The sequence below is a fragment of the Monodon monoceros genome, unplaced genomic scaffold (assembly GCF_005190385.1).
Source record: "Monodon monoceros isolate NGI ecotype Baffin Bay Population unplaced genomic scaffold, NGI_Narwhal_1 Super_Scaffold_20, whole genome shotgun sequence".
In the NCBI taxonomy this organism is placed as follows: Eukaryota; Metazoa; Chordata; class Mammalia; order Artiodactyla; family Monodontidae; genus Monodon; species Monodon monoceros.
Window position 1 is genome coordinate 94,216,662 of NW_021703777.1, and position 72,089 is coordinate 94,288,750.

A 72,089-nucleotide genomic window follows, 5' to 3' on the forward strand; every position below is an offset into this window, starting at 1 on the left:
GCCTGGTATGCAGAAAATGCCCAGGAAATATTTGTAGGATAGAACGTAGGAAAAACTTGAAAAAGACCCAAGTCACAAAAATGATTCCCTGGTTCATTAGGCCCTGACTTGCCTGACCCAAGGAAGGAGGATTGATGATGTAGTCCATGTAAAGGTAACTTGAATGATAATATTCCCTTGTGGAGTCCTCCCTGGGTGTCCAAATAGGAGCTCTGGGTTCCATAGTCAGCTCCCTTGATCCTGAAATCTATCAACCTTGGATCTTACCTTTATCAAATAGTAGCATTAATATCTAGAATCATGATAGAACTGTGGGAAGAGATGAATTTTGAAGTCAGACAGACGGGTTTGAATGCCAGCTCTGCCTCTAATTGTTTTTTGTATAAGTCATTTAACTTCTCAGAGCTTCCTCATCTGTAAAATGGAGTTAGTAATCGACTTCATTGGATCATGGTGAAAACTAAATGGTATGATAGCTAACTTTATGTGTCAACCTAGCTGGGTCACCTTATCCACATTTTTGGTCAAATATTATTCTTGATGTTTCTGAGAGGCTGTTTTTTTTTTTTTTAAATGAGATTAACATTTAAATCAGTGGAGTTTAACTAAAGCAGATTACCCTTTATAATGTGGGTGAGCCTCATCCAAGAAGTTGAAGGCCTGAGTAGAACAAAGCCTGACCTTCCCTGAACAAGAGGGAATTCTGCCAGAAGGTGACCTTCAAACTTGAACTGTACCATTAGCTCTCCTGGGTCTCCAGTCTGCTGGCCCACCCTGCAGATTTTGGACTTGCTAACCTTCACAATTACATAAGCCAATTCCTTAAAATAAATCCCAATCTCTCTCTCTCTCTCTCTCTCTCTCTCTCTCCCTCTCTCTCTCCATGTATATTTTGATAGTCTGTTTCTCTGGAGAATCCCAACTAATACTATTGGTATGATTCTTGGACATCCCTGACATAGAACAGGTGTTCAGTGGATATTAGCTTTATTCCCCCTTCCTTGGAGACTTTCAGCCTCTTCATTCTACAGTATGAAGATGGCGGTGCAAAAAGGTACCAGGACTTGTCCACTATCCCAATGTAACCTTGAAAAGTTCTGAGATCAACCAGGCAATCCATCAGCTTTGAGCATCACAACTTAAAGCATGGAACATCTGCTCCGTGCCTGAAGGGATCATTTCGTTTTCTATAAAGAATACCCTTGAAGGGACTTCAGAGTTTATCTGATCCAAAAATTTCTAAGGTGTTGGCCTGAGGGCCACATATGGGTTGCTTGGTTGGTCTGTTTTTCTGATACAAGTTTTTTTTTAATTATTAATTTAAGATTTGGAAAATGTCACATAAGTCTGGATTCCTGGCTTCTCTTGAGGAATTGGAAGATCAGGTGACCTCAGGCCTGAACTCCTGCCCGGCAACTTTGGGCTGGAGGTGAGAGGTCACCATCACCACCATAGAGGTCACCACAAGTCATGGGGGCATTTTACTCATTTGTGTTACCTGTTGACCCCTGCACACATTTGAGTCTGTGACTCCTTGCGTCCCCCAGCTCCTTCAATTTAGAAAAGAGGAAAGTGTGACCCAGAGAGGTCTGGTGTACTTGCACAGGGTCACGGAGCTGGGATTGGCAGAGCTGGGTCTAAAACCCCGGGTTTTTCTTCCTGGGCCCCTTAGAATATGCTCTATGCCAAATGAGCACAAATACTTTTATTGATGAATTAGGTGATTCCAAAGGCGTTCTCCTGTGAAACTTCTTTATTTCAGTAGTCAGATCAAGTTTATTGTTACAAATGAATGCAGTGCTTTAAGACAGAGCTAAATTATGACCTGTCTTACTCATCTCTGTGATTATAAGCACAATTTGGGGTCAGACCACACCTAACTCTGCCATTATCATGGGCAAATTTCTCACCTTTTTTTTTTTTTTTTTTTTTTTGTGGTACGCGGGCCTCTCACTGTTGTGGCCTCTCCCGTTGCAGAGCACAGGCTCCGGACGCGCAGGCTCAGCGGCCATGGCTCACGGGCCCAGCCGCTCCGTGGCATGTGGGATCTTCCCGGAGAGGGGCACGAACCCGTGTCCCCTGCATCGGCAGGCGGACTCTCAACCACTGCGCCACCAGGGAAGCCCTCTCACCTTTTTAATAAGAGTTGTACAAACCACAAAGTGCAGTGCTGAAAATTAAATGAAATATTTCACGTAAACTTCTCAGTATAGGGTCTGGAATATAGTAAGCGTTCAACATATGTTGTTGAATTAGGACCTCAGAGAAATTAAAATAAATATGGCAAAATAGCAAAGTAGCTAAACAATTTTGCATCTGCAAATACGTATGAGTTCACAGTGATCCCATCCATTCAAATCCAACACCAGAGTGTTTTCTTTATCTTTATCACTTTATATATTCATTCTTTGTGATATTTCATCTAACCTACAAAACATGATATATGTCAGTACAAACTTATTGATTAAAGTTCATGATTTAGGGACTTCCCTGGTGGTCCAGTGGTTAAGACTCCTTGCTTCTAATGCAGGGGGCGCGAGTTCCAGCCCTGGTCGGGGAACTAAGATCCCACAAGCGGCACAGCGTGGCCAGAAAATTAGTCAATATTTTAAAATATATTTTTTTTAAGTTCAAGATTTATTTGTGGTTATTTACATCCTTAGAATATACCCCAATAATAGTGCACAGTCAGGATGTTATGTTCAAACAAAACTGGAATTAATCCCTTACGCCTGGGTGGTTGAGTTATCGATAAGATGTACAGTTGGGTCAATTTGCTGCTGTTTGTATTGATTTTAGAATCTCTTTTATTTCATCTTTTATGATTTAATTTTGGGTTTTAATATGTTATCCTTGTTTCAGCAAATAAGTACTATGTTACTGGGATTAAAGTAATGAAAAAGACAGAGTGTCTGTCTTCTAAAAGCTTAGAGGTAGTAGAGGAAACACACATATAAACAGACCAATACTATAAACCGTGTCTTGGAGGTATGGATGGAGAGCTGAGGGGTCGTGGTGGTTTGACTGGTAGATAATGGGGGCTTAATAAAGCTTGCTGAACAAATCAATGAATGACTGAATCAATGAACTGATTTTTCCTTTTATTTGTCCCCTCTAGACTATGAGTTCTTCAAGATGAGGACTCAACCTAATTGATCTCTGTATCCCAGGGAGGGCCAGAATTGGTCCCAATCTATGCCTTTAGAATAAAAAGCAGCCATTCTAGGGCCCTGCCTTCAGCACTAGGACTAAATTAATTCCATGAATGCCATATATTTCACTTGTCAGAGTAGCTGTCCCAGTTCCTCCTGTGCTGTCTCACCACCTTCTTGCTCTTTTCGTTTTTTTCTTTATGGTTATTACATTTTAATATATATTAAATATTATTATTTTTAACGTCTTTATTAGAGTATAATTGCTTTACAATGCTGTGTTAGTTTCTGCTGTATAACAAAGGGAATCAGCTATACGTATACATATATCCTCATATCCCCTCCCTCTTGCATCTCCCTCCCATCCTCCCTATTCCACCCCTCTAGGTGGTCAAAAAACACTGAGCTGATTTCAGTCAAGCTCATCGCTTTCTTCACTTGTCTTCATTCTGTGGCTGGAAAACCATGTTCCTATTTTAAAATGGGGGTGGGGTGGGGTTGGGGAATACTATTCATTGAAAAAGAAAAAGAAGAAAATAATGGAGGGACTTCCCTGGTGGCGCAGTGGTTAAGAATCTGCCTGCCAATGCAGGCGACACAGGTTCAATCCCTGGTCCGGGAAGAGCCCACATGCCGCGGAGCAGCTAAGCCCATGCGCCACAATTACTAAGCCTGCGCTCTAAAGCCCGTGAGCCACATATACTGAGCCCACGTGCTGCAACTACTGAAGCGTGAACATCTAGAGCCCGTGCTCCGCAACAAGAGCCAAGCTGTGCGTGCAGAAGCTCGTGACTTCTGTGGCCCGGGGCCAAAGTCAAAGACTCCCAGCAGCTAAGGGTGACCTGAGACCTAGTGGTTCCCAAGGCGCTTTTCTCCCTCCAGCAGTCAACTTGGATCTGATTATTCTACCCACTCCAGGAAATTCCCTGGAAGGCAGCTCTGTGGAACTGAACTGGGAGATTTCACAAAGGGAGATTTGTTCTTGCACCAAAGGCTCCAGTTAGCTACCTTATTTCTTCCCAGTCTTACCCTTTTCCAGTGCCCTTTCAGTACAATATTCATTGGGAGGGAGCTTGTCCTTCCAGCACATTTTTTTTCTTCCAGTGCTTTTGTCTTCTGATTTTATTCTAGCAAGGAGAGCTGCCCACCTTTACAGCCACCAGCGTAGTGGGTGGTCGGGAGAGCAGGGGCTTGGATTGGCAATGACAGCGGGGTTTGTTGAACTCTGGGTGGGCTTGAAGAATGAAAAGTATAGTTCTTAGATTGATGTTTGGGGGGCAGTGGTCATGTTGATACCTTTTGTCAATATCCAACTTGCGATGGGAGCCAGCTCTTAGTGAAAGGTCTTAGGAGGATCCCTGGCCCAGTCCTCTCAAGTGGGCAAGTATTAACCATCTAGGATGATTCAAAACTCACCTAGGATGAGAGAAAGTGTGGCTGACCCTGCTCATTGGCAAGAGGGCCATTCCCTACCCTCTTCTCCATTGCCCACGGGGTCACAGGGTCTCAGCTTCCAAACCAAGTAGGCTCGTCAAGCAATTTCCTCCAGAATAAAAACAGGTTCTAGCATTTTTTTGAATTTAAAAAACTAACCTTGATGGTACTCTATGTGTTATGCACTATTCTGAGAACTGTACATCTATTTTCTCACTTAAAGCTTAAACAACCCAAAGAGATGGATACAATTATCACCCCCATTTTACAGGTAGAGAAACTGAGCTCTGTTCTAAGCACTTTACATGTGTCAGGCCCTAGAGATCAGACGGAGCTGTATGACTGTCAACGTGAGGCTAGCAGACCTGGGAGGCAGGTGCCATGCTCCGTGTGCTTTCACCATGCGCCATTCACTTCAGTTATTTCTACTCCCAGAAACAACAACGGCCACGTCTGACAGTGACAAAGAGACAACTGAGTGCCCTTAGGGCAAGAACGACTCCTCTACCTGCCCGGTCTGTGGAATCATTTGGGGTGCTGCTCTTGACTAAGTGGCTTCCAAACCGTTCTCCTGCCCTCCCAGAGAACCTGTCAGCCTCTGAGATTCCCTAGAAAATGTATTTCCAGCCAGAGTTGTATTCAGCCGTTGCAGCTGAAGTCACTGGTTGATACATGTGTACAACACGTGTTAGTTTTCTCTTCTCTGCAAGTCTGCATGGTGTATCAAGATTTTAAATGTTGTTTCACACTTACATCCCTTATTAAGAATCACAAATTTCATGATGTCATCACATAGACTCTTGGAAAGTCTCAAGTGAGTTTTCTTAACAGAAAAAAGGTGTGTCATCACGTGATTCTCCAAGCTGAGATTCTTGTTGGAACGCAAACAGCACTATTCCTTCTTTGATGTCTCCGAGGACAAAGAGGAATGGGTGAGGGTTTTCAGGTCTTCAACAGACTGAGTTTGGACTCCTCTGGGCACCTATTCCCGCCTCCCCCACTCACGAGACATACCCAGGATGATGATCCCTCCTCTCTTCCAGCTGCCCAACTCACTTGACCTTGGGGTGGGGTAGGTGAGAAGATGTGTTGCCTTTGGAAGCCCATCTCCAGCTGGTTTAATTCTTCCTCCAAACCCATAGATAATTGTTGCAGGTTTTTTCCCAGCTCCACTGAGGTATGATTGACAAATAAATATATATTTGAGGTATACAATGTGATGTTTTGGTATAGGTATACATTATGAAATGATTATCACAATCTAATTAACATATTCATCTCACATAGTTATGTGTGTGTGTGTGTGTGTGTGTGTGTGTGTGTGTGTGGTGAAAAAACTTGAGATCTACTCTCTTAGAAAATTTCAAATACACAACACAGTATTGTTAACCTTCGTCACCATGTTGTACACTAGGTCTCCAGAGCTTGTTCATCTTATAACCAAAACTTCACAACACCCTTTGACCAGCATCTCCCAGTTTCCCCCACCCGCCAGGCCCTGGTAACCACCATTCTATTTGCTGTTACTATTGATATAAAGTTGACTTTCTTAGATTCCGCATATAAGTGAGGTCAAGCGGTATTTGCAGACACAATTGTTGTTAAAAGAATGATTCCACAAAGTCCTTTATTACTCATTTATTATTTTTACAGTACAACTCATTTATATCTGTTATAAATATATTCCAAACTGGAGATTCACAGATGTTAATGAACTTGCTCACTGGGTCACTTGTCTCTTAATCCCACTACCTTGTGCTGTTTGCACTTTGATTCAAGGATGAAAAAGACAATGTGAACCCATGTGAATCAAGTTCAAGGACAAATGCTGTCAGGGACCAATTCCAACCCTTCTGTGCTTTGTGTGTGTGATCTGAGGGCCAGCCAACCACTGCCTCTCGGGGTAGCAACTGACTCCCTGATGGATTGATAAAAAACACATATTAAAATGATGACTCATGTAGTAAAAATAAATTGCTTCATTATTTTTAAAAAACTGTGAGAAAAATGTTAGGTTAACATTGCATTTATAAAATGCCTCTTAAAGTTATACTCTAGGTTTAACATTTTACTTCATACAATTTTAATTTGCCATACAGAACATTTATCTATATACATAAGTACTTGCTTTCTAAAAACCCACAAAAACAGAGTCATTCTGTGCAGTACAGATTCTACCTGAGATGCTTGAGTCACAGTCTTAGGAGTTGTTCTCAGGAGGAATGGGATGCCAGGAAGTAAGTCAACATGGCTCCTGCTGCATCCTTTCCATTGGGGAGTGTGCACTTCTGGGTTGAGCTTGTTTCCAACAAGAGCTAAAATGCACAGAAAGCTGTCGAGCCAAAGAAAGAATGTGTTTTGCCAAAATATTTGATATATACTTGGCCTTGTCTGCCAGGTCTATAAGAGACACAGGTGTGGCATGAAACAGAACAACATAATCGGTGACATGGGGCTAAAGAAAGACCCACTGAATGCTGCATCACTGTGGATTGAGAGACACTGTTTCTTGTAACACAAAAGTGTGTGTACATGCTCTTCCCTTTACAGTTGCAGCAGTATTTTCAATTACTTTTAAAGCAGTATTTTCTGAGAAAGAACTGCATTTTACTTTACTGCCATGTAGTTTTCTAGATATTTTTGCTTTCCACCACGAGAGGAAAATCAAGTTCTTCCTGGATGAAATAGGATATTTTGCATTTTGCTATTACATAAAGCATTAAACAGGAAGTCTGAGTCCTTTTTTATACCACTAATAAGATAACGTGGCTACAAAGGCTTTCAGAGTCACTCTTCAATTCTTTCCAAAGCATTGTCAAAGTTTTTGTAATTTTTGTAAATTTTTTAACATATCAGTATTATTAACCACATCAGTGCCAGCCTTTCAAGTCCCTACACAAACCTTCAGTGACTTTTCACTCAGATTTAATTTAAAGTCCTTTGAATTAGAGGATACAGAGCTCAAAATAATCTGACTCTCCACTCCCAATTCCCTGATCTAAGCTCTCACCACCTCGACTCTGCGTCCATCAGCCCTTTTGGACAACTTTCTTTCCAAATAAGTGTATCTTGCTCTTACCTCTGAGCGCTTGCACTTTGCCTGGAACACCGTTCCTCAGCCCCAGGTAGGAGCGAGCTCCCCCTCTTACCTGCTTCTTATGTCACTCTCCCTGACCACGCTTTTGAATATTGCAAGTCCCTCCTCACTTTTTTCCCCTGTAGCACTCATCACCACCTAATATGTTATATAACTCACTTATTTCATGTTTTGTATATAAATGTCTAGTGGAAACCAAGCACTCTGAAAATACCAATTGCTTTTATTTGTTTTCTGTTTGCATTTAACTTGAGCATCCCCAAAACCTAGAACCGTGCTTAGCACAGAGGTCGTCAATAAGTCTTGTTGAATAAATTTCTAGTGTTTTAAAATAAACAAATATATATATTAAAAAAAGAAAAGTATGTGTACACATACACACATTTATACATACATATGTATGTATGTGTATCCTTTCAAGTATCAGAAATCTATTTGAAAGTGTGCCTCAAATATTATAAGGTCATAAACCATTACAGAAGGAAAATAGAGGGCCTTTAGGAGTTGGAAAAGGGAAATTAGGTTCTGGGTCATTCCCATACTCAGCCTTTGAGTGAGTATGATGGTGGGTACAAGTTGGCATGGTAAGAGGATTTCCTAGAGCAAACAAGAATAAAGTGGGGAGACAGGGCATAGCAGGTTTATGAGTAAAATATGAGGGTCATAAGCAGTCAATAATTCAGTAGAGATGTCACTTATAAGAAGAGCGATATGGAGGATCTATTTAGATACATAGGCCAGAAAGTCCTTAGGGCTAGAGGTGCATGGTCAATGGCAAAGGTGCAAAATCGGAACTACAGAGAGGGCGGAGGCAGGAATGAAACATCATGGTAATGAAGATACAAAGGTGCTGCAAGAAGAAAATAGCACCTCAGCCCCCAGCCACCTCCAGGGCTCCTCAGGGCTCTCTGCAGCATCGTGTGAAGCCTTGGGACCAGCCTCCTCTTTGGTCTCCACCAGCTTTGACCATAAACACTTAAATGAGTCTTCTTGGGGGAAGATTCTCACAAATCGATTTTTACTAAATCCATTTCATCTCTGAAAGGGGACATAAAGAACAAAATTTTCCTAACACAGGGAGCCACTTCATGGGGTATCCTGGTGAACAGGAAGGTACCTTAAAGGATCAAGAACTCAGCAAGCAACCCCAACAATAAGGCAGAGTCTTGAGAAGAAAACAGCCAGGTTACCCAGTGGATTAGCAGGGAGCTATTTCTGAAGACTTTCTGCAGGTAGGCAGGAGGCAAGCCTGAATCTTAATCAGAACTGGTCCCTAGCATCCATTCTCATGTCCAGCCAAGACTACATCCCACAAGGATGTGCCTAAGTGGAGAACAGGCTGTAGCTGTAAGGGCTGCTGAAGGAAACAGGATTGTCAACCAGGGGCAGGCAGAAAGGAGCCAATCTTGGGTGAGTGATTTCTTACATATGAGACACTATGCTAGACTGTCAATTTTTGTCATCTTTTTTAGTTCTTACCACATTTTGATGAGGGTAAGTTTATAATCCTTATTTAAGTGACAAAGAAGCTGAATTTCAGAGAGGTTAGGTACTTCATTCTAGATCACAGAATGATGCCAAAATATGAACCCAGAAATGTCTGACTCCAAAATTTATGCTGTTTTCAACAAACCTAGTGGGTTCCCTGAAGGATTCTCAAATTAGCTTATTAATTCTTCACTCAATGCATCTATGTTTTAACCAAAAAACTAGAAAATCTCCAGATGTTTAAAAATTAAGCAACACATTTTGAAATAACAATTAAATCAGAAAATATTTTTAACTAAATGATAATGAAAAGAGACATATACAAACATTTTAAGAGCTGCAGCTAAAGCAGCACTCAGAGAAAAATGTATAGTGCTAAAATGTACATATAAGAAAAGAAAATGTACTGAAAAATCAATGATCTAAAGTTCCATCTTAAGAAGCTGAATAAAGAAACCCAAAGAGATTAGAATATCTATATCTCTAATAATAAAGACAAAAGCAAAACCCAAATAAGTAGAAAGAGAAAATCAACAAAGTTAAAGGTTGGTTCTTTGAAAAAGTAGTAAAAGTGATAATCCCCAAGGAAGACTAATCAAGTAAAATTCAAGTGAGAAATAAATTGTCACATCAAGAACAAATATATATATTTTAACTGCCTCCTACATAAATAAGAGAATGAGGAGGAGAAGGAAGAGGACAAAAAAAGTATCTGTTTTGAAGCCATCTAGAAAATCACATTTCAGATTCTATTGTATTTAATTTAATCCAACATGCATTTATTGGAAGAGAACATAAGGGCTGTCCATCTGGTTTTATCAGTCTAGAAAGAGAGAGCACATGAATTTTGGAGTTCAATAAAGCTGAGTTCAAATTCATTCTCTACCTTGAACTAAATGTATGATTTTGGGAAAAGTATATAAACTCTCTGAACTTCCTTTTTCTCATTTGAAAAATGGGGGATAATAATATCAACCTCATAGGGCTATCGGAAGGATTAGAGGTAAAGCACCAAGCATGTGGGTAGCTTATATCTTACAGAATATTTTTCCCAACATGACCCACAACCATGGCATTTATAGTTTATCTGTAGGAAGGGTACAAAAATATATCCTGAAACAAGGTCATTCATTTGGAAATGTAACCTTTTCTGAAAAGTCTGGGCATTTACTTTTCTTGACCTGCCAATAAGAGAGGCTTGGAGTGGTCATTCTTCAATGGAAAGGATGTTACCAACATATTAATAACATAAAGCATCATATGAAAATTAAAATGAAATAATATAAAATTTCCACTCTAATTTTATACAATAATTAATCTTTCTTGACTATTAGGAGATCGAAATAAAAACTATGCCAATAACATAAGTTATTTTAAGACTCTAGAGGAAAAGGCTCCCATCTCCAGTGTTGCTATTATGACAGAGAATTCTCCTGAGTCCTCAGCTTTCCACCAGCGTGTCTCCTGAGTCATGCATTTTGATGTATACTGCAGGGCCTCAACCACACAGGCTGGCTCATCTGCAAGATGAATCCTCAGGCTTTTTCACACACTGAAGGAACTTGCCAGAGCTATGACGAGAAAGGAAAAAAGGAGATCAAGAGGCAGTACAATACACCTATGGTCAACTCACCAATGAAAGAAGCCCCTCTGTTAACGACAAAACTATGCATGGACCACTTAGCATCCACACAAGTTTCTTTCCTGCAGTGACAACAAGGAGAAAGGTCAAGTCCAAGAGTGAATGACTGAAAGTACAGCCCAATTTAGCTTCATTTCACTTGTAAAGCCATAGAAATAAATAACTGATGTTTGATGATAATATGTGGAGGTGAAAATGTCTGGCTCACACAAGTCACAGATATGTGCCGTGAATGTCAGCTGAGAGTCAGGAAGCAGCAGAAGCAGCAACCTAAGAGGAGGGACCTCCATATTTTCTGTTGAGGATTTGCTTTCTCTTCAAAAACTTCCTGAGGAAGTGTTGGGTCTAAGCGTCAGGCAGCAAGAGGTCATAGACTCTCTGGGAGATGGCTGGCGACCATCAGCCAAAGGACCGCAATCCCTGGCACAGAAAGAATCCTAGATAAGTATTAGCAGGTGAATGACCCTTGCTTTCATAAAAATCAAATAACACAGCCACAGGGTCCAATGGGAGTGGTTAGCACATGGAGGAGAGGGGTGGAGAGCAGGGTAAGTGGTTCCTTAAATTGCAGCTGAATCTGATTTTGCTAAATGTGAGTCAAGAGAGAGAGCGAGAGGCTTAGAAGCAGCTACCAGTACCCCTGGATTTCTAGGATAGGCCATCTCAGGCTCATCTCTAGCCAACTGTCATGACCAGTTGGGTATAGTGGCTCTAAGTAGAGAGTCAAGCCATCCTCACCAATACAGTGATCTGAGATTCCCCACATGAATACATTCTAGGAGGGAAAAGTATCTTCTTCCTTAAGGAAATAATGCTTCAGAAAAGGAATCTTTAGAGGACTATTTAGGATTTTTGAAGCCACCTTTGCTTTACAGTAAATGAAGAGAATAGGAAGACATTGCTTAATTAGTTTCTCATTTATTGGGAAGTCAATTTTGGTAAAGGAGCAGCAATGGTGCTGTTAAGATAATCTCTCTCCAATAATATATAAATATCCACATCCAATGTTCCAGTAAAATGGACACACTTGTGATATGTTGGATAACACATTGAGGATAGAGACAGAGTATCTTGAAATAACATAAAAGGAGAAATGCACCTTTAGGGTTTTTTAATATGCCACTAGAGCACACTAGCCAGAAAAAGCAATCTGACTGTTTGCTTTTTTTAAAGTAATCTAAAAAGTAGTCTTTTAACTCCACTTAACTTAACATGTTTTAAGATATGTTAAAACATATCTTAAGAAATTCTGGGGACATCCCTGGTGGCGCAATGGTTGGGAATCCGCCGCCAATGCAGGGGACATGGGTTCGATCCCTGGTCCGGGAACATCCTACATGCCACAGAGCAACTAAGCCCGTGCGCCACAACTACTGAGCCTGCGCTCTAGAGCCCATGAACCACAGCTACTGAAGCCCGCGCGCCTAGAGCCCATGCTCTGCAACAAAAGAAGCCACCACGATGAGAAGCCCACGCAAGGAGGGAGCCCACACATAGCAACGAAGACCCAATGCAGACAAAAATTTAAAAAAGAAAAAAGAAAAAAAAGAAAATCTGTGTATATTTTATAAAACTGAGTGTGTGTATGGAAAAAATGACTTTAAGGATATACAGCCATATGTCAATCGTGTTTGTCTCTGAGTAATGAGATTTATTAAAAGGTAATAGAATCAGTAGAAGGTCTAATCCATGTAAATGTAATTACAATTCTGTTTGCTTATTAAAAAAATCACACTGAAACAGCGGGACAAATTTGGCTAAATTGGAAAGTATGTTTGGGATGGAGTGATTTAAACTACAGTCTACATCTATATCCATGACATTCACTTTGGGCTCCCCTAGAGACAAGCAGCTTGCAAAGCCACAGAACTCTTAGACACAACAAGGGCTCCTGGTAATTCAAGGATGCATGCCGAGTATATCATGACCTCATGGGTGGAGAAAAACAACAGGGATTTCAAATATGATCCCCAAGTTTAAGGTCACATGAGCTGGTGCTCTGAGTGACAGGTGCTGGCTTATGAATCACGTCTTCCTAGGTGAGCCACTATACAAATCCAGGTGGGAAGGTATGCTGCTTAATTATTCTTCCCAGGTGGAGAATGAATGAGCTTACCCAGAGCCTGCAGTTTGGGCCATTCATAAAAAAATGGGGAATGCTTAATGTAAGAAAAGAGATAAAAGAGTGTTGGGGACGACTCATCTACATTCCCCAATCTTGTCCTAGGTTTTAGCATTCCATTTTCTCAATGCAAAGTATCTTTGAGTAACTTAACCTGGTCAGATGTTTGCCATGTTTCTTTTATAGTTGTTCCTTTGTTCTGTTTGTTTTCCCATCTAACTGTTTTAGAAGGCTTCTGTTATTTTCTGGCAGTTTCCAGAGAGAAGCCAGCTGACTGATGGGGAATTCAGGTCATTTGAGAGACAAAGGCCTCAGTGAATGTTCTTTGAATCTGTCCTTCTGTTTTTCTGACATGGTTGGTGGGAAAGGGAGGTGATAGGGAAGTGATGGGAAAAGTATCCTAACGTTTCAGCTTCTACATTCCTTAAGAAAAGTTTTCTCTCTGCATCTGTCTTGTTCCAAGCTATCACATATGGGAAAATTTCCAAAGATGCTTTTAGCAAAGATCCCTGTCTATATTACGTATTGGCCACAACTTCTTAAAAATAGTGAGGGGAGAGGGGTCCCAGTTTTGATAACAGGGTTGCAGGTGACTTTAAATATATATACCTATCCGTAATGTAAACTTTTCTCCAATAAACATGTATTACTGGTAAGTATTTTTTTTAAGATTTTACATTTTTTCATTAAAAAATGATAAAGCTTGGTAAACTGCCATTTGGCAATTTACCAAGTGTTAGGCGTCTACACTGAGACCCAACTAAAGAAACCTCACCTGCAAAATTATGCCAAATCACAAGGATTTTATAAATCCTTTGCATATGGCAAAACGTGCTTCTACTCCTCTGAAAGCTACGAGTTCTGGGTCAGGCCTCTCATGTGGGAAACCAGGAAAGATGCCCTCAAAGTCTGGGTCAGCTTTACAGGAAAATAACTGCTTGAGTCAGGTGTGGAAGGAAGAGAAAGAGGAAGGAAGGTGGACAGCAGGAGGCCACTGGCTGGAAACACCTTCTGGGCTGAGCTGGGGGAAGAGCAGAGTTCACCATAGGTCACCACCCAGATCACCATCAAGGCCCAAGGGAAGATGCCTGTGGATGGCTAGACAGCCATTTCTTCTTCAAGAAGACGTCAATTACCTGTAGTTATCCTGGCAAGTAAATTTGATATTCCTTTGCATTATAATCCATTTCAGATCATTTATGGAGGAACCCGAGCAGGAGTCACTGGGAAAAAAAAGAAGAAAATGTTAAAATAGCAAGAGCTCACAAACATTTCCTGAGTCTCTTGGTTTCTTCCAGGTAGCAGGCCCTGGTCAAGGCCCTGGGGTAAAGAGGTGAAGCAGAGGTAGCTTCTAAGAGCTCACAGGTCAGCAGGGGAGCCAAAGGTGTGAACTACATAGATACCTACCATGGAAATAAAATTAAGAGACTGTTGGAATGGGGTAAATGTAGAGTAAGGCCCCATTCATTTCCTGAGCCAGTCCTTTCTCAATGCATTTCTGTGACTGTGGACTCTTTCATGGACTGATTCCTGAAATAACCCTGAGAATATATGGGTACAAGGTAGTAGCATATACCTGGGAAATTTTCCAAGGTCATGGATCACCCAAGCCTGTAGCGTATGAACCTTCATTGGATTCAAGTTATGGACTTCCACACGTCCAAAAGTGCTAAGATGGAAGAGACAAAGAACATTGTTAACCCCAGACTAAATTTTTCAGGCATCCACAGCCCCTGCGAAAAGCCAACAGGCAGGGTGCCATTGGTTAGAACTTACCCTTTGGATGTGATCCATGATTTGCATTAAAATCAGGCATCTTTACTCATTCAGTGTGACCCTAAATGAGTAAGATTCTCAAAAGAAGATTCTTAATCTGTACACTGATGTTGATTCTTTAAGTACTTGCTATTCCAAGAGTGGGCCTTAGACCAACGTAATGAGCTCATTAGACCTGCAGAATCTCTGCCCACCACCACCTGCTGAATCAGCACCTGCAGCCGAACAATCGCCGGGTGATCAACTCACTCTGAGTCTGAGAAGCACATCGTTGAAAGACCCCGATGTCCTGCTCTAACCCCAGCCTTAAACTCTCCCCACTAGTCTCTACCACTCCTGTTACAAGTACTTGGATCCCTAATATCAGATTACAAAATTCTGGAATGTTAACACTTGTACCCATAAACCTACAAGGTTGGGGTCAGAAGAAGACAGAAGGACAAATGTTTCTTGGTGGAATTAAACACTGAAAGAGGAGAGAAAGAAAATTAATTTGGGACACGTGGAGTGCCTGGGGCACATTAATACATGCTCCCTCCTCTCAATCAGACTTATCCGGGGAAAGACTGAAGAAGAGAGACTGGAAAGGTAATCAACTTGGTAAAAACTCTAAGTATGGAAGGGTGTTAGAGAAGGAAGGCATGAGTGTGACCAGAGTCAGTGGTTAAAGGAGTGGATGTGGAATCTAGAAAAATGGTACAGATAAACTTATTTGCAAAGCAGAAATAGAGTCACAGAAGTAGAGAACAAACTTATGGTTACCAAGCGGGGGAAGGTGGGGTGGGACGAACTGGGAGATTGGGACTGACATATATACACTACTATGTATAAAATAGATAACTAATGAGAACCTACTGTATAGCACAGGGAACTCTACTCAGTGCTCTGTGGTGACCTAAATGGGAAGGAAATCTAAAAAAGAGTGGGTATATTTATATGTATAACTGATTCACTTTGCTGTACAGCAGAAACTAACACAACATTGTAAAGCAACTCTACTCTAAGAAAAATTAATTAAAAATATGGAATTTCCCTAGTGGAACAGTGGTTAAGAATCTGCCTGCCAATGCAGGGGACACGGGTTCGAGCCCTGGTCCGGGAAGATCCTACATGCCGTGGAGCAAATAAGCCCGTGTGCCACAACTACTGAGCCTGCACTCTAGAGCCCGCAAGCCACAGCTACTGAGCCCACGTGTCACAACTACTGAAGCCTGCGTGCCTAGAGCCCGTGCTCCACAACAAGAGAAGCCACTGCAATGAGAAGCACGTGCACCACAACGAAGAGTAGCCCCCACTCGCCGCAACTAGGGAAAGCCCGCGCAGCAACAAAGACCCAACGCAGCCAAAAATAAATTAAATAATTTTTAAAAATTAATAAAAAAATAAAAAACAAAGGAGAGGACAATAACTGATACTCATCCAGCACTTTCTCTGTCAGGCACAGGGCTCAGCATTTTTCATACATTATCCCAGTTAATCTTCATATCACCAGCACCTCCTCAGGTACATACATACTACAGGGGCCCTGCTAAGGTCACATAGGTGAGATGTCATGACCTCTGGAGTCCCCACTTTTAACCACTATATAAACCACTGACACTGTCTGCAAAGAGGTAATGAAGGTCAAACGCCCAGCAGAGCTCCTGCTGTTCCCAATAGTAGACTTACTGCTGACTTGGGATTCATACCGTCCAGGGAGGAGAGAGGAGTCGGGCAGATCTTCGTGGATGGTAAGACTTTAGACAGTCAGAAGGAAGGAGGGGCCAGGTCATATGGGGGAGCAGCGTGAACAAAGGTGGAAAATGGGCAGGATGGAGTGTCATGGGAGAGAGAGCTGAGAAGATTATAGCAGGCGTCGTAAAGCCAAGAGGAGGAGCTGGACACGTGCAAGGACCATTAGGACTTTTGGAGGATTTTAAACAATGGAGAAACCAGACAAAAGTGTTGACTTCGAAAGACAAAGCTCACCATAGAATACAAACATTTTACCTTTTTTAGCCCGGATTCAGTACTGACCTTCAACATGAAAAGCATATTCTTCTAAAGATGAATTGGTCAATAGGAGACTGTGCTAACCCTTACAAATAGGATGCAAAGAAATAAGTACCTCTTTCTATCAAAGGCGTTACTGATGGATCCATTGAGCACCACCTGGACCACACCACAGGCATTTTCTGCAAACTTAAGAACAGAAACACCATTCCTCAGCATGCAAACTTAAGTGCCACGCCCCAGCACTTCCATCCCAAACAGCTCTTAGCATCATCTGGTGAAGGAGGAACGGCCTGTATGGCTCTAGCTTGGTCAGGCCAGATCTGTGTAATTTTCATCCCAAGCCATTGGAGGGATTATGCTTCCCATGAGAGTTTTCTGGAAGCAGTTGCTACAATCTGTGTCTGAACAATGAAGTTCAACATCATCACTGCTAAATTGGTGGTTCAGAAGGTGGAAGTCCAGGGACCCCCCTGGCAGTCCAGGGGTTAAGACTCAGTGCTTCCAATGCAGCGGGTGTGGGTTCGATCCCTGGTCAGGGAATTAAGATCCTACATGCCACGTAGTGCGGCCAAAAAAAAAAGAAAAAAAAAAAAAAGGTGGAAGTCCGGATGACTAAGAGCAACATAAGGAGGAAGGAGGAAGGTAAAAGCACTTTCTTGGGGCCATGCACTGTAGACACTGCACATTTCATTTAGTGGGAGCAGAGTAGACACGTAAGGAGTAAAAGAAATGAAGAAAGAAAAAAGAAAATGTCAAGAAAAAAGAAACCGTGGAGACATGGTGACACTGAAACCTGCAAAGGCATAAAGAGAAACGGGGAATGGATGAGTGTATATTTTTGAGCAAGGGGTTTTAAAACTAAGCAATATACTTGTTTCCTCCAGGAGGCGCATCCAGATCCCTGGGACTAGCTCAGGTCTCCTTCACACATTATACAACTATACCGCATTGTGAGGTTGAGCTTAACGCGGGGTTAGCCACCGGTACCGAGAGTTCTGTGAGAGCTGTGAGCCTGGCTGTCCCGCTCGCCACTGCAGCGCTGGAGCCTCGCAGCTAGGGCACCCAGGGAGAATCCACGCATGGAGAAGAGGCAAGGGAAAGGGGAGGCAAGAGGTCCAAATACTCTGCGATGGAGAGTATGGAAGAACCCAGGACAACAGAAGCCAAGTCCTGAAGGATGAATCAGATTCTGCCCGGTAGAGGTCGAGGCAGACGCAAACCAAAAGGCCCAGGAGCTTGCGAGAGGAGTGATGTTTGGGGGAGAACTTCAGTGGATGCTGAAGCTAGGTAGATTAGTGAGTTCACAGAGGGCCATGAATGCTTTGCCAAGGAATCCGGCCTTTACTCCGCAGGAGATAAAACACTACTGAACAATTTGAAAGGGAATTGTGAAAATCCTGTGTGGTGTCGGTCTTTCTCCTGGGGGTGATGAGCAGAGGACAGAGGCCCGATTACTATCAATCACAAGTGCTAACCCAGCAGAATGGGTGCCAAGCACTAACCCTGTCCTATGTAAGTCTCAACAGCCCCCGCAGAGTAAATCTTGGGTCAGTTTGCCCCAAGGTCACATCACTTGGAAGCAAGGAAATGAGCCGGTGGGGGGTTGCGGGGGAGATGGAGGGGGCGGGGGGATCCAAACCACCAAGCAGCACTGCCTCTGGTGTCAGAAAAAGAAAAGATCAAGTCGGATGAAAGAAGCCCATTTACATCCATCTAGCTATGAGAACTTGGCCAAGATAAAGGTGCAGTCCCAGGGGAGCTCACAATGGTAGAGCACCTTCCTTCATTTTCCTGTGCTCCTGGCCCCAAGGACAGTGTGAGGAACACAAGTAGGCGCTTGACACATACAAAATGTGACTTGGCTTTCAACGTTTTCAGCAACAGCACTGCCACCAAACAGATCACAGAGTGATAACATAAATAGAAACTATTCTCAGGAAAAGCAAACAAACAACGACAACCAAAAACTCTGCAGTGCCTCTGATTTTCACAGCACATAGTAGGTACTCTACAAATATTTGTTAAAGGAATGCATTCAGGTAAACCATACCAGGGTTTACCTGAATCTCCTTAAGGTAGGTGAGGCTCTCAGCTCTGCTACTCACTAGCCCATTGACTTTGAATGAGTCACTTAACCTCTTAAGTTTCCTCACCTGGAACATGGACATTTGTACCTTCTCGTGCCACCTGTTGTGATGACTAAACAAAATGACACAGGTGACACAACTGGCCCAGGACTTGTCATGAATATGCACTTAACATATGTGAGTTCTCACTTCGCCCAGCTCCTCCGATGTCTGAGTTTAATTTTGGAGAATTCTAAGTAGTGTAGTTTCATTTTCTCCCGTGTTTTCCATTCATTTCTTTCCTTTCTTCCTTTCTTTCCCTTTTTTTCCCTTGTCCGCTTACAAATAAGCAACTTACAAGAAAGATAAATATGCACAAAGACAGCTTAGAGTGGGGTCAGAAATAGATAGCGGGGAGGATGGTATTTCCCAGCCTGGATTCTGGATCTGGAGTCAGACAATTTGGATAAACACCTAGATCTGCCACTTCCTGTGTACATTTAGTAGAAGGCTTATTTACCTGCACCTCCATTTTGTCACCTATAAAATGGATGTGATACTCATGGTGCCTACTTCATAGGGTTCCGGTGAGGATGAAAGATTTTAATCCATGTAAAGACCTGAGGACTGTGCCTGGCACACAGTAAACGGTCTGCAAATGTAGATTATTAAGACTGTCCCAGGAACCTAAGATTGGCCAATGCCAGGATCAGAGGATTTAAAAAACCCAGAGATGGGCAACCAAAGCCAAAAAATGGATAAGAGCAAGAAGTCTTCAAATAGAGCTCAGCGACCTTCCACGAATGCCCACAAATTACACATGAAAATATTCTAGCATGTGCTTATGAACATTTTTCTGAGGAAAGAATACTAAACTTCTGTTTCTAAAATGATCTGTGACCCAAATGAGTTAAAACCAACCACTTACTGGATGACCTCTTAAGCTCTTTGGTCTCCAAGATTCTAGAATTTCACTTGTGGTACTTACCCTTTTGGACACCAAGTCCCAGAATACAGAAACAAAGTTGTTGCTGCAGTCTTTCTTCCAGTGTGGACAAGATTGATAGTTCATTTCTAAAAGACATAGTTTACAGAAAAGTAATTATAGTGGAAAAGAAAAGGTAAAATTGATCTCTGTTCTTCGCGGGCTATTGGATCCCAGTGGAGCTGCTTTCCAGTGGCATCCCTGCCAAGATGGAGGATGGAGAATGGACACATCTCAACCCAATTTAACTAAGTGCCCCCTGAATCCCTTCCAAGTCCTTACCTTACCCTCCAAATCCCAGACAGGAACACAGTGACCAGCTTTGAGTCATCATTCTGGGAAATTACAGCAAAAGTTCATCTGACAGAGACAAGCCCCCCCGTATTATTTCCGCTTCCAGGAAGAATTAGAGATAATTTCCTCCCCCACCACCTTCTGTCTCCACACCCTTAGGCTCAGATGCCCTCAGAGTCTTTCTATACTCGCCCCATCCAGATAGGCTTAGCTGTCAGTGAGGAACCACAGACATAAGGCATGAACACATAGTTTCTGTGATACTTCTTCCAAGGATATCTGCTTTAACGCACCAGCATTTATTTTTTTAATTTTTTTATCGAGGTATAATTGACAAATCAAATTGTAAGATAATTAAATGGTACAGTGTAATGATTTGATATGCATACACATTGTGAAAAGATTCTCCATCAAGTTAATTAATATGTCTATCACCTCATATTCTATTTTTTTTTTTGATGAGAACTTTGAAGTTTTACTCTCTTAGCAAATTTCAATTACACAATACAGAGTTAACAGTTATAGTCACCATGTTACACCTTAGATTCTCAGATCTTATCTGTCTTATAAATGAAAATTTGTACCCTTTTACCAACTTCTCCCTATTTCCTCCACTTTCCAGCCTCTGGAAACCACTTATCTACTCTGTCTTTATGAGTTCCACCTTTTTTTTTTTGATTCCACATATAAGTGATACCATGCAGTATCTGTCTTTTTCTGTCTGATTTATTTCACTTAGCATAAAGTTCTCCAGTTTCACAGTGTTGTCACAAATTATGGGATTTCCTTCTTTTTAAAGGTTGAATAATATTCCATTGTGTGTGTGTATTTACATATATATACGTACATATATATACACATATATATACATATACACATATATGTACATACATATATATATACATATATATGTATATATATATATATCACATTTGCTTTATCCATTGCATTTGACTACACAAACATTTATTGAGCGTTAGGCCCTGGAGATAGAGAGATGAATTAGATAAAGGGCCTGCCTTCAGAGGCCACATAATCTACTATAATCAAATAAATCAGAGAAAGAGCAACTTGGGTTGGGGGTGGTGTGCAGCACCATGTGGGAAGGTTGACGTTGAACTTGGTTTTGCAGGATGAATAGAAGTCTTCAGACAGACGCGCTAGAGAAAGGGGCTCCATGCCGAGAGAGCATGTGCAAAGGCACCGGGTTTAGATTTGTACCGCCAGAGTAGAAGGGATAAGGAGGGGATAGATGGAAGATGAGGCATATGAAAGACAAAGGCCAGGCCAGGCCAAGGAATTCCGACTGTATCTTAGAGGCAAACAGAGCTATTTGGGTTTTAAGTAAGAGACAGAAACAATTCCATTGTGGTGTCCAGACGGAGGCTGACCTAAAGGGGTCAGGGGTGAGCAGTTGGGATCCGACAACAGTCCAGCAAGAAAGGAGGGGGCGTTAGTGATCTGGATTCAGGCAGTTGTAACAGGCACAGGAAAGAAAGGATGAACTGCTATAGGTAAATGACTAGTTGGTGACAGATTGGGAATGGCAGAAGAGGATGGAGTAAGAATGAAGGCAGAGTCTGGGATTGTCTCACCTCAACTTTGCATCATCCAGCAGGTAGGGGAAGTGCGGGGTGAGAAGCCCTGGAACCCTCTCTTGGTGTCCCAGAGGTCAGGCATGCGGCAGCCACCTACTTCCGCTGTGGGTACGCGTACAGCTGACCCTGCACAAATACCCATCTTTCTACTTCCACTTTGTTTTAGGTTGAATCGTGTACCCCCAAAAGATATGTTGAAGCCCTAACCCCCAGTACCTGGGAATCTTTTTTTTGGAAAAGGGTGTTTGCAGATGTAATCAGGTCAAAATGAGATCATTAGGGTGGGTGGGTCCTAATCCAATAAGACTGCTCTTCTTATAAGAAAGGGAAGTTTGGTCACAGAGACAGACAAGCACAAGATGCACACGGAGAAGACAGCCATGTGAAGATGGAGGCAGGGACTGGCGTGAAACAAGGAGCACCAAGGGTTGCCAGCAAACACCAGAAGCTAGAAGAGGCCAAGGACTCTCCCCTGGAGCCTTCAGAGAGAGCACAGCCCAGCCAACACCTTGATCTAGGACTTCTAGCCTCCAGAACCGTGAGAAAATAAGTTTCTATTGTTTTAATGCCACCCAATATGTGGTACCTCGTTACGGCAGCCGCAGTAAAATAATATAACCACAGACGTGGGCTTGACTGCCAATGACCAGAAAGAAAGTTCTAGATCAGAAACACTTCCGGGGATGAGGAAGTAATCCTGGGAGTTTTTATAATAATTAAATGCATTAAAAACAAAACAGTACAAATTAGAAAAAAAATCCATGTACAGATGTAAATAATTACTGCGGAGTCAAAAGATAAATTTGAATCATCTCCAATAGATGCAAAAATGTTGACGATGATGAAATGAACATAATTTTGTAAGGTGCTACAAGGGTGCCCCTGTTCATAGGTTTTCATGAACATAAAGCTCTTTTATCTTCACAACCATATCTGGAGAGAAGTCTCTGAGTTTCACCTACCCTCTCCCCACAAGGATGCTCCCCCTTGCCACCTGCCCATTAAATAAAATTTGAACATCACAGAGAAAAAGAAAAGGAGAGAAATTTTACAATAAAGTAAGATAAACTAAGTATATAAAAAAAGCAGAATAAGAAGTTAAAAAAAGGGAGAGATTAGAAGCTTATAACAGAAACTATGACTTTCATAATAAAACAAGTAAACAAGGCAAAACCAAGGTAGAAAAAAATTAAGGAAAAAGTGTTTAAGCCAGACAATAGAACAATTAAAATATAAAAATTAGGAAAAGAGGTTAAAATCAATAAAAATTGAGGCCAAAGGAGAAGGAAGTAGACAGAATAAAACAACCTATACAGGATTCAGTTGAATAGAAAGCAAAAATAAAGAGCTCTAAAAGGTAAACTGATGAGAAATAGATTTTTTTATTTTTCCAATCTTTTCTAAGAAAGAACTGACGTGGTATATTGAAAAATAAAACTAAAAGCAAAGTTTATAGGAAATACATTTAAGCTAAAAGGGTTAAATGAATGACCTTGAAAAGCTAACTTGCAATAAGGGAAATTTAAAAAGGAAAGCAAGAAATATGGCAAAAACTATAAAAGTTAACCAAAAAGAAAAAGAGTAAATGGAGAGATATATTTATATGCCATATTTCTAGGTGCAAAGAGTCTGGATTAAAGATTAATTGAAAAGTTACAAAATAAAAACACTAGATGAAAATATAGAAAACTCTCCAATCTTGAGTAAGAAGAATTTAAGCAAAATATGGAACCCAACAGCCAAATAGGAAAGGATAGACAGATTTGTTGCATTTCTGCGTGGCAAAAGACAATATAAACAGTATTAGAAAAAAAACAGAAACTGAGAAAAATAGATTTGCCACCTTTGTGCCAGAAAACAGGCAGGATGACACGTGGTTAAGAACACGAGTTCTACAGCCAGTAATCGTGGGTCTCTCCCAGCTCTGCCACTCACTAGCCGGCAACCTAGTTAACAGCCCTGTGCCTCAGACTCCTCCTTTGTACAATGAGATCATCACAGAGGTTGTGAAGGATTAAATGGGTGAATATTCATACAGCACATAGAACAACGGCTCATAAGCAGTAACTACTATTGTTAATTTATATTGAACTTCTATAAATAAGAAAATAATAGACATCCCAATAAAAAGGGTTAATATATATGAACTGCCAGTTTACAATAGAAATAGAAATATCCACCATTAAATATACAAATATACTCAGCTTCACAGCAAAAGAAATGCAAAAATAAGCCGAGGTATTATTTCTTTATCAAAATGGCAAGACATTTTTTAAAGTATTAATGTCTAGTGTTGGTGAGGGTCTGGGTAAACAGATTATCTCATATATTTTGAGAGTATAAATTGTTACCACCTTTCGAATAACAATTTGTCACTTTCCACCACAATTTATTCCACACTGAAATTCCACCCGTAGACATTTATCTTTCAGAAATACTTCCACAAGCATGCCTGTGTGTGTGTGCACTCATGTGCGTGTACAAAAGTGCTCCTTGCGATGGTGGTTGTAACAGCAAAAACATCTGAAAAACCTAAGTGTGCATCAATCGGAGGTTGTTCAGATAAATTATGATATGTCCATAGAGCACATAAGATGAGGCCTTTTTTAAAAATATGGCTGTATTTATACCTACCAATTTAAAATGAATAAAGCAAGTTGCAAAACAGCATGTGTACATTTCAAATATACAGACTGTCCCCGACTTGCGATGCTTGGGTTTAGGATTTTTCAACTTTTTGACAGTGTGAAAGCAATATGCATTCAGTAGAAACCATAATTTGAATTTTGAATTTTGATCTTTTCTCAGAGTGGTGATATGGGGTCTGATCCTCTCTCGTGATGCTGGGCAGCGGCAGTGAGCCTCAGCTCCCAGGCAGCCACGCCAGCCAGCGGGTAAATAACCAAGACACATACAACCACTCTACACCCAGACAACCATTCTGCTTTTCACTTTCAGTACAGTATTCAACAAATAACATAAGCTATTCAACACCTTATAATATAGGCTTTGCGTTAGGTGACTTTGCCCAACTATAGGCTAATGGAAGTGTTCTGAGCACATTTAAGGTAGGCTAGGCTAAGCTACGATGTTCAGTAGGCTGGGTGGATTAAACGCATTCCTGACTTATGATATTTTCAACTTATGATGGGTTTATGGGGACATAAGGAAGATCTGTATGTATTTATATGAGCGCAGGGAAATGCAGGGTATGTACCAAATTGTTGACAACAGTCCCCCTCTGGGAAGGAGCATGAAAATTGAGGATTGGGAGAAATGGAATGTTTACTTTTTACTTTGATGCATTTCTGTATATGCAAGTATTTTTCAATTAAGAGTACATCTTGGGCTTCCCTGGTGGCGCAGTGTTTGAGAGTCCACCTGCCGATGCAGGGGATGTGGGTTCGTGCCCCGGTCCGGGAAGATCCCACATGCCGCGGAGCGGCTGGGCCCGTGAGCCATGGCTGCTGAGCCTGCGCGTCCGGAGCCTGTGCTCTGCAATGGGAGAGGCCACAACAGTGAGAGGCCTGCGTACCGCAAAAAAAGAAAAAAAAAAAAAAAGAGTACATCTTTTTTGTAATTGGAAATAATGCAAATCTGGGTTGAAGAAGCTACTACAATAAGTTTTTTTAAATAGTCAAAAGCAATAAAAATAAGAATAAAACTATATAAAGTAAAAATATCCACATTATAAATAAAAAGAGAAAAAAAGAAGTGAAATGATCTCAATCGGGCTTTCTCAGTAGAAAACATCTCCCCACAGTGAGGTGTTCTGGGTCTTTCTGGGCAAGTAAGGTGACCTCTGATCAATGGCAAAGCCACACACTGGCCCTAGACACAGAGAAGCCCAGCATGTGGTCCCTATGGCTGTTCTGTGGAACAAGGACTTTGGCCTGGTTCCCTCGGAGTCCTCATTCTGTTCTAGAATTCTTTGGTCCTGAATGATGCCCTTATAGAAAGTAAAACACCAACAATTCAGAAGCAGGCTACTCTTGCACTCAGAAAGGAGGGAATCAGGAAGCATGAACAGCCCTAAACTCTGAAGTCAATTTTTCTAGAAAACATGAGTTGGTCTACAGAATTCTGTTTTACATGAGCCTCAGTTGTCATTAAGGGTATAGATGCCATCAGGGTGGGCACCTGTGGCTCCTTCCTCCACACTTATCTTCTGGGATCCCTAGCAGAGCTCAGGGCTCCTGCACCCTGCACGTCCCCAGGCGACCCCAAGTGGACCAGATCCTCACCATAAGAGCCTGCATCTCCGCACCAGTTAAGGTCATCCGCAATGTAACCCAGCAGTGTGTCTTCCAGGGTGAACATCTCTCGCTGGACCTTCGTGTACTGATGCGCCAACTCCTTGGTTTTGCTCCAAAAGACTGTCTAAGAGAGAATAAAGACAATCTATTATTGAGATCAATTTACTAAGTCAAAAAAACTCCACCGAATTTGCATCTTTTTAAATGAAAGAAAACATAGGAAACATCAGAATAAATCACCTATAGTAAGAGTAGGTGTTGCGGGTTTCACGGATCTCTGTGTGTGAGAATGAGAGAGAGTACATGTGTGAAGGGTGTGTGTGTGTGTGTGTGTGTGTGTGTTCTCTAGGTCATGATGTAAAATGAAGTTATTATTCTGGATTGCAGGGAAAAAAGTCTGAAAGCCACTGATCAAAATCTTATAATAAACCTAAGCTCCAAACACATCTGGGGGAGGCATTAGGTAGTCCCAAATTCCTAAAGTTCTCGGCAAAACAATTTTTTCTAAGTGCTATTTTCTGGGAGAAGTGCCCTTTGATTCTTAAACAGCTCCATAACCCCTGCTTTTTTCCCTGAAATTCCCCTATCCCCTTACAAAAAAGGGAAAAGAACAAATATAGTGAGTTTTTGCAGGGTCCCTTGTAAAGGTGCAGAAAGTCAAATTTCAGAACAATCTTCTCTTCCATGGAATCTACTCATTCTTAGTAGGAGGCAGTGGAGGTTTGAAGCCGGGGCCGTGGAGTTATGCTGCCTTATGAAACCCAGCATCACTGCTCACTGGCTGTCTGACCTTGGACAACCAAAGAATTGCTAAGCCTCACTTTCCCCATCTGTAAAAGGTATTGATAATAATTGTAAGGAAGTCCTGAGATGCTGAGATGAAATGAGACAATGCAAATATGGTGTTTGTCCTGTGTCTGTGGGCAGTCACTTATTCAGCCAGTGTCCCCTGGTGATGATTTACCAGCAGCTACTCTGTGTTGGGCTTTGGGCTCGGTGTACACCCCGGAGCTCCATAGTCGCTCCAGCTCTAACAATGGGAGGAGACTGTAATGTGTGGCTGTCTTAAGGGCTTCGTGAAGATGATTTGGGGCACATTGAATTTTCACCCTAAACACTGACTTTAGAAAAGATGCACTCCATTACAGACCTTTTCCAGTATAATTAATGTATTAAAACCCAGGCCTCTATGGCTCTAAATCTTGGGTCATTTACATTTCAACTGGTCACTTTCAAGACCATCAAACTTGAATAATCACTGGTCACCTAAACTTGCCAAGCCTCAGTTTTCTCTCTAGTGAAATGGGATTGCTGATGTCTGACCTACCTATTCCACAAGTTGACTGTGAAAACCTAACAGGATAAAGGTTCAGAAAGTCATTTGGAAGCAAGAAAAGGCCCTCAGCAAATGCAAAATGGCATTGTCGTCATCATCGTCATCATTGGAGGTCAGGGAGAGCTTTGCAGTTCTATAAGGTGGATTATTTTTGTTTGGATTGGGTTGGGGTTTGTGTTAGGTTTGTTTTGCCTGACTTTTGTCCGACTCTCCTTTCCTCTTTCTCTGTCCCCAGTTCTCTCTCTTACCTCCAGTCCCCAGATGTTCTAAATCCCAATGACATCCTGGTCTCCCAATGGACCCCAAGCTCCCTCCCTGCCAACCATGCCTACATCCTAATATACAGATTTTCCTCTTCCCTCATCCTGGTCAAAATGTGGTCCCATGGGCTTCCCTGGTGGCGCAGCGGTTGAGAGTCCACCTGCCGATGCAGGGGACACGGGTTCGTGCCCTGGTCTGGGAGGATCCCACATGCCGCGGAGCGGCTGGGCCCGTGAGCCATGGCCGCTGAGCCTGCGCGTCCGGAGCCTGTGCTCCGCAACGGGAGAGGCCACAGCAGTGAGAGGCCCGCGTACCGCAATAAAAAAAAAAAAAAGTGGTCCCATGACCTCTTCCCTTTGACTTTTATCTTCAGTTTTTAAATCCATAACTTGACCCAGTTACCTTGTCACAAGGCACAGTTGGATTCACCAGCTTCATCAGTGGGTGGTAGTCTTCCTCTGTCGCACTGCAGGGGTCCTTAGAGATAAATGCATTCCTGAATGCCTCCCTGATCTTTTGGCAGTCTCTATCTCTGTGAGATAAAACATGGGAAATAAAATAAAAGATGAAAATTAGATTTCAAACATATGTTTAGAGCATAATTACCCCCAAAAAAATTCTGTGTGCCAGCTGGTTCATATACACCATCACGTCTCATGTGCACAAGAGTTCTATGAGATGAGCATCACCCTCCCTGCCCTACAAGGTCCCTGCACTCGTGGGGCTTACCCTCTGGTTAGAGAGACAGACAGTATACAAACAAGAAGATAAGCTAACGAAATAAGTATGGATTATGATAAGTACGCAGGAAATCAGTGGGGAATATTGAAGCAGTGACCACTGGTCTGGAGAGGGCTCCCTGAGACTAAATGTTGAGAAGGAGTGCATTCCAGACAGAGGGTGCCGCAAGTGCAAAGGCCCTGAGGCAGAAAAGAACTTGCTGATTTTGAGGAAGTGAGAAAAGAACGAAGGGAGTGGTGGTGAGAAATCAACAAAAATAATCAGTCTTTCAGACAAGGAAACGATTTCAAATTTTACCTAATTACCATGGGAAGGCAGTGGATAGGTTTAAGCATGGAAGTGGCCTCATCTGATTTTTGTTTTTGAAAAAGTCACTCTGAAGAACTTTGTGCCAGCCCCAAAGATGGAGCAAAGTCTCTGAAATAGGAATTCCAACCCCATGTCCTCTCCAAACAGCCCCTGGCAGTGAAAAGGCAGGCTGGTGAAGCAGCAGAGATGGAGGGGAGGGAGGGATGCTGGAAAAGATTGCAGCTGGACCTTCCCTTCTGTGTCTGTGTTAACTAGTGCACCTGAGCCCATGATTTCCTGGGGGGAAGGAAGTGGGTTTCCACTGGGAGTGCTCAGACACGGTTATCAGGACAAACTCCAGCCTTTGGACCCGGCATCCCAAGTACAGTACCAGGTCAGGCAGCTAAACCTGGGGCAGTAAAGACGAGTCCCTCGTTTTCTATTCCCTCTGAGCCTGCTCTGGCCCTGCAGGGCACGAACAAAGCAGCCATTCCAGAGGGTCTTTTGCCTTCCCAACTCAGGCTGGCCAAGTAGAGTGGATTATTCCTCCTGATAAGCCAAGGAATCAGAGGATACCTGTGAGACACAGGGCCTTACACCAAAGCCACCCTGTGTATGTTGGAGACTCATCTTCTCAGTCCAAAATAGCTGCTCCAGTTCCAGCCATCATGACTACATTGCAGCCAGCAGGAAAGGTTAGGGAACAAGAAAGGAGGAGAAGGAAGAGAAGGGAGAAGTAACCGCAGCGATGGGCACGTGCCAGCTGCCTTTTAAGGACAGGTGCTAGAAGATGTTCTTGCTATTTGCTCTTATCATATTTGCTAAAATGTAGTCATGGGCACACTTTGCTACAAGGCAAGATGAGAAAGGCAGCCTTTAATGTTGATGGCCGTTCCACATCAAAAAGTACAGTTTTACCACAATGAGCTATCACCTCACACCTGTCAGAATGGCTATCATCAAAAAGAACACAAACAACAAATGTTGGTGAGGGTGTGGAGACAAGGGAACCATCCTACGCTGTTGGTGGGAATGTAAATTGGTGCAGCCACTGCAGAAAACAGTACGGAGGTTTCTCAAAAAACTAAAAATAGGACTACAGTATGATCCAGCAATCCCACTTCTGGGGATATATCTGAAAAAAATCAAAAACACTAATTTGAAAAGATACATGCACCCCAGTGTTCATAGCAGCATTATTTACAAGTTCCAAGATATGGAAGGCCCTAAGTGTCCATCAACAGATGAATGGATAAAGAAGATGTGGTGTATACATATACAATGGAATATTACTCAGCCATGAAAAAGAATGAAATTTTGCCATTTGGAGCCATATGAATGGAGGCATTATGCTAAGTGAAGTAAGTCAGACAGAGAAAGACAAATACTGTATGATCTCACTTATAAGTGGAATCTAAAAAATGCAACAAACGAGTGAATACAACAAAAAAGAAGCAGATCCACAGATACAGAGGATAAACTAGTGGTTACCAGTGGGGTGGAGGGACAGGCAATATAGGGGTGGGGGAGTGGGAGGTACAAACTATTGGATGTAAGGTAGACTCAAGGATGTATTGTACAACATGGGGATATAGCCAATATTTTATAATAACTGCACATGGAAAGTAACCTTTAAAAATTGTATAAAAATTTAAAATAAAAAAACCCCAAAAATTTAGAATAAAAAAATCATGAAAGCACAGTTTTAATTCTAGAGAAGGGGCCGGCCTGCAGGCTCTGCCCCAGGAAGGTACCACCATTGTCCCATTTTACTGATAAAGAGGAAACTTAAGGCTGTGAATTTAACCAATGTGCCTGAGGTAACATGATCAGTAAGTGGTAAAGCAGGATTGGAGCCCAAATCTGTGGGAGCCTCCCACATGGCTACAGCCTTACCGGGCAGGCTATTAAACTGTTCCAGCCTGTTGTCTTCATCTGTAAGAGGGAGATAAGAATACTTCATGCCCGGGAAGTTTTGGAGGATTAAATGAGATAACACTTGGCTTGTCCCCCGGGCCCCCGGCTCTTTCATGGACGCCCCTCCCCTTCCCCAGCATGCATGGGACCGTTCACCTGCATCACTGCTGGCCTGTGAAAGCTCTGCCGGGAAACCATCATCCACCTGGCTCTGCCCATACATTATATATGTAAGAGAAAAACGTTCTTACATTATGTACTTTGACATCAGTCAAAGTTTACGGGGCACCATCACGGGAAGTTTAGAGCAAAGGTGTTTGGAGGCTGTTTTACTTTAGAGGACCATGTTTTACTTCAATTCATGTAATGCAGTGGTCCTCTCAGGAATTTCCTGTTCTGATCCCAACTCCCTCGTAAACTCTTCTGCCTCCCTCCTCAGCCACAAAGAGTGGAAGAGGAGAGACATCTCCTTGACGTGGAAGGACAGGAGAATTTTCCACCACAAAAAAACTGGCAGTTCAGCGAAATCACCACGCGCTGGGCACCTACCATACACCAGATGCTTTCACCACCAAAAACGGGAGAACTCACAGACCTCCAAGAAGATTTTTATGCTTTTTAGGTATATAGACCCCTTCAAGACACATTACCTTAAGAATTCAAGAAACCCCAGGTTAAAAATTAAAAGTTTTTATGCTTTTTAGGTATATAGACCCCTTCAAGACACATTACCTTAAGAATTCAAGAAACCCCAGGTTAAAAATTAAACAGAGTTCCTTGTTTAGAAGGAGCAGAGTTTAGAACATCAGAGTTGAAACAGACCTTGGAAGAGTTTATAACTCATCCATCTTCCCCTTCACTGTCTGAGAGCAGAGCCTCCTACATGCCCCAAAAGTAAGAGGAAATGGGGGGAGAAGTGATGAGAAGTTTGGGGGCAGGCTTTATGAAGCCACTTTTCATCCTTAAAATCTGGGGGGGTGGTAATAAATTTGGAGTTTGGGATTAAAATATACACAGTACTAGAAATAAAATAGATAACCAACAGGGACCTACTGTATAGCACAGGGGACTATACTCAATATCTTGTAATAACCTATAATGGAAAAGAATCTAAAAAAGAATATATATCTATACATATATACATATATAAACAATCACTTTGCTGTATACTTGGTACTAACACGACATTGAAAATCAACTATATTTCAACAAAAATTTTTAAAAAATCAGAAGTAAACATTTCACCGTGGATGAGCAATAAGCATTTTAATTGGTAGATAGATAGAAAGATAGATGGATGGAAAGAAAGATAGAGGGAATTCCCTGGCGGTCCAGTGGTTAGGACTCCACACTTCCACTGCAGGGGGCACGGGATTGATCCCTGGTCAGGGAACTAAGATCCCGCATACAACGCTGCACAGCCAAAAAAAAAAAGAAATATAGATAGATAAAAATAAAAAGAAATTAGGACAGAGGGTACAGAGATGTCAGCAGTACTCATTCATACATGTCATTGCAGACATGGGCCTCAAGTTCACAAGTGTGGCTGGAAAAATGTGAGCCCTTAATTTAGTTATTTTTATTTGCAAAGCCCACAGTCCTCATTTTTGTCCCCCTGGGTAGAGCACCGTTCCATCAAATCAAATGGCAGCCAAGCAAAAGCTGTTTCGAGTAAGCAGGCTGGTTTCAAGGAAACAGAGGGCCTCAGGATCCCTGCGTCCTGCGGGGATGGAAGCAGATGTCTCTAGCTAAAGAGGCAGCGTGGGAGAAGTAAGAACTGTTTCTGAGAGTTCAGTATCGCTCTTCTCTTCAATAGCTCCTCTGTTCCAAAATTAGAGGCTTTAATTGTGACACTTCTAGGGCGGCCTACCCTTCACTGTGAAGGGGATCCTGAGCCCGGCGGCTATTCCTGAGAGCTCAGGCCATGCCTGTGGCCCCTACTCATGGTCACCTGGCCCAGAGGGTTGTTGGGCATCACCGGGTCTTGTGAGCTCTGGCCGCACATGAGGATCCCCTGGAGAGCTTTGATAAACACACAGTGCCTGGCTGTGGACCAACCAAGGCAGGATGAGGGAAGGGGAAGAGAGCAGAACCTGTAATTTTCCAAAAGCTTCCCATTCCCACCTCCTCCCAGACCCCTGGAAACAGCCTTCCTACTTCCTGTCTCAATGAATTTGAAGACTGTAGTTACCTCCTATAAGTGGACTCAGACAGTATTTTTCTTTTTGTGACTGACTTATTTCACTGAGCATAATTACCTCACGGTCTGTTCATGTTGTAACATGTGTCAGAATGTCCTTTTTTCAGGCTGAATAACATTTCATAGTAGGTATTCACCACAGTTTGTTTATCTCTTCACCCATCATGGGCACTTGGGTTACTTCCTCCACCCATCCTTTCATTCCACGAATATTTACTGAGGGCCTACTGCTAGCTTCACAACAGACACTGGGCTAAAAAGATAAATACACACCATTTCTATCTTCAAGGCACTCATGTCAAGGTCTAGAGCAGACAAAGAACAAAACTCATTACAACTAAAGCACTGGTGGCTTGCCCAAGGCACCAAAATTTGCAAACACAATAAAGAGTAGAACATTTTCTCATTTTCTACTACCGAGGATAGAAACATTTAAAAAAGAAAAACAAAAACTTGATTAAATGTGAATCAGGATCCTCATTTTGAGAATGATTTTTCTTTGTTTTCTCCCCCAATTGTTGTGACACACACAAAATCGATATATGCTTATAACCTCGGTGGGTTTCTCTTTGACCACCTGCTGGCTTTGCTTTCTTTGGTGGGTTCCAGAGTGATTAGTGATTTGTAGCCAACAAAAAGGAGATGCTTTATAGGGTGCCTGTGCTCAGCGGAATATAAAGCAGTCTTTGAACAAAGTTTTTATACAGAGCTTGGAATAGTTTGGGTAATGTTTATTTTACATTAAGTGGGAAAAGTAGGCCTAAACTTAGAGAAATAGAAAAAGAATGGCAGCAAACTGATCACTGGAGTTGTCTCTGGGAAGAGAAATAAAGGGGAATTTCCGCTTTCATCCTATACTTTTCTGTTGGCTTACAACAGAAATGGATTCTTGTATTATGCAAGTAACCTAGAAAAGAAGAGGTTACATTTTTTAAACTGAAGATCTGGTATGATTACAATCAATTTTTAAAAAGTGGAAAAAAGCCCCACAGTAATCAAACCGTGTTTTAAAAATAGTAATATCTCGTTGCTAGGAGTATAAGGGCTGCTTTGTGACCTTTTCTTCCCTATATTTTGAATGTTTCTATAATAAGCATATATTACAATGGGGGGCATGGCAAAACTTTCATTTTCTTTTCAAGTTGCTTGAGCTGTTAGACCAAGCATTTGAGACTCTTGGAAGGTCTTAGAACATGGGAACAGCTCAGGTCCACACCCCCGTGGTCGCCACCTACCATTTCTGTGCCATCTCCCACATCTCTGGGCCAAAAGGTGACATTTCTCATTCCTCATCTAGCTCAGTTCAACACCAGGGGAGACTTAGTGTTGGTGACCCAGATCCATTTCTCAAGACCTAATGACATGAAATATGGGGTGAGGTGAGGGCTAGGGCCATGCACCTCTTCCAGGGCATCTTTCTTTCCACATTAAAGACTTCCTTGCATCCTTAAGCAAAATCGGATTGTCAGATCACCCTCTCACTTATCCCAGATTGTACCCAGAATCAAACTTTGTGAATAATTTCAAGGAGACGGGTCATCGAGAAGCTCAGACAAAGCAAGGACAGGTCAGGGCATCCTGTATAGCCTTCAGGGTCCATCCTGTCCTCCTTCCTGGCCCAGAATGATAGATGAAGTTACCAAATGAGGTTTTGCAAGGTTCCTCACACAGCCAGAAGGACTGAAGTGATGAGGCGTCTCCATTTTATTCTCTGGAGAACTCTACAGCTTCCATGATTTTTCAGGGACTCAAACCTCACACGTACTGCGTTTATTTTCTATCAGTGATCCTTTAACAGAGGACATCCTGCTGAGGGCCTTCAAGAGATAAGTCTCTTCATTCTAACCAATATCACTAGCGTATCTGCCCAGAGGGCCAGTTGTCAAGGAGATCCCAGCAGCTCACTTGCCTTCCTTTAATTCCCTCAGGGGCATCCCTCTTCCTAAATAAGTAAAGCCAGCTACTATAGCTCCTTCCTCCCTGGGGCCCAGAGTGCACCAGGTTGTATGTGTGTGGAGATGGTGGTGATGAAAAAGAGAAACTCAGCCCTTGACACGTGGGAGCTGGCCTGGCACTGGTAGGAAGGCCTTGGTGTTCTCCTGTGGACCACAGCTCCAGGACGGTGGCATCAGGTAAGGTCACTGTGTGACCATGACAGCACGCCATGTGAACAGACAAAAGCAATGTCCAAACCGCACACACACAAATGAAGTGACCCAATATCCATTCGTTGTGGCTCATAAGAGTGACTGCTGCTTCTTTACCAATTACAGCTTCAGCTTTGCTTCATTCTTCCAGCCTGATAGATAAGATTTATTAAGATTCCCTATCACAGAATTACCCCCTTCCCCTCTGCTTCCTGGCAGCAAAGCCAGCCTCCTCGAACCTTTGCCAAATCTCATAAAATAAGCCTGAATCTTACAAGTCCTTTCTACCATCCTCAGACAGAGCCCTGCCCTGCCCCTGTGGGTCGCTATGGTGAGCGCTCAGTCTTCTTGCAAAGAGCGATACAACCACCTTGTTCAACCACCGTGTAGTGGGTGGTCTTGGGGTTTGGGGGAGGTATTGACGGTAACCCACCGTCTGAATGGGACATTACAGAATCGAAAGGCCTGTAAAAATCATCACACCTTCATCAGTGTTTATGCCTGACAAGCTCCAGGAGCAGCTTCTGAAAGACATGGTTTGTTAATAAGCAACTTTCCGTGTTGAGCTGGACTCTCAGTCTGACAGCTGTTTTCTGTTTGCCTCCTTAACTGGTGACCTGGAGGCTCAGTGCATGCAGGCTGGGCACAGATGTCAGGATTCAAGGTCACTGGGATGTCCTCCCCCTTCCTCCCACTCAGCTCCTTCCAGCAGATGCCATTACCTATCCCCCGAGAGTATTCCCTCTTGTTCACTTCCCACGCCTTCTCCCTACGTCTGACCCACCTAGGTAGGTTGTCTCCCGTGCCCAGAAGTCATGCTAGAAGGAGAAAGGAGGGGGCACGAACACCACAGAGCACTCACCGTGTGCCAGGCGCTGCGCTTGGAGCTCACTTTGTATGCATCCAATTTAACTCTCACACCAGCCCCATGGGGGGCAGGGGTACAATCCCCTGCTACTGAGGCTCAGAGCTTAGTAACTTGCCCAAAGCCAGTCAGCAAGTGGCACAGCTGCCTTAGGTCCAAACTCTGCTCTCCCTGCTAAACAATGCTGTGTCCCACAGGAAATGTTAAATCATGTCCCTACCTATCCCCAGAACGAAGTGGGTCCTAACAGAAAGGAGGACCCAAGACCCCAGAGGGGTTGTCGTTTCCCTGTAGGTCACATGAGAATTTGAAGACCAGAATAGGGACAGAAAGTAAGTGGAATAAGAGGGGACGGGGCAGAAAGTGTTAAAGTTTTATGCTAAAACGAAGAAAACAAACCAAAAAAAGATATATTTGGTGGTTAAATCCATTTTGTATGCTGTCAGCCTACTTCAGGCTTCATAACTCTGTAATGTCACCTCTCTCTAAACCTACATCATTCCCGTAAATGACAATTATATTTCAAAGTCCCCATCAACGCAGCAACATCACCTTCGTAATGTGTTGCTCCCCGGGGAAAGTGCTCACATCCCAAATCCTCTTCCTTAAAAGCACTTGAATCTCAAGGGGTAATTACACTCAGTCTGTGAATTTTCCTGCTGTTATGTCCTGCAGGGCCGCTGGTCTTGGACCAAAGAAAACGTGCAGGTTAACTCAGCTATGAAGTCTCAAATTTGAGGCTACTGGAAGCCTGCATTGAAGGTGAAGACTGCCACCTAGTGGAAGAACGGGGTAATTGTCAGGGTTCACTGAGGCGATTAGGACTTCCCTAAGTAGGATCTTAAAATCAGACTCTTCCGGCTGAAGGAAAGCTCAGAAATCATAAATTCATCAAGCTGGCAAATATTTATTGAGCATATACTATGTTCCAGGCGCGTTTATGAGTAAGTAAGATATACCAGTGAACAAAATACACAAGAGTCTCTGTCCTGTGAGAATTCCATTCTACCAGAGCAAGACTGACAATAAACCAATTTTCAGCAAGACTGACAATAAAGATAATGAATGTTGTAGAGTATCCTAGAAATTTATAAATTCTATGAAAAACAGGAAAAATAGAATAGGATAAGGGTGTCAGAGGTTATGGGGGAGGAGGTGTCTGTTTTTGGCATTAAACAAGTAGGACAGTAGATGACCTTTCAGCAAAGAATTGAAGGAAGCAAAGAACTTAGTCATACAGACATCCAAGCAAACAGCGTTCTTGGCAGAAGCAACAACCTTCCCAACAGCCCGAGTGCCTGGTGTGTTCAAGAAACAGTAGAGAAGCCAGTGTGGTTGGAGCAGAGTGAGCAAGGTGGACAGTAGATAGAAATGAGGTCAGAAAGGTGATGCTGCCCCACTGAGCAGAGTTTCATAAGCTTCTACTCACGGTGAACTGATGAGCCATAGAGGATACTGAGCACAGGAGGTACATGATATTACTTAAGTTTCAAAAGATTTCTCTGACTGCTTTGTTGAATATAGTCTGAAAGAGGGAACAGGCAGAGGACAGTAGACCAGTAATCTGGGCAAGTGCCCACGGTGATTTGGACCAGGGTGGTAGCAGTGGTGATGGTGAGAAGTGATAGATTCTTGATTCATTGTAAATTTCCTAACAGATAAGATGCATGGTGTTAGCGAAATAAGGAGTCAATGATAATTCCAGGGTTTGGGGCCTGAGACACTGGAAGGATGGGGTTGCCATTAACTGAGATCGAGAAGGCTTTGGGTGGAGGTATTGATCAGGATACATAATATACTATGTAGTATATATTATAACATATGCTATATATGAAATACTACATACTATATACTATATATTAAAATTATATTCTACATATTATATCGAAGTAGGATATATACATATATATAATTATAGGAATGCAAAAATGGGAATTATTGAGCCATAAATTTAACAAAATATATGCAAGACTTGTACTCTGAAAACAAAACATTGCTGAGAGAAATTTTTAAATGACTAAGGAAATAGAGAGATATCCTATATTCATGGGTTGGAAGGCTCAATATTAAGATGTTACCAAATCACAAGTCAAAATTTCAGCATGCTTTTTTAAAAATATTGGCAAGTTGATTCTAAAATTTATGTGAAAATACAAGCTAGCCAAAGCAATCAAAGGAAAAAAGCTGGAGGACTTATATTATTTGGCTTCAAGACTTGCTAAAGAGCTTCAGTGATCTAGACAATATAAGAGTTGTGAAAGGATAGCTATAGATCAAGGAAATAGAACAGAGAGTTCAGAAAGAAACCCATACATACATGGTACTGTAGAGTGAATTTTGTGTCCCCCAAAATTTGTAAGTTGAAATCTATTTCCCAAGGTGATAGAATTTGGAGATGAGGCATTTGGGGTAATTAGGTTATGAGAGTGGAGCCATCATGAATGGGATTAGCATCCTTATGAAAGAGACCCAGAGAGCTCCCTCCTCCCTTCCTCCATGCGAAGACCCAGAGAGAAGGAGGCCATCTTTGAACTAGGAAGTAGGTTCTCAGCAGACACTGAATCTGCTGGCATCTTGATCTTGGACTTCCAGCCTCCAGAACTGTGAGAAATAAATTTCTGTTGTTCATGAGCCACCCAGTCTGTGGTGTTCTGTTATGGCACCTGGAATTGACTCAGACATGTTCAACTGACGTTCAGGAAAGGAGTCAAAGAGATTCAGTGGGGAAAAGAAAGCTTTTTCAATAAATGATACAACAGCAAATAGGTTTTTCATATGTGAAAAAAATGAAATTGACCCTTATTTCACACCATATACAAAATTAACTAGAAATGGATCAAAGACCTAAAGCACAGTTATATAAGAAAAAATGAACAAGTTGGACCGTATAAAGATTTAAAAAACAAACTTTGCTTTTTAAAAGACTCCATTTAAGAAGATGAAAAGGCAAGTCATAAAGTGGAAGTAAATATTTTCAGGATACATCTGATAAAGGACTTGTATTCAGAATACATAAACCACCTACAACCCAATGATAAGAACTAAAACCTAATTTTTTTTAAGATTGGGAAAAGATTTGAATACATACTTCAATAAGCCCATGAGATAATGTTCAACATCATTAGCCATGAGGAAAATGCAAATTAAAACCACCATTAAAATACCACTGCAAACCCATCAGAACACTTCTGACAAGGAAGTGTAACAACTAGAATATTCATACCCTGATAATGAACACATAAAACTATACAATAACCTTGTGAAACAGTTTAGTAGTTTCTTAAATAGCTAAACTACATGGTTCAGCTATTTCATTTTTGGACATTTACCCGGGAAAAATGAAACCACGTGTCCACACAGTATCTTGTATACTCATATTCATAGAAGCTTTATTCATAATACTGTATCCAAAAAGTGAATACAAGCCAAATGCCCATCAACAGATGAACGGATAAACAACTTGTGGTATATAAACGCAATGGACAACTATTCAGCAATAAAAGGGAAGGAACTATTAATATGTACAAAAGAGTATGTAGTACGTGATTCTGTTTATATAAACTTCCAAAAACATGTAAACTAATGTCCACTAACAGAAGGAAGAGGTACCCTACTCAGTGTCAAGACATTAGTAATTTAAACAATGTGGAGTGGTATAGAGAAAAATAGATCATAGATTAGAGCCCAGAAGTGAACTGATAAACCTGATAGGCAACAGAAATGGCATTATAAAGCCCTTGATAAAGGATGGATTATTTCATAATTAGTACTCGCACAAATGACTATCCATCTGTAGGGAAAAAAATGAAATTAGGTTCCTACTTTATACCACACACAAAAATATATTCCATATGGATAAAACACTTAATGAAAATCAAACATTTAAAACTTTTAGATTATATGTGACACTTTTGTTACCTCTGGTAGAAAATAAGTTTTAAATAACACACAAAAGGCACAACTATAAAAGATAAATATGATTACATTAAAATCTTCAGTAAATAAAGTCAAGAGTCAACCCACAGATTGGGAGAACATATTTGCAATCCACATAACTGACAAAAAATTAGAATCCTGAATGTATAAAGAAGAAAAACAATTCAATACAAAAACAGGCAAAAGACAAGAATAGGCATTTCACAGAAGAAACCAGAATACCAATAAATACATTTAAAAATGATCAACTATGTTAGGAATCAGGGAACCAAAAATTAGAGCCACAAAGAGATGAGCAAAATTGTTTGACAATTCCAAGTGCTGGTGAGGATGTACAGTAACAAGTAAATTCACACTGCCTTTGTGAAAGGACGTTGATACCACAAAGTTGGAGACCTGTTTGGCCATATGTAATGTGGCAGACACTGTTGCTTCCCAACCCAAATAGATATTCCTCATCCTTCTTCCCTACCGGCAAAGCATGTCTCCTATCATAGTGATTCCAAATATCAAATACTCACTTCGCAAGCCTCCTCTACAGTTTGGGCAGCCATGTGAGCCAATTCTGGCTAATGAGATTCAAGGGGAAGCACAGAGGCAGCTGAGGAAGGGCTTCTGGGAAAGATGCTATTCCCTGATAAAGAGACTTGCAAGGAGGGCACTCCTGCCCATCCTCCTGCTCTCTGTTCCTGGGTATCACTCTCTAAGGACATAATGCCTGGAACTGCAGATGCCATCTTGTGACAAGAAGCTCAAGGATGAAAGTCATCCTAGGGAGATGGAGGAGTGAAAGGTCCTGGGCCATCAGTGAGCTGCTGAATCTACCAAGGACCACCCCACTTCTGATATCTTGTCATGTGTATATATAAAAAATCTCTTGCATTAAACCTCTTACAGTTGAGTATTCTTTTACTTGCAGCCAAAAGCATCTTAATTGGTACACCCGTTGTTATGGGCTAAATTGTGTCCCCTAAAAGATGCTGAAGTCCTAACTCCCAGTGCCTCAGAATGTGACCTTATCTGGAAATAAGATCTTTGCAGAAGATCAAGTTAAGAGAGTAAGGGTGACCCTTAATCCAATATGACCAGTGTCCTTAGAAAAGGAGGAAACTTGGATCCAGAGACAGACACACACAGAAGGAAGAACGCGTGAAGACACAGAGAGAACATCATCTGCTAGGCAAGGAATGCCAGAGGCTTCTAGAAATGAGGGTCAGGTAGCAGAGTCTTCCTCACAGCCCTCAGAAGGAGCCAACACTTCTGACACCTTGATTTCAGACTTCTGGCCTCCAGAACTGTGAGACAATAAATTCCCACTGTTTAAGCCACCCAGTTTGTGGTACCTTGTTACGGCAGCTCTAGCAAATTAATACACCCAGTGAAGGTGAAAATGACATACTCTATGAATTTGGAATTCTGCCTCAAGGTAAACATCTTAGAAAAAAATCATAAGCGCAAGTAGACATGTATGTTTTAGCATTGTGTATGTCAGCAAAAACTGAGAATAAGGGAATCTATTAATAAGTGTAGGTTACGGTCATTCAGCAGGGTACTCTACAGCAGTTAAAAATAATGAACTAGTGCTCATATAGCAACATGAATAAATCTCTAAAATAATGTAATCAAAATCACCAAAACATATTGGTAAGTGGAAAAAGCAAAGGTTATTCTACAGGCAAAAACACAAAATAGATACAAATTAAAATTAAAATTCAGTAACATCTTCCCTTATTAGATTGGCAAAAATCAGAAAGTTTGAAAACATCCTGTGTAGTGAACGTATGAGGAAATAAACTCTCATTGCCTCATGAAGAGAACTGCCTTATAAAGCGAAATCTGGCTATGTTTTCAAAATGTAAAATGGTATATTTTTTGACTTAGTGATTCTGCTTCTAGGATTCTATCTTACATCTCCAAGTATTTTATTGCAGCATGGTTTGCAATATATTGCAAAAGTTTTAAAACAACCTAAATGTCCATGAGTACAAGTCTAGAATATGGCAAATCTATACAGAGGAATATTATTAGAATGAGACAGAACTACATTGATAATCAAGATAAACTGTTAAGTGAAAAAAAAGCGAGACAGAAGAGAGGATGTGTATAGAAAAAAAGAATGTATGAATATACACTTATATAGTCAGAGAACATTTCTAGAAAGATACAAGTGAAACAAGTAGTATTTGCCTCTGAGAAAGAAGAAAAGAAAATTGAGGGGGGCGGTATTTTGATTTTTATCTATAGCATGTTATTTCTTTAAAAACTAGGGAATAAAAGATCTGACAGAAATATGACAAAAGTTTTATTGTCTGTTAATTCTGCACGATGTGTAAATGGCTAGTTGTAACATTGTTCTATGAATATTTCAGTGCATTTAACATTTTCATAACTTAACATGTTTAATTTTTTAAGAAAAGAATGGAGAGGAGATATGACCTGGGGAATAAGGAATATTGAAGAAGGAGAAAGTAGTCCCTTGAATGGGAAGAATGAAGAAAACTAGACCTGTCAAATACAAAAAGTACAATTTTTAGCTGTAAAGGGATATGTTCGGGCTTCCCTGGTGGCGCCGTGGTTGGGAGTCTGCCTGCCGATGTAGGGGACACGGGTTCGTGCCCCGGTCCAGGAAGATCCCACATGCCGTGGAGCGGCTGGGCCCCTGAGCCATGGCCGCTGAGCCTGCGCGTCTGGAGCCTGTGCTCCGCAGCGGGAGAAGCCACAACGGTGAGAGGCCCGCATACCCCCCGCCCCAAAAAAAAGGATATGTTCATAACCTTGGTTTCCAAAGCACCTTTTAAAATTTTTACCAAGAAGTATTAAAACATGAAATCAGATCCCCAAAATGCAATTAATTGTCTTTCATCTAAGTCTCACATAGTCCTTTGTAGTTTTAAAACTCTCCCAGTTTCAACTGTATGTCCTCCGTCTTTCTTTACTCTTAAAGAATCCCCAAGGATGGCTTCCCTGGTGGCGCAGTGGTTGAGAGTCCGCCTGCCGATGCCGGGGACACGGGTTCGTGCCCCGGTCCGGGAAGATCCCACATACTGCGGAGCGGCTGGGCCCATGAGCCATGGCCACTGAGCCTGCGCGTCTGGAGCCTGTGCTCCACAACGGGAGAGGCCACAACAGTGAGAGGCCCCCGTACCGAAAAAAAAAAAAAAAAAAAAAAAAAGAATCCCCAAGGAGATTTCATTACTGCTCTAGACAACTTAATTCATAAACAGATGTTTACTCCTAGAAACCAAGATAATGCAGGAAGCAAATTTATTATGAATTTCACAATATTTACACCATGAAGTACCAAAACCAGAAATGACTTTATAACATTTGCTTGTTAGTCATAATAAGAGAAAACAAACCTTTGAACTATCAAGACAAATCTGGACCATGGCCAAGTAACTGCGTTGGGGGAATTGTTAATATCTCTTCAAATCAAGCTTTACTAATTGCTTCAATACATCCAAAGACTAAAGATGTAGGCAGCTTTCTGCTATGCGGATATGTCATGTTTGGTACAGCAGGTAAGAAGTGGAGAACTAAATTTAGCAATTCTTGAAATGCCTCATTATGGAAGAAATTTGAATTATGTCTATAAAACTACTAAGCTAAAGCCATTCATTTAAACAGGTATATAGCTTCCTTTTGTGAAGCTCCTTATTTTTTTTTTTAATTGTGGTATACCCCACTATTTAGAATTCCACTTGGGGGTTAAGTGATTTTGTATTCTTCACTATATTTTAAAAATATTTTTCCAAGTATTCTAAAATGGGCATGTTTTACTTTTATAATTAGAAAAAAATGTCATTGGAAGAAAAAAGAATGTCATTCTCATGCTCTATTTATTCTTCAAGTTTCTGACCTCAGTTTTCACTTTATTTTTTGTCTTTAATAACAAGATTCTCATCATCTCCCTGCTTCCAGAGCAGGTATTTACTGGTGATATTTTTTTGAAAAAGATGAGCCCCCATTCCCGACTCATATCAGCTATGAAAACTCGTGGATATAATCAATCCTTCCCTTCCAAGCCCTTAGTCTTTGAAACACACACACACACAAACACACACACACACACACACACACACAGGAAAACAATTCTTGATTCATCTCTCATTCAGTTTCCTATTTTGTTCTCACCATCTTGCATCTGTTCTTTCCACCACAGCTCATTTAAAGAAAATGTTGTCCTGGTTGTTTTCTAACCTGATCTAGGTCTAAGGCAAGAAATAAATCTTTAATGGCAAAAAAAAAAAAAAAAAAAAGGATGACCACTTCTAAATTCATATTTTGCAAAAAATCTCTTAACTGACCAGTATTTAACTGAACCACTTTCTGTTCTCTCTGTACAAGTTGCCTATCTTCTACACAATTAATAGGCTACTCTCTGTATCCCCAAGGACTTTCATTTTCACTTACTTGGTTGTTTATTTACCTATTCTTGAATATGTTTATGCTTGTTGTTTTTGCTTTAATTATATGCTTTCATTAAATTGTTCATAAATAAATTGGTTAAGTGGAAAAACAAAAAAAACATGTTTTCTATGAAAACCAAGTTGAATTTTTTGGTAAAAATGACCCAGGTGAGTCACTTTAAAAATGTTGCTGACTGACAAAGGATTAATCTCCAAAATTTATAAAGCAGCTCGTGCAGCTTAATAACAAAAAAACAAACAACCCAATCCAAAAATGGGCAGAAGACCTAAATAGACGTTTCTCCAAAGAAGATATACAGACTGCCAACAAACACATGAAAGAATGCTCAACATCACTAATCATTAGAGAAATGCAAATCAAAACTACAATGAGGTATCATCTCACACCAGTCAGAATGGCCATCATCAAAAAATCTAGAAACAATAAATGCTGGAGAGGGTGTGGAGAAAAGGGAACCCTCTTGCACTGTTGGTGGGAATGTAAATTGATACAGCCACTGTGGAGAACAGTATGGAGGTTCCTTAAAAAACTACAAATAGAACTACCATATGACCCAGCAATCCCACTACTGGGCATATACCCTGAGAAAACCATAATTCAGAAAGAGTCATGTAGCAAAATGTTCATTGCAGCTCTATTTACAATAGCCCGGAGATGGAAACAACCTAAGTGTCCATCATTGGATGAATGGATAAAGAAGATGTGGCACATATATATATATAATGGAATATTACTCAGCCATAAAAAGAAACGAAATTGAGCTATTTGTAATGAGGTGGATAGACCTAGAGTCTGTCATACAGAGTGAAGTAAGTCAGAAAGAGAAAGACAAATACCGTATGCTAACACATATATATGGAATTTAAGGGAAAAAAATGTCATGAAAAACCTAGGGGTGAAACAGGAATAAAGACACAGACTTACTAGAGAATGGACTTGAGGCTATGGGGAGGGGGAAGGGTAAACTGTGACAAAGCGAGAGAGAGGCATGGACATATATACACTACCAAATGTGAAATAGATAGCTAGTGGGAAGCGGCTGCATAGCACAGGGAGATCAGCTCAGTGCTTTGTGACCGCCTGGAGGGGTGGGATAGGGAAGGTGGGAGGGAGGGAGACGCAGGCGGGAAGAGATATGGGAACATATGTATATATATAACTGATTCATTTTGATGTGAAGCTGAAACTAACACACCATTGTAAAGCAATTATACTCCAATAAAGATGTAAAAAAAAAAAAAAGTTGCTGAATTTGATATTGGTAGGACAATTGTCAAAGACCTAAGGAAACTGTAGAAATCTAGAAGCATTCTTTTTACATATATATATATATATATATATATAAAGTTACTTATTTTATTTTTGGCTGCATTGGGTCTTCATTGTCACATGCAGGCTTTCTCTAGTTGGGCTTTCTCTAGTTGCTGCAAGCAGGAACTACTCTTCGTTGCAGTGCACGGGCTTCTCACTGCGGTGGCTTCCCTTATTGGGGAGCAAGGGCTCTAGGCACACAGGCTTCAGTAGCTGTGGCACGCGGGCTTAGTAGATGTGGCACACGGGCTTAGTTGCTCCGCAGCATGTGGGATCTTCCGGGACCAGGGATTGAACCCGTGTCTGCTGCCCTGGCAGGCAGATTCCTAACCACTGCACCACGAGGGAAGCCCAGGAAACACTCTTTACTTAGACAACTTCTCAGTCGACTTTAAAGAAGCTGGCTCTCAAACCCCAATTTCTTCCATCTTGAATCCCTCCTTATCCATCCAACCAGCACACTATTTCTGCTCTCCTTTCCAGCAAGACCCCTGGCGAGAGCTGTCTATGTACAGTCTCCAATTTCTCTCTTCCCACCTTTTTCTTGAATCCATTCCAGACAGACTTTCACCATGACCACTCTTCTAAAACTGATCTTGTCAAAGTCATCAATCCATCGGTCAATTTTTAGTTTTCATCTTACTTAACCAGTCGGAATCACTTGAATAAGACAATTAACACTTCCTCCTTATAAAACATCTGCTTGAATTTCTATGCACAGTTGACTTCCACATTTATATCTCCAGCCCAGACCTCTCCCTAGTACCCTAGACTCATAGAAACCAGCTTCCTATTCAATATCTACTTGAATATCAATGGACATTGCAAAACTAACATGTACAAAGCCAGACCAGTGTTTCCTTTCCCAACTTGCTTCATCCCAGTAGTTCCCTTTCTGATAAATGGAAATTCATTTTTCTGGTAACTCAGCCCACAAATCTTGTTTCTTCTTTTTCTCTAACATCCCATACACAAGTCCATAGTAAATCACATGGAATCTACTTTCAAAATGTATCCAGGATATTTCCCCTTCTCATCACCATCCATCGCTATCCTAGTCGCAATCACATCTCACCTGAACTGCTACAAGAACTCCATGGCCTCCATGCTTCTGTCCTTGCCCCACTACCATCTATTTTCAACCCAGCAGCCAGAAGGATCCCTTTAATAAGGTGTCAGACAGTGGTACATGCTCTATACATCACTATTCATCACTAGTGGATGTATCCTATATCCTAAGGACAAAAAGAACCATAAAGACATTTAGATATTTTGTTAGTAATAATAATAATACATACATACATACATATTATTTGTATATATGAAAACGAATACATAATTATACTAATGTTATTAGGAACCAAGCTTTTTAGGGTCAGAGAAAACAGATACAAACATAAAATTTAGGAATTCCCTGGTGCGTCTCAGGGCTCATCCCCTGGGATCGCGAGTGTTTGGAGGCGGAACTGATCTCAGGCACACATGACAATCGCCGCTCCCCTGTCTGCCTTTGGCAGCCTGAGAAGCAACTTTTTACTTCCCAGCTTATTCTGCTTTATGTACAACTTCAAAAAATGAGTTTTCCGGGTGAAACCAAGCCCTGAGAATGGAAGTCAAGAAAGCGTTTCACTATGGGGAGAGATTAGAAGCTAGCTGGGAGAGGGCCCGAGGAACCTTCCGGAAAGTTCCGTAGACTGATGTGGGTGGTGTTTCTAGGGTCTGAACGGAATCATTAAGCAGATGTGCTTTACCGTGTGTTTTATCTTTAAAAAATTTTTAAGTTGTTACCGCTTTGCTTTGCTTTGTTATTGGATGCTGTGGTCACATTCATTTCAGGGAGCACGAAAAGAATCGGGATGTTGTTTTATAGTAATGAATGAAACTAACTTCAGTGATCGGGCCCTTCAGATACCATCCTCCCACCTCAGGCTCTGCAAGCCACTTCACCAGGTGTCTGTAACTGTCCGGGGCACTTTTGGGTCAGAGATGGCGAACGCAAACCCCATGAAATGTAGGAAACGCCAGCAACCCCCCGGCTTCTTGGCAGAGTGGGGCTGCGGTCCCAAATGGGGCCGGGCTCCGGGCGTCTCTGACAAGTGTCCACAAGTTGAGCGCAAGGGCCAAGGAGCAGCGCGCTCGCCACCGCCCGCCTGCACCTCTGGGGACTGGCGCTCGGACTCGCGAGCCCGGACTCCCTACTCAGCACTGCCCCGCGGGCTCTCAGCTGACTCGGAACAGTCGATGCTTTGTTTCAGGCAATCCTGACGGCTACTCGGAGCGCACGGTCCGGCTGTGCCCAGCCGTGCCCAGCCACTACCGCGCGCGGTGCCCCGCCGTGCGCCAAAGACGCCGACTCACCTGAGCTCCGGCTGCACCAACTGCGTGTAGTTGTAGCATCGCTCCAGGACGATTTCTTGAAAATGGGCAGTGCTGCCCGTCCCGTTCCACTTCATGTGCTCGGACGAGTGGCGCCACATCCGGACTCCGACCACCACCGCGATGACCCCCACCACCAGAAGACATAGAAATATGCAGAGACAGATCTTGGCTTTCTTGGGTCTGGAGTCGGCCATGGGGTCCAACGCGGGTCGCCCGGGAGATGTTGGAGGAGAAGCTGCTGGAGGCTGGGCAGACAGGGAGGAGAGAGCTAGCTCGGTTCTGAAACTGCACTTCCCCTTTATCTCTCACTTGCCTTTTCTCCGCTTCCTTTCCCACCCCCATCCCCTCCTTCAAAGTTCTTCGATCGCGGTCGCTCGACCAACAAGGATTTCAAGGTCTTAAAAAGCCTTCGTGACCACCTAGAGGGGTGGGATAGGGAGGATGGGAAGGAGGGAGACGCAAGAGGGAAAAGATATGGGCACATATGTATATGTATAACTGATTCACCTTGTTATAAAGCAGAAACTAACACACCATTGTAAGGCAATTATACTCCAATGAAGATGTTTAAAAAAAAAAAAAAAGGCCTTCAGCACCTACTACAGCCGTTCACTTCCCGACTCCTGAGCAGAGAGCCACCACTTTGACCTTACTTGACAGGCACTCAAAGAACAGACAGAGTACAGCCTTATACTCAGTCGGCTCCCTTTATCAAGCCGCACTTTACACTTTACCCACACCTGCTTCCTGGACAGTGTCAAGGCGACTGTCTGCCTCCATACCTGTGTACATGCAATGCCTTCTGCCCACAAAGGAAGGCTCTACCTCTACTTATAACATTGAGGAATACCTGCTCAGCCCCCTGTAAAGGCTCTACTTAAGCCTTATGCCTTCTCTCCATCGGCATCAGATTATGCTATGGGTTCAAACTGAGCTCTGGCTGGGTGATGTGTGGTAAGTTACTTGACCTCTCTGTGCTTCAGATGTAAAGTGGACACCATAGCAGTACTCACTTCATGGGGCTGTTATGAGGATTAAATGAGCTCATATTTATGAAGTGTTTAGCCTGGCACATGGTAAGCGCTCACTAAGTGTTAGCTATTCCTACATGCTCCCTGAGGCTGTGGAGGGGATGCAGTTTTGTAATCCATGAGGTGTTGATTGGAAGTGTTTGTCATGCAGTAAGTACTCAAAGTAGTGGTTCAACAAATAATCCAGTAGCTTTTCCCAGATGCCCCCTGCATCACCTCTCTCAAGGTTTCCTAGCACTAGGAGCATCTGTGACATTTCAGCAGAGACCTAAGGCAAGTGGAAGATCAAGCCAAGAGACTTCCTGGGGCAAACAATTTCCAGACAGAGGGGACAGCAGGTGCAAATACCCTAAGGCAGAAAAGCCCTTGGCCTGTTCCAGGAGCAGCAAGGATGCCATTGGAGCGGGGGTGCAAGAGTGAGGGAGGCAGAGCAGGAGAGAAGTTCAGAGGGTAGGAGGAGGCCAGGTCACCCATGGCTCTGTAGGACAACATAGGACTTTTTGGACTGTGAATTTTATTTTTAACCTATTCAAGGTCACTGAGTGACTTGATCAGGCATGACATTTTAAAGGCTCAATCTGGCTTCTGCATTGAGAATAAATTGTGAGAAAGCAAGGATAGAAAGATGGAGACCAGTTATGATGACTTTAACCAGGAGAGTAGTAACAAAAGCAGCAAAGAAAAAAGGAAGTTGGATTCTTGATGTAGTTTGAAAGCATAAGCAATGGCATTAACCGATGAGTTGGATGTGGGGTTTACCAGAGAGGGGTCTAAGATGATTTCAGGAGTTTTGGCTTGAGTAACTGACCAGAGAAAGGACAGCATTGCCATGTATAGCAAAGGGAGAACTAGGGGTGAAATAGATTTGGTTTGGGGGAAAAGGCATGAAGAAAGAATTTGGTTTTGGAGGTGTTAAGTTTGAGATGCCTATTAGATCCCCAAGAGGAGACATCGAGTAGCTAATTGGGTATAAATATCTGGTTTTCAGGCAAGGGGTCAACCCTGGAGACATAAATATGGGAACCTTTCTCATATAGTTAGTTTTTAAAGCCAAGAGGATAAATGAGATCATGTAGAGAGTGTCTGCGGACACAGAAGGAAGGGGTTCCACCATGGGGCATGTGTGTAGAGAGATCAGAAAGATGAGGAGAGCTCCTGCAGAGAGAACTGGGCAGAGAGACCCCTGACACCAGAGGGAGGGCCACTTGGGAGTTACTGGTGCAGTTGGCAAGAGCAGTTTTAGAGGAATGTCCAGGACAAAGCCAGATATGAGTAGGTTGATGAGAGTATGTGAGAAGAGAAGGTGGCTTCAGTAAGTTGGTTGACTTTTTTTGGAAGAGTCTTTTTTGTCAAAAGGAACTGAGGACATGATATTGAGCAGAGACCTGTATAATATGTTTGTAGGATGACAGGGTAACCCAGTGGACAGGCAACAACTGATAATGCAGGAGAGGGGAAATTGCTGGAGCGGAAGAGCTCGCATGTAGGTGAGGAATCCCAGGCACGAGCTGGTGTGGCAGGTGCTGCAGCCATCATGGAAGGAAGGTGGAGGACATAGATTTAGGGGAGGAGGGCTGGTGGATTTGCTGACAGCGACTACGTGTGGATGGTCGCTTCTTTTTGTTTTTACATCTTTATTGGAGTATAATTGCTTTACAATGGTGTGTTAGTTTCTGCTTTATAACAAAGTGAATCAGTTATACATACACATATGATCCCATATCTCTTCCCTTTTGCGTCTCCCTCCCTCCCACCCTCCCTATCCCACCCCTCTAGGTGGTCATAAAGCACCAAGCTGATCTCCCTGTGCTATGCGGCTGCTTCCCACTAGCTATCTATTTTATGTTTGGTAGTGTATGTATGTCCATGCCTCTCTCTCACTTTGTCACACCTTACCCTTCCCCCTCCCCATATCCTCAAGTCCATTCTCTAGTAGGTCTGTGTCTTTATTCCTGTCTTACCCCTAGGTTCTTCATGACATTTTTTTTCTTAAATTCCATATATATGTGTTAGCATATGGTATTTGTCTTTCTCTTTCTGACTTACTTCACTCTGTATGATAGACTCTAGGTCTATCCACCTCGTTACAAATAGCTCAATTTCGTTTCTTTTTATGGCTGAGTAATATTCCATTGTATATATGTGCCACATCTTCTTTATCCATTCATCCGATGATGGACACTTAGGTTGTTTCCATCTCCGGGCTATTGTAAATAGAGCTGCAATGAACATTTTGGTACATGACTCTCTGAATTATGGTTTTCTCAGGGTATATGCCCAGGAGTGGGATTGCTGGGTCATATGGTAGTTCTATTTGTAGTTTTTTAAGGAACCTCCATACTGTTCTCCATAGTGGCTGTACCAATTCACATTCCCACCAGCAGTGCAAGAGTGTTCCCTTTTCTCCACACCCTTTCCAGCATTTATTGTTTCTAGATTTTTTGATGATGGCCGGTGGCTTCTGACTGCTTCTCAGTGAATAGAGAAAGTCACCTGCTGAGAGTGGGTGGGGCCAGTGCAGCTCAGGAGACCAGGAGGGAGGATGGGGTGGGGACATCAGAGGTTCCCAGCGTGTTGTTAAGGGGTCAGGAAGCTAAAGAGAAGCCAGTCAGCGAGGGTTTCCTTCTTTTAAGCCACACTTTGTGACGATGTAGCTTTTGAAACCTAACTCCGGTTACTTTACCCACCCCAGCTCCCTGCTTGCTCTAGACACAGAAAGCAGGCATGGAAGCCTCCAGCCTCCAGGGGCACCTCGCCCCCCAGCCCCTATGGCACTCCAGTCCTGAGGCCCTTCTCTCTGTCTCCAACCAACCGAAGCTCTTCCCTGATGCTGGGCCTTCACAGATGCCATTACCTCCACACCCCTACCCAACCCCTGCTGAGCTCCTTCAATGTGACTTCCTCAGAAAGCCTTTCCTGACCCCACTGAGCTCCCAAACTGAGTTAGGTCTCCAAGTTGTACACTTTCCTAGCAGAAGAACACAGATGCCAGTGGATCTCCTGGGACAATACAGAACCCAAAAGCTCTGGTGTGGATCACCCAGACCAGAGAATTTCTTCAAGGTGTCCTCTCCAACTAGACCAGGGTTTGCTTGAGACTAAGTCTGCAGGAATTAAGACATAGAAAACAAAACTTATGGTTACCAAAGGGGAAAGGGAGGGGGGAGAGATGAATTAGTAGTATGGGATTAACAGATACATACTGTTACAGATTAACAGATACATACTTACATATAATAAAATAGATAAGCAATGATGATTAACCATTGACACAGGGAACAATATTCAATACGTGGTAATAACCTATAATGGAAAATAATCTGAAAAAAACACATATATATAAAACTGAATCAGTTTGCTATACAACTGGAACTAACACAAAGTTGTAAATCAACTGTATTTCAAAAAAAAAAAAAGGCTCGGGCTTCCTTCGTGGTGCAGTGGTTGAGAGTCCGCCTGCCAATGCAGGGGACACGGGTTCGTGCCCCAGTCCGGGAGGATCCCACGTGCCGCAGAGCGGCTGGGCCCGTGAGCCATGGCCTCTGAGCCTGCGCGTTCAGAACCTGTGCTCCGCAACGGGAGAGGCCACAACAGTGAGAGGCCCGCATACTGAAAAAAAAAAATCTGCGTGCATCACTGAATTATTTTGAGCATTGAATCAGGTAACATATAGAGAGAATAGCTGAGTGACCCCTTAGCAAGTGTTCAACAAAGAAGTACTAATAATGGGGGAGCTGCGTGAGGACAGGAAGGATGGCGGTGAGTCAGAGTAGATTTTCGGAAGGCTTTGGAGAGACAGTGACACTAGATGAGGCTGTGGAAGGGCAAGGAAGGTTTGCAAAAGGGAGAGAGACATGGAAACAGAACTGTAGGGCGAACTGGGGGCAGACGATGGGATGTCTGGGGTACCAGAGGAGTGACCCCAGGCCACACACCTGGTTAGTGGAAGTGCTGGTCCTAGAATGTGGGTTTCAAGCTCTTTTTTTCCTTGGTCAGCTTCATTAGTCATTTTTAAATCATTCAAGTAATACAATCACATTTAAAAAATTGGAAATAGAGAAAAGAAGAACATTGCCTCTACTCCCATTCCAAAACCCTAACCCAACTACCATTAGCATTTTGGTATTTCTCCTTCCAGCCTTTTTTTCTAATCTCTGACAGCTTTAAAAGTAGTTATAATATATAATATTATATATATATATATATATATTTAAATTTCTGCTCTTTCCTCCTCACTGTGCAAATGTGGTCTCTGCCAGGCCATATATCCTTCCCCAAAACACTAAGCCCAGGCTCAAATCCCAACTCTCCATCCCTAGGTAGCTCTTTGAGCTGAGCATTTTATCCGGTACTCTCCCAGTGTTCAGGCTGGCTGTAAGAACCTGGGAGTGTACGCATAAAGCAAAGAGCAGCCAACTTCCACGCTGTACAGCCTCTAGAAAAGGGGCTTCCTCCTCTCCCCATGCCTCTCACCAGAAGCCCAGCTCCACAAGAGCTTATGTTTTGTCCTAGCACCAGGACAATGCCTAGTATGCACTTGGCACTCAAGCAATGCCTGCAGAATGAACAACTCCCTCTCCATCAGATTCACCAGCTAAAACCCGCCCATCAGTGGGCATTTGTTGTTCATCTGAGAAGTAAAGTGCAGTGTTGAAGGGAGGGGAGCGAGAGGCTATGATTAATTACATGATTCTTCTTTTTCCTCCTTCAGTAATAATTACTAACATCAATTAGTGTCGAATGCTTTGTGTACAATAGCCTACAATATTGTCATCACGTAAAGATTTTATTATTCCCATACTGCAGATGAGGAATCGGAGGCTTAGAAAGGTCAGCAATCTGGGGCTTCCCTGGTGGCGCAGCGGTTGAGAGTCCGCCTGCCGATGCAGGGGACGCGGGTTCGCGCCCCGGTCCGGGAAGATCCCACATGCCGCGGAGCGGCCGGGCCCGTGAGCCGTGTCCGGAGCCTGTGCTCTGCGGCGGGAGAGGCCGCGGTGGTGAGAGGCCCGCGTACCGCAAAAAAAAAAAAAAGAAAGGTAAGCAATTTGGCCAAAGTTAGTTAATGAACAAGGGTTTTGAACCCAGACAGTCTCATTTCAAGCCTGTCCTACCAACCCCGCCTCGACGCCCTTGGGCAGCAGATAGTAGATGGGTTCCCACTCAGTGCTGGCCCAGAGCCGACAGACTCAACCTGTCCTCACAGCGGGTTTGTGGCCCAGCGTGAGAACTTCTGGAAACACGTTCTTGGGCATGCATCCATGGCAGCCATGAGGCTCTGAGCATCACCCGGAAGCTCAGGGTGGACTTATTTCCCTAGGAAGGCGTTTGTCTCCCTAACGTGTTTTCAAATCAAAAGAAGGGTGAATAGATGCTGAATATCGAAAACAACAGAAACGCCCACTCATTGATGTCAAACGCAGCACAGCCTGTCACCTGGGGTTTTTTTTTCTTCTCCTAGTCTTGTGAAAAGGAAAGCTGCACGATTTCTCCTCCCATATCTTGAAACATAACAAAGCCACGTCGTTCACTCTTTATTCTGTATTTTCAATGAAACAGATTTAATAGGACTTGGCAGAATGCCTTGGATTGCTTTCAATTCACTTGAGCTGTCTGCTCTTCTTGCAGTGCCCTGGCTTGCTTGTTATGATGTATCAACAGAGCCACTTCCTCAGTTAGGGCTAACCTTAGCCTAACAGATTTGGCAACTTCTCAGCTCTCCCCACATTCCACCTTCTTCATCTAGTTCCTTGCTCTTTCCTGAACTTTCAGATGACAGCTTACACACCCCATGTCTAGAATCTTTTACAAGCTCTCTCATTCCTGTCATGAGTTTCCACATGCACCCTATACTTCCTGGTTATTTTTTCTGTTCATTTGTTTTTGATCAGTTTCCTCATTCCTCTTGCCCTACACTAGACTTTAATTCGAAGCAGTCTTTTTCTCAGGTACGATCCCAATGACTAGCAAGTCTCCGACACCTAGTAGACACTACAAAACTGCGTGTTGATGAATATCACACTTCAATGCAAATCTTTCTTCGTTCATTCATATATTCATCCATTCATGCATTAAATATTCACCGAGCACCTACTATGTTCCATGAACTGTTTCATTTTTTTAACCTCTTTTCCCCAGTTTTATTGAGAAATAATTGACATACATCACTGTATACGTTGAAGGCATTTCCATGAACTGTTTGAGGTACTGGGTATACAGCAGTTTAAAAAATTCAATCCTTATGGAACTTATATTCTAATGGGAGGGGGCAGACATATAATGGACAAAATATGTAAGTAAACCATAGGGCATGTGAGGTAACGATGAGAGCTAAGAAACAAAATAATCAGGGAATGAGATAAGGACAAGGGAGGTGGGAGGGAGGATTGTAACATTGGAATGAGGACGAAGGAGAGTCTCACTGAGAAGATGACATTTGAGTAAGGATCTGAGGAAGGTGGGGTAGCCACATGATATGGGGGGAAACAGGGTCCCAGCAGAGGGAAGAAAAGAGCAAGGGCAGGTAAGAGGTGCTAGGTGCAGAGAGAGCAAGATGGGAGGAAGTGGGAGAAGAGGCTGGAGATGTGGTGGCATGTGTGGGGGGCAGGGAGGGTAGATGGACACTCACGGTGCAGAAGAGTGACATTATCTGACTTGGTTTTATCGGGCTTACTCTGGCAGCTTGCTGAGAATAAACTAAAGTGGGTGAGAGCAGAAGCAGGGAGAACGTTTAGGAGGCTATGGTGCCGTAATCCAGACGGGAGATGATGGTGGCTTGAACCACGTTGACTTCAGCGGATGTTGGCTGAATTGTGGATTTATTTTGAAGGCAGAACTGCGAGTTGTTTATGGAGTAAAGAGACGAAGAGAGGGACTTCCTTGGCAGTCCAGTGGTTAAGACTCCGCACTTCCACTGCAGGGGTCACAGGTTTGATCCCTGGTCAGGGAACTAAGATTCCACGTGCTGTGCAGCGCAGTGGGAAAAAAAAAAAAAAAAAAAAAAAGACAGAGAGAGAAAAAGAGAGAGGTCAAAGACAACTCCAAGGATTCTTGGCTTGAGCAGCAGGAAGGCTGGAGATGTCATTCACTGGGCTGCAGAAGACAATGAAAGAAGAATTCATTTGGAGAGTGTTAAATTTGAGATGCCCATCACATGCCCAAGTGAAAACACCAAGGAGACAAACATCATGCCAGGCTTTACAAATATTAACCCATTCAATTCCCATAGCAATCCATGAGATAGGGAGCATTCTTGGCCCCATTTTACAGGGAAAGACTTAGACTCAGAAAGAATGAATGACTTACCCAAGGTCACCAAGCCAGTGGGTAGTGGAACTGGACAACTGGGATTCAAACCCAAGCCATGGGGTGCAGAATGCATGCTCTTCTACACCATACTGCCTCTTAGCTGAGAAAACACACACACACACACACACGCACGCACACACACACACACACACCCCTCATTCCAATCACTTAAGAAAATCCTTGCCATTAGCTCTGAGCTGATCACTGTGGCCAGGGCCTGGCATGCTCTTATTAGACTAGGTCTAAGTCTCCTGCTGCCTGAACTGGGTGGGGGTAGAGCCCCACATGAGGGGAAGTTCTCCACAGGACAATCAGGATATCATCCCCAGAAGAAGGGTGAATCGATGCTGAATTTCAAAGACAACAGGAAAGCACACTCATTGGTGTCAAATTTAACCCACTCATAGCAACTTGGGCAAAGTTTATACATTAGTCATTCCACATACGCATTTCAAACCACCCAGAATACCCCAAAAGTCATGCCAAAATTTTCTCAACGGATTTTCTTATAAGATGTTTACTTGATTCCCTGGGACACTTGTGCTTTCCATTCTTATATTCCAGCACAGAGAGGCTAAAGGTCAAATATCTCAGCTGGGAGGAGGAACACATTCTTGAATATCTAAGAGGCAACTGTGAAATGATGTTTTCTCAACCTAGCGTTTTTCAGAGCAGGCTAAAAACAAAATAAACAGAACACTCAAAAGAAAGCACCAAATAGAATTCATTGAAAGTAAGGGTGCTGAAAATCATTCACTGGTTTGCTAATTTTGTTTTGTTTTTTTTTAATAAACAAGTCTTTAGAGCCATTTTAGATTCACAGCAAAACTGAGCAGAAAAGAATGAGTTCCCATACACCCCCTTCTCCCACGCATCCACTGCGTTGCTGCGTTGCCCACCCTCAACCTCCACCACCAGCAGGGCACATTTGTTACAATCCAGAAACCTACATTGACACATTATAATCACCCAAAGGCCATAGTTCACATTAAGATTGATCCTTGGTGTTGCATACTGAACAGGTTTTGACAAATACATAATGACATGTAACCACCATCATAGTATCATACAGAATAATTTCACTGCTCTAAAAATCCCCTGTGCTCTCCCTATTCATCATTCCTTTCCCCCAACCTCTGGCAACCACTGATCTTTTTACTGTCTCCATAGTTTTCTCTTCTCCATAATGCCATATAGTTGGAATCATACAGCATATAGCCTTTTCAGATTGTTTTTTTTTTCTTCCACTTAATAACCTCCATTTAAGGTTCCTCCATGTCTTTTCATGGCTTGATAGCTCATTTGTTTTTAGCCCTGAATAATATTCCATTGTCTGGATGTACCACAGTTTATTTTTCCATTCCACTACTGAAGAACATCTTAGTTGTTTTGTTTTCGGAGTCTAAATTTATTTCAACCTAATAAATTGTAAAATTCTGATTATTTTACTTAATAATTAGTAGTCTAAGCAAAGTTCAAATTTATCTTTTAGAAAGATATCCCTTCTTGAAAAGTAACAGCTCTACAAATAATTTTTTTTATAATATCAGTTTTGTGCTCATATGTAATTTTCTAAATTAAGAAGACTATAGACAAAAATAAAATTACTCATAACTTCACTCAGAAATAAATATCATTAATATTAACAATTTGTTGTTATGTATATGTATACATATATATATATATATATATATATGATTTTCCTAACATTTGTACCCTAGGATTTTAACACAGATACTTTACCCTCTTTAAAAATTCTTCAGGGAATTCCCTGGCGGTCCAGTGGTGAGGACTCTGCACTCTCACTGCCAAGGGCGTGGGTTCGATCCCTGGTCGGGGAGCTAAGATCCCCTCAAGCTGTGCAGTGCAGCCACAAAATTTAAAATAATAAAAATAAAACCAAAAATTCTTCATAATTAGTATTTCTAATAATGCATAGTCTTCCATAGTATTGTCCTACCATAGTTTATTTGATCATTATCTCAATTTCAACTATTTCCAATCTTTTGCTATGCTATGGTAAAAAAAAGTCCTCTGGGCACATCCCTTAAGATTTTCTTACAATAACTTCTGGAATTTGAATAAAATATTATTCTTGATGTTAGAAGATAAAGGACAAAAATCTGAAGAACTGGGAATTACAACATATTTTATATGTAATCATTATATGTAATCATTAAAAAATTGGAAGAAATTTTCCCATATCAAGGTATGAGGAAGTCATTCTGGCTTATACACGATTTAACTTAAACTTTATGCTAACTAGAACAGCCTGGTTTGTGGCCTATTAAAACACACATTGTGCATTTGCTTTAACCATTAAAGAAAAGAATGCATTTAAAAATCAAAATGGAATAACTGTGGTCCAGGCATCCAAAATGAAGCCTGGTGGCCACTGTGCTTTCAGACACAGTCCTGCAACACTGAGAACTGAATTTTCTGAACTGAATCAGACTCAAGGACACCACTAACTATTCTCAAAACTACAACTGCTGCCAGTTGCCAACTGCAAATTTATGATCCCAAGTTCTCCCCTTGTAACTATGCAACCATTTCAGACCCCAACCAATTCTTACTTAGCAAGCATCCTTACTTCTTGCCAGCTCCAATTATGATTCTTGACAAATGACATGTAATTGGCGGGGGGGGTTGCCTTTATAAGACTCCCCCATTTTGTAGTCTAATGGAACACAATTCAACTACTTCTTGAGCCTGAGTCTCCTGGGCTATAGTCCTCAGTTTGGCTCAAATAAAACTCTTTTCTATTCCTATTATAAATTGTTTATTGATTATTTCCATCGACATTGTTTGATATAGTCTGCTGGTTATCAGAAAAACTCACCTGTAGTCTACACTGGTACCAAGCATGGGCCCCTTGTGAGCACCCCTGCCCTTCCTACCCCCAGCTTTCACATCACTCTTCAGGTGCTTCAGTGAGGTTTTCCTGATATCTGGATCTCCCTGTATTGGGTAATGTTCCAAAACTTTTATTTGAGCTATTATCTTAAGACTTGGAGTCTTAAGGGGGTACCAGTATATTTCCTAGGTGAAAGGGACCTAAGGGGAATTTCCTAAGCAGAGGAGCTAGAGGGGAGTTCCTAGCAGGGGACCTCGTAGGAAGTTCTTAGGCAGAGGACGTAAGGGGAATTTCTAAGCAAGGAACCTAGAGGGCATTTCTAGGAAGGAAAGACCTAGAGGGAACTTTGGAGTGAACTGAGTTGGCTAATCTTTTTTAATGTGGCTTAAAATTGGAAGGATTTTTACTTTACAGTAAAATGAAACTGAAAGAAAATGGAAAATTGTGCTTCTAAAGTCTACCATCTCCCAGCCACCCACTGGAACTCCAGCTGAATTCATGTACAATTGAGATGGACCCAATACTTGTAAGTACAATAATTCTCTCACCCTGAAATGGCCAAGATGGGGCTCTTTTGACATTCCCAAACTGGTTTTTGTGTGTGCAGTTAGAGAAAGTTATCATGATAAAACAGTTTTTCCAACTTCTCACCCTGAGAGAACAAAACTATTCCTAGGAGAAAGATTAAAGCTGTAACTCTTTTATCATGTCCTTGAAATGTAAACACATCCCACACTGCCTGAGACTATGGCTTTGACTCAATTAGTAGAACCTAAAACTAAAAGAAAAGAAAGGCGGGGGTGGGGAGGCCTTTGAAAACTCCAGCAAGTAAATTTATTCTTACTATTATTTATGAGCAAATGAGTTTTATGTTGAAAAGCATGATTCATGACTAAGTTTTAAAATGAAAACTATGTGATCTCTATGTCTATCTAGATGTCTGTATGTAGGTTACAAATATATGTTTCTACCTCTGGATGGTAAAAGAGGTGTATTTGATTGCATTAAAAACAAGTGCTTACGAATTAAATATTTCTAAACGTAACATGAAGTAGCCTAATTTTTTTTAGGGATCACAAGATGAGAAGAAGGCGACAGCAGTAGTAGACAGCTGTAACCCAAGAATCTGGGCCAGGCCTGTATGATCCATCCTACTAGCTCAGTTGAATTGTTTACCAAATGTTTGTCTCCCTATCAAAATTGAAAGCTATTGTTTTACTTCTAGCTAACTCTTGCCCCAATATACAGGACGGAAAGAAAATTCTTTAGCAACGTTGTCACAAAGTATAGCTACTGAGGGCAGTCTAACCAATTGTTGGATCTGTCATCAAATTCCCAGGTCAATACAAGACTGATATAAGCCTCTCATAATACCTGTCACCAAATTTTCAGGTCTTCCTAATGTTACCATCCACCTAGACCGACCTCCCTAACTTTACAAGTTCAAATTTTTCAACAGATTAACATGTCCAGTCCTTGTCTGATACCATCCTCAATCCTTAGAGACCAAGCACAATAACCCCAGACTGCTTTGTTCTTCCCCTTACTTAAACTGAATAAAGTCTTAAAGAGTAAAAGGTGAGTAAATTATGCCAGCAACTCCCACATGTTAAATACCACACAAATGACTTTTGGAAAGCTTGCAAGAGAAATGACCCATGGTTTGATGTTGTGTTGACAAAACTTCCAATAAGAGCACTCCGGGAGGGGTCACTGCACTTCCCCAGGTTTTGTCTTCACGTGTGATACTGAAATTGACACACCTTCCCAAGGATGGGCACATAAACATCTTCATAGCTGGAAAATAGAAGGTTTATTTTTATTGGGTTTATATTATGCATTGTCTGTATATAAGGAAACAGATTAACCTCCTTTTTCTCTTCATCACAGAGTCAAGAGATCCATGTTAGCAGGATACCAAGATACCTAAAGCATTGCAGCACAACAGACATGCCTAAACTCCTTAGCCCAAGTAATATTAGATAACGGGGGTGCCTTAGATTCTATGCTGGCTAAACAAGGAGTTGTTTGTGCTATTGCTCATACTGCTTGCTGCATTTGTATCAATACCTCTGGAGAAGTTGAAATTCACCTAGAAAAAGTTTCCCAAAAGGTAAAATGGTTACAAGATGTAAGACAAACTGACCCTTTAAATGATCTGTTCAGTTATCTCCCCTCAGGAATAACAATTTTTTCTGCTTTGCTTTATAGATGATTGTCTTTATCATAGTATGTATTACTATCTTTTTCTAGCTATTAAACTACTTATGACATGTATCACTGCTTGCTTTAAGTCTTCTGCTAAAAGTACAGGTACAGTCATAAGTATATTGAACAGATTGTACATATGCTTTCGTATATATGGTGCAGACAAAATATATACAGTTGTATGCATACACGCATATATATAAATGCCTAGTTTATAATTAAGTCTGAAAACGATTCACAAAAAAGAAAATGGTCTATAAACACTAAAGTTAATGTCACAAAAATTTACTTGTTCATTCATGTTCACACTTCAAAACTATGCACTAAACCTACTCTATGCACCTGGCTGTGGACTATATTCTAAGAATGTAAAGACTTTAAAGCCAAGGTGTCTGCCCTGTACAGGTCTATATTCTATTCTGGAGAAAGAATTCTTATTAACTAAGGATAATTGATTGTTATGCACATCATGATACAAGCTCATTGACAGAAGAGTAGTAGCAGGAGTGAGTGAATAGTGAATAAACTAAAATTAGAATTTCACTAGGTCCTCATTCATAAATTATTTTATCATATTTTACATAGAGTCCTAGAGCTTGGTTTTCCAGCTACCAGCTATGAACAGCCTAAAGATAAGAGGAAAGAAACTACCTCCTTTTTTTTTTAGCACTTTAATGTGTGCCTATATTATCCCACACATGCATTATTATATGCAATATTATCACATTTAAATTTCACACTAACCGTTTTTCCTTTTAGAATGATAGGGTGGCACACTGGACACCAAAAAAAACGCTGTTGCTCAGAATTACACAGCCAGAGTGGAATTTCAAAATCCCATTTTTTTTTAGTGTGTTTGTCTTCATTTTTCCCAGTTTTATTGAGATATAATTGACATACATCACTGTATAAATTTAAGCATAATGGTTTGACTTACATATATTACAGAATGACTGCCACAATAAGTTTAGTTAGCTTCCATCATCTCATATAGATACAAAAAGAAGAGAGAGAAAGAAAAAAGAGAAAAAAAAATTTCCTCGTGATGAGAACTCTTAGGAGTTTCATGTATATCATACGGCAGTGCTAACTCTTGTCATCATGCTGTACATTACATCCCTAGTATAGTTGACACTTGAACAATGTGGAGGTTAGGGATCAACTGCCATGTAGTCAAAAAACCACATACTGCTATCTCTGAAGTAAAACAAATGAACTGATAAAAGACTCACCCAAGGGCAGGAAGCTGAAATAGTTTGGATGGAATCGACACTCAAACCCTGGTTCTTTCTATTCTCCATATTGTGGTCTCTGAACACAAATTTTCCCCATACCTAGTTAATTTAAAGATCTGTAAAATGAAAATATAGGTACTATATTTATTGCAAAAAATCTGCATATAAGAGGACCCTCACAGTTCAAACCCGTGCTGTTCAAGGGTCAACTTATTTATTTACCCTGTAACTGGAATTTTGTACCTTTTGACCAACTTTCTCCAATTCCCTCTCCCCCCAAACCCTGCCTCTAGTAACCATAAATCTAATCTCTTTCTCTATGAGTTTATTATTTTTGTTTTTAGATTCCACATACAAGTGAAATCATTTTAAATTGGATTGTTTATTTTTTTTTTTTGCTGTTGAGTTGTATGACTTATTTATAGATTTTAGATATTAACCTCTCATCAGATATATGGTTTGCCAATATTTTTTCCCATTCCACAGGGTTTTTTTCACTTTGTTGATTGATTCCTTTGTTGTGCAGAAGCTTTTTAGTTTGATGTAGCTGCATTTGCTTATCTTTGTTGTTGTTGCTTGTGCTTTAGGTACTATACCCAAAATATCGTTGCCAAGACACATGTCAAGGAGCCCTTTTCCTACATTTTCTTCTAGGCGCTTCATGGTTTCAGGTCTTACATTTAAGTTTTTAATCTATTTTGAGTTAATTTTTGTGAGTAGTGTAAGATAGGGGTCTTTTTTTTCAGTAAGAAAGAGAGAGAGTGAGACAGAGAGACAGAAAGAGAGGAGGGAAGGAAGGAAGGAAGGGAGGAAGGGAAAGAAGAAAGGAACTGTATGCCATATTTAATTTTCAAACTAAAATATTTTATTCATGCTTACTATATAAGGAAAACTTATGTCTTCATCAGACTATTAATTCATTTTTTCAATTTGCTTAATTAATACCTGTGTTGAGTTTACCATATGCCAGCACTACTATATCAGCAGTGAACAAACAAGATGAAAATCCCTGCCCGGCCAATGTTCATAGCAGCATTATCATAATAACCAAAAAGTAGAAACAACCCAAATGTCCATCAACTAATGAATGTATAAACAAAATGTGATGTACCTGATGCTGAAAACTTGGTCTCTGTGCACTGGTGCAAAATCGAATCTTGGAGACAAAGTTTGGGTGAAGTAGAAAAGAATACCTTTATTGCTTTGCCAGGCAAAGGGGGACACCGAAGACTCATGCCCCTCAAAATTGTGTGTCCCAACCCGGGAGGATTTGGTGAGGAGTTTTACAGCAGGTGTTCAAGGGTGGGGTTGCTGGTAAGGATTAGGGTGTGTGCAGGGTGTGCAATCCTTTAATCTGGCCTCAGGTGGTCTTCTCTGAAATGAAGAATGCTAACATCTTCCATTTGTTGAGGGTTTTAGTTCTGTAAAGAGCTTAAAGATAGTGTTATGTGTATCCCTTGAGGCAGAACCAGGACCCTGCCCGAAGGCTGCACTATTGTTTCTTGACTGCTCCTCCCTTATCTCTGCATCCCCTCCCTTCCCTGGTTAGCAACTGTTTGGACCTGCCCTAAGAACTCAGGGAAGGTCATGGAGGTTGAAGGCTGTTCCCTACAAACAAGAAATGGGGGACACAGAAAGGTTTCCATGCCCAGGAGTCCCACAGTGTCCTGTTCGGTTTCATACCCATGCAATGGGATAATGTTCAGCCATAAAAAGGAATGAAGTACTAACACATGCTATAACATTGTTGAACCCTGCAAACATTATGCTAAGTGAAAAAAGCCAGTCACAAAAGACCATATATTGTATAATTCCATTTACATGAAACGTCCAGAACAAGCAAATCTATAGAAACAGAAAGTAGATTAGTGGTTGTGTTACCAAACACCAGTTTGTGTGCCCCACGCACAGTTTGTGTGCTTTGTGAGGCCAAGCAAACCGAAACGTCAGAGTTTGGAACAGAAAAAGGTTTGTTGCTGGGCCAAGCAAGGCGAACAGGTGGCTCATGCTCAAATAACCTGAACTCTCTGATGGTTTTCAGGGAGAAGTTTTTATAGACAAAATTTGGGGTGAGGACTACAGGGTAGTGACTTTCTTCTGATTGGTTGGTGGGGAGGTAACAGGGTGTTGGCCCAGGAATCTTGTGTTCAGCCTGAAGTCACCATCCTCCACCTGGGTGGGGGCCTTGTTTCCAGCAGAAGAACTCAAAGGTATTGTTAGACACATTCCTTGAGGAGGAACCAGGACCCTGCCCCAAAGTTGTACTACTTTTTCTTGACTGTTCCTCCCTTGTTTCTGCATTCCTTCCCTTCCCTGATTAGCAACTATTAGAATCTGCCCTTTGGAACTCGGGGAAGGTCAAGGAGGCTGAATGAAGCCTATTTCCTACAAACAAGAGACAGGGGACATGGAAAGAATTTGTACCAGGGAAGTCCCCACAGGGTCGTGCTCTATTTCAGTTGCTTAGGGCTGGATTGTAGGGGCAATGAGGAGTGACTGCCAATGGGTATGAGGTTTCTTTTGGGGCTGATAAAAATGTTCTAAACTTAGATTGTGAGGTTGCTGCAAAACTGTGAATATACTAAAAGTATACATTGAATTGTATTCTTTAAAAGGATTAACTTTATGATATGTGAATTATATCTCAATAAAAATGTTAAAAGAAAAACCCTGCCCCCCATGGCATTTACATTCTCTAGTGCAGCTTCCTCCCATTTCTCCTGGATCTGATATGAAGCCAGCCCATTTCATACCTCATGGTCCAGGTTTCAGTTCCTTTGTGCAGAAATCTGGGCAGTAAGCTCTCTACTGGACCAGTGGTGTAATCTAGGTATTATTCCTGGTTCTTTCTTAATTCCTTCACCCTCCTAGAAATTCTGGAACTTAATTTCTTATAATGCACTATTGGGAGATAGTTCTGTTTTACATATCTAAGAACCCTGACTATGGCAGAGACCAAGTAACTTAAGACCCATCCAGTTCAAGGCATTGACTCCTATAGACAGTACTGTACAAAAGGCTTTGAACTGTGAAGACTGTAGCTCCATGGTGCTACCCACAGTGAAGACCAGCATACCACTTGTGATGGACAACACATGACTCAGGTGGGAAACACTTTGTTCTGTTTCATTATAGGAATGACACCAAATACCTTATACATATTAAAACCATTAATTGATATTGAATATAATTAATCAAAATGCTTGTGCTATTATATTTTTAAAAATTGAACATTTACTCTCTAATGAATTACCTGTAAATGAAAATGATTCTCTGTAATATTAATATTAACAGGAAGAAGTGTTGAAAAGAGGGTGAGATCGCAGAGATGTTTTAACAGGAGGACCACTGTTTACAACAGTCCTGGAGCTGTATGCTTTGTCCTCTGACAGACAGGAGAAGCTCCATCTCGTTAGCTAAGGTTACAAGACAGAGACATAGTGGAACTGGGGTGGATCTTGGGGCCCAGAAAGGCACTGTGAAGACTGACCATCATGGAAAGAGAACTGATCAGCCAATGCACAACTGTATATCACACAGAAAAACTGTGAAAGTCACTCCAAACCTCATCCTCTGAGGCCACCAACAGGAATAACAACTGACACACCTGCAGGATGCTATAATAACCCAAGTTCATGGTGATGGCCTGACTCATCTAGAAAGGATTCACATTCTATTCAGGGTACCAGCTTCACAAGGCCAGGAAGTACATAACACACTCTAAGTCAGAATGGTTTTCAGTCTTTCTTAAACTATCCACCACATTCTCATCACATCTCCACTCAGCTGCAGAAAATGGTTGAGTGTCACTTCCTGGGTGTAGCTTGTACTCAAAATATAACTCCAATATGTTTTTTTCAAATACATCCCAACCCCAGCCCTGCCCTGCTGTTCAAACCTTTAGCCACAAACAAAAATTGCTAAAACCAAAATATTGGAGATTGGTAAGAAAAGTTCTCAGCTAACTGGGTGTTTCATGGGGCTAAACCCATTCTTCTCCTGAGGGTCTTTAATAGCTAAGTTTTACTGCACAGTCTATTTTCACAACCTTTAAAAGTCCAGGACTTCTTGTGTTTTTCTTTTATGAGCAAAACTTCCCTCGACTTGTTATGAACAAAACTTGGGTCTGCTCACCTTTGTGCAGCAAAACCAAATTTACTCACTCTGGGTTGTGGTGAAGGAAAGTTCAGCATTTATTGTAAGCACCAAGCAAGGAATCTGGGTGGCTAATATTCAAAAGAACCAAACACCCTGATGGTTGTCAGGGAAAGGTTTTTAAGGACAGAATGAGGGAGGAGGTTGCAGGGTATGTGATCAGCTCATGGACATTCTTCTGATTGGTTTGAGGTGAGGTAATTGGGAGTCAATATCATCAACCTTCTGGTTCCAACTGGTCTGGGGTCAATGGGCTTGTGGGCAGCACACAGTTAACTTCTTCCACCTGGTGGGGGTTTCTGTCTCTGCAAAACAGCTCAAAGGACATGACTCAGAATAATATCTAGAGCCCCTGGGGAGGAACTAAATATGCTCGACTTTGTTTAATGGCTAAACTGTTTTTATTTTGTCTCGCTTGAGTGTTTTCCTATGTTTCTGCATTTTCTCACTTCCCTGATTAAACTTATTCTCTGAAACTTGAGGAAGGCCTAGGAAGCTAAAGGTTTTCTACAAACAAGAGGCAGGCAGAGAGCATGGTGGTGGGTGGGAGTGGGGTGTCTGTCCTGAGAAGGCCCTATGGTCATTTAGAAACCCACCTTGCAGGCTTCCCTGGTGGCGCAGTGGTTGAGAGTCCGCCTGCCGATGCAGGGGACACGGGTTCGTGCCCTGGTCTGGGAAGATCCCACATGCGGTGGAGCGGCTGGGCCCGTGAGCCATGGCCACTGAGCCTGCGTGTCCGGAGCCTGTGCTCCGCAATGGGAGAGGCCACAACAGTGAGAGGCCCACGTACCGCAAAAAAAAAAAAGAAAAAAAACCCACCTTGCTGTGTATTAGCAAAAACACTGGAAAGTGATTTTTTTCACATTTGGTTGTTATTGTTAATGGTGTATTTTGTTTGGATTTCCTTTTTTTCCCAAAGTCCATGGTTACTTGCAAAATAAAGATTTATTTTACTGTGTAATTTTGAAGTGTATGCCTCTGTTTCAAGGAATGAGAGGAGTTTTCAGACCATCTTTGGAACCCTAGAGCATCTACCAATCAACATAATACTTGCCCTGGTGGAGGAATTCCCAGCTCTCAGGTTACCTTACCTTTGTCCCATGAAACCTCTAGACCATTGAAATTAAAAGCTGGAGTCTTTTTTTTTTTTTTTTTTTTTTTTTTTTGCGGTATGCGGGCCTCTAGCTGTTGTGGCTTCTCCCGTTGCGGAGCACAGGCTCCAGACGCGCAGGCTCATCGGCCATGGCTCACGGGCCCAGCCACTCCGCGGCATGTGGGATCCTCCCAGACCGGGGCACGAACCCGTGTCCCCTGCATTGGCAGGCGGACTCTCAACCACTGCGCAACCAGGGAAGCCCTGGAGTCTTTTAAATAATTAAGAAATTTGTTTCTTTGGAGGTGGGGTGTAGTGTTTATCTGCAGTAATAACCAAATGTCTAGATTTTCTTCAAATTGGATTCTTGGAGTACACATCAAGTTTGCATTCCGGGATACATAAACACTCCAAGACGTTCATCCTTCTTAAGAAGCAGCACTCTACACTGACTGAAGTTTCTATCTGTACTCAGCATTTAGTTTCATCTTTGGAGCTTTTCATTTGGAAATAATATGTGGTTGTTCAATTCACTGCTAGACCATAGCCAGCAAAGAATTAATATACCAATACATCAGTCTTACAAATGCATTTACTCCTTGACCCACTGACTCCATATCTAGGAATTTATCTTGCAAATACCCCTGCCCACATAAGAAATGATGGGTATACCAAATTACTCACTGAAACACTGTTAATAAGAGAAATGACTGCAAACAAACCAAATGATGTCCCCAACAGGGGATGGGTTAAATAAATTATGAAACATCTCTCCCATGGAATATTATGTAGCTGTAAAAAAAATAGTGAGGAATTGCTGTATGTGCTGATACAAAGTAATCTCTAGGATACATTAGTAAGCAGAAAAACACAAGATACAAGGTATTATTTATGGAACACTCCCTTCTGTGTAAGAAAAGGTAGAGAATAATAATATTCATTCATATGTTCTTGTATTTTCACAAAGAAACAAGTGGTTATCAGGGTGAAAGGAAGGGGACAAAACAGGTGACAAGGGTGGGAGTGAGGCTTTTTACATTGTTTTTACTTTTGAACTATGTGTAAGTATTGCCTTTTCAGGGATAACATAAAAATCACCCAATGTAATCTAAAACAACTTGTAATATATTAGAAAAATGGACCCTTGAGGCAGCATGTGCTTCTCATCAAGCATGCTTATCAAATCACCCTCCAGTTGAGAAATCAACAAAATTGTGTACGCAGCTGCATCCTTTGTTGTTTCTTCATATGACTCAGAACCACACAGAGTAAATGACAACATCCTTCCTCTAGGCATTGGCCCCTCCACACCCACCCCAGGGACCCTGGGAACAGAGCCAGCAGACGGGAAATGCTCTTAGAGGGCAGCCCTGGTAGATGTGTGCATGACTAAAAGACTATTTGGAAATTCAGAAATCTTTCCAAGCTACACATGACTGTTTCCCTGGGTCTCTTGAGGCCAGAGTTCACGGTGGGGTCACCGTAACCCTAAGAACCTCTATCGCAGTGCCTTTTGAAGCCTCCATGTATTTTGTAGAATATCACCTCCTTTCCAAGAGTCTCTACCTCACTCTCTCTATGGGTCCTCATGGGGAGTATTGCATCTCTGGTCACAATGTCTGCCTATGGCCGGTGGCTTCTGTCAGGATTTTCCTTTCTTGCTCAGCCCCCACTAGTGACATGTACTGAAAAGGCTGAGGGCTGGACACCTCCCACTTGATCCTCCAGTTTCTCCACCCACTTACATTTGGCTCTCTGCCCCCATCCTACCCCAGCAGGCTGTCCCAGAGGGAGGAAGGAGAAAGCTATGTATTTCCTGTCTTAGTTCATTTGGCTACTATAACAAAACACAAAGACCAGGTAGCTTCTAAACAACGGAAATTTCTTTCTCAGTTCTGGAGGCTGGGAAGTCCAAGATCAAGGCACCAGCATGGCCATGTTCAGGTGAGGTCCCTCCTCCTGGTTCACAGATGGCACTTTCTCGCTGTGTCCTTACATGGCAGAAGGGGAGAGAGATCTCTGTGGGTTCTTTTTCATAAGGCACTGATCCCATTCATCAGGCTCCACCTTCATGGTTAAGCACCTCCCACCAGCCCCACCTCCTATTACTACCATCTTTGGGGGTTAGGATTTCCACATATGAACTGGGGGCACACAAACATTCAGACCACAGCCATTGCCCCGGCTGGCTCCCTCCTTGCAGGGTAGCCTCCCACCTGCCGAATTCATTGACAGAAGGTCACTGCTGCTCTCAAGGTGACCTCTCCATGGAACTCTTTCCTTCCAGATTCTTGTGGCCACCTCATCCGCTGGTCCCTTTAGGCAGTGTTTCTGCACACTCTCAATATCTTTGTAAATGGTCTTTTGTTAAACCTTCTTCAAATTATCCAAATTTGAGTGTGTCATCTGGGTCCTGCTAGGACCCTGAGGGAGTAGACTGGCCCTGCCTGCAAAGCGGTTTGATTTTGCCCCATCATTGCTTTTGATGACCTCTCTCACTGGGAACCTGCATCTATGCCATAGTTGGGTCACTCTTTGGTAGCTCGGTCCCCCCACGATGCTATTCGTGGCTCTGTGTCCTGTCCCTAAGGCTCTCCCTCCCAGAGAGAGATGCTGTTAAATAATTACACTGGAACAAAGGAAAGCAATTGGCACTATGGGCCAAACAGGATGTATGATGTCCACACACACACACACAACAAATCTCTACTACAGATATAATGATAACCTTCTAATTCTTCTCCACTTTCCAGAATTCCTTTGTTATCTGATAACCCCTTCCACAATGGATTTCCAAAAGCCCCATGCCATCAGCCCAGACCTATCTGAATCCCAGGGATAGACACAGCTTTGACAAAAGCTCAAAAACATGTAATCTGACATTTTAGAAGAAGAGTAGAGTGTCTTGTGTTTTAGATATGACATTATTTCAAAGGCATAGAGGTAGAGAGTAATCCATTGTCAGATGAAACTCTACCAGAATAGTACTTCACCTCCTTAGGGATTGGTATTTGATTGATATCCTCAATCAGTATTTGGGGGCATCAGTATGCTGTGGCCAGAAGGATCCTTCCAACAGGCCTCCAATGGCTTTCCATCATATTCAGAGAAAAGTCTGCAAAATGGCCTGCAAGATCCAACCCAATTTGTCCTCTTTCCTTCTGTCACACTGATCCCACCATCCTGGTCTCCTTGCATTTCCTCGAATAATTCAGACACATAGCCCCCCAGGGCCTTTGCTCCTGAGGCTCTTGCCTGAAATGTTCTTTCCACAGAGATCAGCTTGGCTTAATCCCTCCACTCCTTCAAAACTTTGTTCAAATATCATCTTCTCAGGGAGGGTTTTCCAGACCTCCTTATATAAAACAGTAACCCCCAGCCCAACACTTTCTATCATCCTTCTCTGCTATATTTTTCTTGAGAGCATGTATCACCTTCTAAAATGCAATTTACTTCTTTATAAAGGCTGCTTATCGTTCATCTCCCCCACATGCTAGAATGCGCACTCCAAGAAGGCACGGATTTTTGTCTGCTCACTGAAGTAATCCTAGCAGTTAGTGCTTGGAACCTATAGACACACAATATTTGTTGCATGAGTTAATGATTAGAGCACAGATCTGATCATCCGTCTCCCTTGTCCAAGTTTTTCAGTCTTCAATAGTTCCACATTTCTCTAAGGACAAAACTAAAGCTTTTTAGGGCTTCCCTGGTGGCGCAGTGGTTGAGAGTCCGCCTGCAGATGCAGGGGACACGGGTTCGTGCCCCGGTCCGGGAAGATCCCACATGCCGCGGAGCGGCTGGGCCTGTGAGCCATGGCCGCTGAGCCTGCGCGTCCGGAGCCTGTGCTCTGCCACGGGAGAGGCCACAACAGTGACAGGCCCGCGTACCGCAAAAAAAAAAAAAAAAACCTAAAGCTTTTTAGCATACTTGTAAACTGGCAGCAATTCACCTTCTGGTCTTATACAAGCCTCCCTCCCCTATTGCCATGAGTTGTTGTAAGAGAAGAACTAGGATGATCTGTGAAAAATGAGAAATTCTGGGTTTTCAGTGTTGTGTTGAGAAAAGAGAAGCAAGGATGTAAACATAACATGACTAAGGAAATGGTGAGTATTATTTATAATACTCACCATTATATACATAATAATACACGGAAATGGTCCATGTATTATTTAGCCTACTCAGCACTCCTCCCTTCCTGGACCAGCACGACCTTTCTTCTAAAGCATTGCTTTTTCTCTTCTGAATAGGAAATATTATATGTGGAATCTAAAAATATTACACGTGGAATCTAAAATAATGGTACAAATTAACTTGTTTGCAAAACAGAAATAGAGTCACAGATGTAGAAAAAACAAACTTATGGTTACCGGGGGGAAAAGGGAGGGAGGGATAAATTGGGAGATAGGGATTGACATATACACACTACTATATATAAAATAGATAACTAATAAGGACCTACTGTATAGCACAGGGAACTCTACTTAATAC

At 42.0% G+C, this 72,089-nt stretch overlaps 1 protein-coding gene across 2 annotated transcripts; it reads right to left on the bottom strand.

The window, feature by feature from the left end:
- Nucleotides 1-9,784: 9,784 nt before the first annotated feature.
- On the bottom strand, nt 9,785-47,961 carry CD38 (CD38 molecule). 2 transcript variants are annotated; one of them, XM_029236061.1, is made up of 8 exons: nt 47,697-47,961; nt 27,905-28,028; nt 25,894-26,029; nt 19,761-19,846; nt 16,819-16,892; nt 14,512-14,604; nt 14,072-14,158; nt 9,785-10,742 (listed from the first exon to the last, which is right to left on the bottom strand). In XM_029236061.1, exons 1-8 carry the CDS (start codon nt 47,909-47,911, stop codon nt 10,688-10,690), a joined length of 870 nt encoding a protein of 289 aa, XP_029091894.1. In that variant the 5' UTR covers nt 47,912-47,961; the 3' UTR covers nt 9,785-10,687. The 2 variants fall into 2 exon arrangements, with proteins under 2 accessions (XP_029091894.1, XP_029091893.1); XM_029236060.1 differs by having other exon boundaries at nt 27,905-28,034; nt 47,697-47,911.
- Nucleotides 47,962-72,089: the final 24,128 nt, after the last annotated feature.

Bases quoted from the DNA above. Each gene is read 5' to 3' on its own strand.
- CD38 (XM_029236060.1), bottom strand. From the start codon at position 47,911: ATGGCCGACTCCAGACCCAAGAAAGCCAAGATCTGTCTCTGCATATTT. The intron at 28,035-47,696 runs GTGAGTCGGCGT...TTTATCTCACAG, and splicing joins TTGGTGCAGCCGGAGCTCAG to AGATAGAGACTGCCAAAAGA. The intron at 19,847-25,893 runs GTGAGGATCTGG...TATGTCTTTTAG, and splicing joins CGGAGATGCAGGCTCTTATG to AAATGAACTATCAATCTTGT.